The sequence below is a fragment of the Physella acuta genome, unplaced genomic scaffold (genome assembly GCF_028476545.2).
Source record: "Physella acuta isolate Inbredline_101_S28 unplaced genomic scaffold, ASM2847654v3 ptg000083l, whole genome shotgun sequence".
NCBI classification, from domain to species: Eukaryota; Metazoa; Mollusca; class Gastropoda; family Physidae; genus Physella; species Physella acuta.
The window spans coordinates 91,006-163,094 of record NW_026731603.1 but is presented as its reverse complement, the minus strand read 5'-3'; the positions used below and the strand labels follow the sequence as shown (position 1 = coordinate 163,094).

The following is a 72,089-nucleotide window of genomic DNA, read 5'->3' as shown; positions in this document are numbered from 1 at the left end:
AGAAATAAATATTACTATTTAAAATATGTTTCAGTCATCACAACCCGATAATGAAAACTGTAATAATAAAGCGAACATGGCAAAGTAAACTAACGCAGTGAATTATGTGTCTGAGGCAGAACAAAAAATATATGTATTTTACGCACTATGTTCCTTCAACAAAATTAATAATGCAGTATAATGCAGTATGTATTTCATGAGATCAATAAAAAATGTATAAATAAAACGTCTAACATTTTTCAATGAAGATTCCCTTCTTTAAACGTAGAAAACAAGTAAACCAACATTGCACTCATCATTGCAAGCAACATAAACATACCACCTAATTTAAACTTAATAGCTAACCACTACACTCACCAATGCAATTAACGTAAAACTAATTAAACTTGAATGAACAGCTTTAACACCTCTACAAGAAGCCGCCGAAGACATAACAATATCTGCAGGTAACAAATACATCAGTCATTTTTACAATTGTCACGGGTGAAAATGTGCTCGTGTGTTTTGAACATCAGTTAATTATGGATTCATAAAATGGCGGTTATCCACACTTCGGGTCTCACTAATCTGATAATCCAATGGTGTGTCCTGTGTTATCTCACTAATCTGATAATCCTATGTTGTCTTCTATGTCTATCTGGATGTGTCTGTGGCTTTAGATGTAAATGTTTCTGGCTCGGGTCTTCTAGAGAAAGCAACCACGGGCTGTCATCAATGTTTACAACTGGCGGTAACGAACAAGAGAACCGTGGGCGTCACCTTATGATCAATGTTAATAGTAATTGGTCATGAGAGTTGGGTGGGGTCTAGGGTGACTATGGTAACTTCATTAGTTACTGGTAACATTATTTGAGAGAAGGTGAAAACCGTACTCAATGTAAATAGTAAATATTTGGTATTATATTTTTAAAACAAGGTAATCATTGTATTGCTTAGTTATTTAGACACTTGTATTTTTTAAAAGATGTTCAATAGTGTTTTTAGAAGTCGTGTGTTACTGGTATCTAGATGATGGTGACTAGTTGGTGGTATCGATATAATCGTTGCGAGTTGGTGGTATCAAGTTGTTGCTATCAACTTGTATGCATCGAGTTTGTGGTATCGATATAATCGTTGCGAGTTTGTGGTATCGAGTTGTTGGTATCAACTTGTATGCATCTAGCTGTGGTATCGAATTATAGGCACAGTGTATTTATGTAATGTTTTTTAATAGTGGATTAGTTGGGATGTCTTAGATTTGATGGTGATTTGACGGCAACATTCTACCTAGGATTGCTCCAACGAAGGTGTTGTCTAGCTTAAACAAAAAGTAGCTATCAACCACTCGTAGAGTGAGACCACAAAATGCATTCACTTGGTGGATCTTCTAGAGGGCCTAGTGTATTCGAGTGTAAGGGCGTAACCCCACAGTGGTCATTTATCATAGTCGCTGTTGATGCTTGAGGAGTTGAGGTGTTGACATGACAGCTCTCGGCCATAATAGTCAGTCATAATAAGCACCAGTGGCGTAGCGAGGTCGGGTGTCACCCGGTGCGGCACTTAATGGTGTCACCCCCAGAGGCGTTGCGACCCTTCCCGGTGACAAACTTTCAAGTTTTCGATTTGCACCCGCCCTCAAACTTTCGATTTGCATCCCCCCTCAAGTTTTTCTCTATATATTTTGCTATTTTTTGCCTTGGTGTCACCCCCCTAAATGGTGTCACCCCCCGCCCCCCTCCTTCGCTACGCCCCTGATAAGAACTGCCTTAATTTTTTATGTATTAATTTATGTATTAATTTTTTAATGAACTTTTTTTATATGATATTTAGGCAAACCAAATGTTTTAATCAGCAACTATTTCACCAAATTAACTACATCATCCCACATATGTTCAGTGCACATTACAGCAGACCCCAGGCTGGACATTGTTTACAGTTTCAGGTGAGGGATACTAAAACAGTTTTTTTTTAACTTGTGAGTTGACAGTTACCTGAGTCAAATATTTTAATTAACGACAATCAACTTGAGATGTGTGCACTACATATTCACATGTCACTGGCTAGAGCAGGGGTCGGCAACCTTTTGATATGCAAGGGCCAAAAGTTACAATTAAGAGCGGGAGGGGAGGTTTGGCAAAGGAACTTAAAAGGGCCAACAAAGCGCCGATGTACTTTTATCCATCTGTACCGAATGTGGGATGGTCTCAAAAAGTAGTCTTAATATCTAGCGGCCTCTCGCGCAATGGACGTTTTTTTTTAAAGAATTTTGCCGACAACAGCGTGTGTTTGATTGTAGGAAAAAGAATATACAAGAGCGTGGGATGGTGTCAATAGAATAAAGATAATCCAACCGCAGCTATAGTATTCTTTTTTTCAAAATAACCATCAGGTCAAAAATGCAAGAAATTATTTTTTTTTTAACTATTAAAAAAATGATTATGGGCGGCTGTGGGCCCCCTAAACGGCGTGCCCCCCCCCCCCCGCATTGCGGGGTCTGGCGGCACTGTAGATCCGCCCCTGGGCCGTTGTCTAACGGCTATGATTGTATTAAGCCATTCCGGCCGTAGTCTAATGACCGATGATTTTGTAACACCATTTTAACCGCATTGTAATGTTTTATGTTTTTATTAAACCATTTGGGCAGTAGTCTAATGTCCATGATTTTATTCTAACATTTGGACTGTAGTCTGATGGGCAAATCTTATTTTCAAATTTATTTTATTTTTGAAGTTCAACACTAATTGCGAAAATACACCAAAACTTAAAACATGCCAGTCAACATCAAATTTGATCTGAAGATTCTCGTGTCTTCAGATTTGTTAAACAATAATTCTAACACTTTACTAGATACAATAATGTCAGCTTATAATTGAATATATCTTATTTAGAAAACAAATTGCATTAAAGTTATTTTAACTTCTTTCTATGTCAATTTCAAAATCTAAACAGTCCATATTTTCTATTTATTTTTGCCGCTATTCGAGTGTAATTGATTTTTTAAAAGAGAGGAAAAGTTTTCTCCCCTGGCAAATAAAATATTCACTATTTTGCACATGTATTTTATCCTTTTGCTTTAAAGGGGGAAATGTCATCAAGTCTATGGAGATTTTTTCGAAAAATTCGCCAAAAATATAGTATACATACACACATACATTTTATATTATAGTGTTTATAATTAGGGAGCTATACAATAGTATACAAATTAGGATCTTTGTATGATGCACATTTATGTTATATATTATTTGACCCAAAATATTTTTATTTGAAATAGAGTTCTGCAGTTTTTTAACAGTTAAGCTTGTATTGCTTAAATTTAGAAAATAAATACATAACTTAATTATCTATGGCTGTAGCTTAGAGATATTTTTTTCATTGCGACTAATTAAAAAATAAGAAAAGAATATAATATTTTCGGTTCCAGAATCATGCCATACATCACCCAACTCTCCACACCAATTCGTTACTGTCGTTGGAAGTCCTTGGGGAGATCACGTGACTGCTTACTTCAGATACCCAGTTTCTAATCCCGGGTAGGTAAGTGTCCTTACCTAGGGACATCAACAAAGCACCGCTATGATCAAAGGCCCGCTGTGGTCAAACCCCCTATGGTCAAAGCCCCTATGGTCAAAGGCCCGCTGTGGTCAAACCCCCTATGGTCAAAGCCCCTATGGTCAAAGCTCCGCTGTGGTCAAACCCCTATGGTCAAAGCACCTGTGGTCAAAGGTCCGCGCACCGCTTGATATTATATTTTAAATTATCAACTTCAATGTTTTCCATTAGATAATAATTATTTATTTAACCACAGCTGTGTGATAAAGAAAACGATTAGTGTGTTTGAGATGTAGCCTGTTGAATGAATTGTAAAATAAATGATTGTTCACTAAGAAACAGAAAGCTTAATAGTATAAGAAATATGAAGTTTCTCATCTCTACATACACATAGTATAAAACTGCTATCCTTTAGCGGGAAAAATCATTTTTATATTATACATAATATTTTACATTGGATCTAATAATTTGATAATTTGTACATAACATTTTTTTTTAATCTTTTAAATATAATACGCTTGTCTCTTTTTTATCGCCATTTTAGTGGAATCGTTTATTAAAATCAAATAAACGAGTTATTTCCACTGGTAAATGCAACGTATACTAAAAATAGAACACTGATTTTAGTTTGCATTTTTCTAGCGGAGAAGCAGCTTTCGAACCCTAAGAAATGTAAATATATTGTTTGAAACATTCAGAAAATCTCAGTTATATTAATGTTTGCAAAGTAGTCTCCCAACTATTATTACCAAAAATAGTTGTATTTTATCGTGTAGCTTTAAGAAATAATAAACACCGCATGTATGAGAACAACATATTGTAATAAATAAACTAATGTATTTGATAGGTAATATGACAGGGACATGACCAGACAAAAACATAGGCGAACAAAATGGAAATCAACTAAACACCAGAGTAAAACCAAAATGTAAAAGCACCCAATTTTTACTCAAATGCTGCGATTAATTTCAAAAGTTTTAGATGTTCACGCAATAATATCCTATTTTAAAACTAATGAAATGATAGTTTTTATAAAAATAATGTAACGATGTGGGGTACGTTGTCGAAAAGGGAGATATCACAACTAGGTGGGCTTCTAGTAGACGTTTGTTTAATTGACCAGATGAAATGTTGTTCTAATGAATATTCGTTTAATGGGCCAGATGGAATGTTGTTCACACTAGAGAGGCGGCCATGGACGTTAAGAATGGGAAGAAAATTGTCGTTAAGGGTTTTTTTTTTCTTCAGCGACTATTCGGGTTTAAAACAAACAAACATTATCACTACAGTCGTGTAATGCTGCACGCTAGTTAACCCGATAGTCACGAGACTGTAGGTCATGTGACCAAATCTCCCCTCATGTCCAAACCAGGTGGTGCTATGGACATGTCTCTCGACTGGTAACATGGGTGAGAGAAATGCTTGAGCCAGTCTGTCTGGCTAATGAGCAATAACTTGAGCTGGTAATCGCCGTATAGAGAGATAGAGAGATAGTCTTTACACCAAACAATCGATTAACTAGCATCTAATTTTATAGTTTTAGATTATAATGTTGAATTGTTTTAAAATAATATGTCCTTTTTGTATATATAGTGATGTCCGACATTGCCACGTTTAATAAAATGTATTCATAACCTGTGAAATTAGTCGCATCATACAGAGACATTATATAATCTAAACGTCTACAACCTCTGAATAAATCAATATAAAGTAATGTCTGGTCTACTAATTCTACCAACACAATAGACTACCCTATAAACATTGATAAAATAATTACATAATCGCAATGTATTAAATAATGTATTAAACAATGTATTTACTTCTCTAACGGTAAACAAGATGTTTTCAAAAACCAATTGCACTTAAAAAGAGGTAAATTAAAATGGCAAACATAGATTTTTTTAACTCAAACAGAAGGCAAAAAACAATAAAAATATATTTGTTTTCAAAATAAAATAAAGTAAATTATATGGTGACATGGTAATATACAACAAAGTGTTAGCATTTTTATTTAAAAAATCTGAAGACTAGAGAAACTTCAGTTTAATCGTGATATTGGTGTTGCACTTCTAAAATAAATTAAAATAAATTAGAAATAAAATTTAAAAAATACTGGTCAATCAGACAACTGCTTAAATGGTTTAATACAATCATGGCTCTTAAACTCCGATCCAAGTTGTTTAATAAAATAAAGGCTCAAAACATGTTCACATGTCGCAAACTCAACAACTATCTCAACATACCAACTGGAAATAGACAGTTTTGATGTCTATTCAATCTAGCTATTCTAATCTACAGTCATGCAAGTGTCCCTTAAAACTAACGAACAACGAAATCTACGAGGGTATAGGCTATCATCAGCAAACTAACCAGCTAACAAGGGAGGTAACTAAGAGGATGCTGCTTTCACGGGGGGGGGGGGGTAGGGGTTGGGGAATGGAGGGGGGGGGTATCGTCCTTAACGAGCTACTGACAGTGTTTTAAAGCAAATATATTCACTGGCAGCATTGGTACTGTCGCATTTTCACAAATTATGAATTACTGAAATGTAGATAATAAAACAACTAATAGCGGCGTATGATACGCCGCAGGTCAGCTGGTAATTATTATTCGACTAAAAATCCATTTTCTGTTCCCAGAATCATGCCATACGTCACCCAACTCTCCACACCAATTAACGTTTTGTTCATTTGGAAGTCATTGGGGAGATCACGTGATTGCTTAGATACCCAGGTTCTAATCCCGGGTAGGTAAGGTTCATTTCCTGGGGAGAGCAACCCATCTATGAGGAAAACAAATCAATAAATTGCTATCTGGACTATATTTTTGTTTGATACACAAGAAAAAATTGCTATCTTGCTGTTTAAAATAAATGAATGTTGTTTTTCTTTAAAAAATCGGAGGACTGCTATAGATATGAAGAGGAAGGTAATTGTCGTTAATATCACCTTTTGCTTTAATTAGGACTTTAAAGCAAAATGTTTTAGACGTAAAGTATTGGTTGAAAACAATGAAAAGAGAACAGTAGGTTTGAAAGATATCTTAAAGGATGTGTTTAACGTCACATCGTGTCACAAGATGTATTTATTTGTAATACTTTCTTCTGACAAAGATTCAAATCGTGATTAATTCCAGTACTTGTCTTAAAGTTTTGTGACACCATGATGTAAACATGCGAACTATAGAGTAAACAGTGTTACATCCGGATATATTTTAATAACCGACTAGATTAACATCGTTACTGTAAACTATGCACGTTTTAAAGCTATCACCCGAGGGGGCGGGGTGACACCAACTGCTTAATTTACAGAAGAAATAAAAGTTTAGTTGAATATTTTCAATAACAAATAAGGAAGTCAATGACTTGGGTGGAGTAACATCATAGTAGATTTGGTGGAGTGGCAACATAAGGACTTGGGTGGAGTGGCAACATACGGACTTGGGTGGAGTGGCAACATTAGGACTTGGGTGGAGTAGCACCATAATAGCTTTGGTGGAGTGGCAACATAAGGACTTGGGTGGAGTAACAACATATGGACTTGGGTGGAGTGGCAACATAATTTAATATTTTTGTATAATTTTTTTTTCTCGTTTTCAATACAGTTGATAAGTAATTTTTATGCAGTTAAAATGCAATGCTGCTTTACAATACTAATAATTATATTTATGCGGGGTAAAATACATATGATATATCATAAAACTCTAATATACAACACTCTAAACACATTATAATTCAAGAAAGTCTTAACAAAAACTATTATCAATCATCTATTTTTTAAACTTCTGTGCCAAATGTGTAACATACTTCTACAAACACAATGGAGATTACATTTTGGGAATATAATAATTGTGTGCAGCATATACGCCAGAACATATTCTCCAATTATCAAAGTCAGCACTCTTTCCACTCTTAATATTTTAAATGATTGTCTTATTAAGGGTTATATTCAATTATTTATTTGTTAAGGAAATATTTGTTGAAATAAAAATATTTTTGAATTGTATGTAAAACATTATTTCACATTTGCTTAAACTAAACCTAATCCATTTAAAACATTACAAATTCTAAATAGCTATAAGTTCTATAAATTGACTATATATATATATATATATATATATATATATATATATATATATATATATATATATATATATATATATATATATATATATATATATATATATATATATATATATATATTATACAACAAAGTATAATTTATAATCGTGTAAATTATGAATCAATAATTGTTCCTTTAAAAAAAAATTAAACGACTTTAAAAATCTGTGTTGCGGGCTATTGACTATGGTTATGAAAAATTTACAATAGGTGTTGATTGAACTGAAGATCGCAATGTTTTCAGGCAATTAAATCCTTTTTATTTTGAGTGCTTGGTAACTCTGATTATCGATCATAGTCACTTGTACATGTCACAGTAAGGCAAACCATTTGGGCCGAAGTCTAATGATCAAGTCTTTTTTTCCCAATTAATTTTATTTTTATAGTGCAACTTAAATTGCGAATATATTTTCACAATAATAAAATATAGAATGTCACAGAAAGCGCTAATATATTGAAAATTATCATCTCGTCAGATTTGTTTTTTTTAAATTGTTAACATTTTGAGGGATACAATTATGTCAGCTTAAAATTGAATTTATTGTGTTTTGCCAACACGATGTTTTAACAGTATTTTAACTATATTTTGTCAGTTGTAAAATCTAAAAAACGCCATGTTTTTTCATTTATTTTTTTCCGCTTTTTTGAGTTTAATTGATTTTTGAATAGAAAAGAAAAGTTATCTTCCCTGGTAAATAAAATTTGCACTATTTTGCACTTGTATTTTATCTTTTCGCTATAAGAGGGAAGTGTCAGCAAGTCAATGGGGAAATTTCGAAAAATTCACCAAAACAAATATTATACATACACACACATATTATAGCATTTATAATTAAGGAGCAATAAAACAGTATACATATTAGGATCTATGTATGCTACACAATTTTTTTTGTTATAAATAATTTGACCCAAAACATTTTTATTTGAAATAGAGTTCTGCAGTTGTCCAACAGTTAAGCTTTTGATGCTTAAATTTAGCAAAGAGATGCATAACTTAATTATACATGGCTGTAGCTAAGATATTTTCATTGTGACTAATTAAAAAATAAGAATAACAAAAAAATATATTTCTATAATTATTATTCGACTAAAAATTAATTATTTTCTATTCCCAGAATCATGACATACGTCACACAACTCTCAACACGAATTAACATTTGGTTCGTTACCACCCGTGGAACTCATTGGGGAGATCACGTGATTACTTACTTCAGATACCCAGGTTCTAATCCCGGGTAGGTAAGGTTCATTTCCTGGGGAGAGCAACCCATATATGAGGGGAAACATATCAAACAACTCCTATCTAGAATATTTTTTTGTTTGATACACACAAAAAACATTGTTATCTTGTTGTTTAAAATAAATGTGTTTTTAAAAAAAGTATAAGTACTGCTATAGATATGAAAAGGAAGATAATTGTTGTTATTTTCACTTTTTTCTTCAATTACGGCTTTAAAACAAATTGTTTCAGACGTAAAGTATTGGTTGAAAACAACGAAAAGAGAACATTAGGTTTAAAACATCTCTTAAAGGATGTGTTTAACGTCACACCGTGTCACAAGATGTATTTATTTGTAATACTTTCTTCTGACAAAGATTCAAATCGTGATTAATTCCAGTACTTGTCTTGAAGTTTTGTGACACCATGATGTAAACATGCGAACTATAGAGTAAACAGTGTTACATCCGGATATATATTAATAACCGACTAGATTAACATCGTTACTGTAAACTATGCATGTTTTAAGCTATCACCCGAGGGGGCGGGGTGACACCAACTGCTTAATTTACAGAAGAAATAAAAGTTTAGTTGAATATTTTCAATAACAAATAAGGAAGTCAATGACTTGGGTGGAGTAACATCATAGTAGATTTGGTGGAGTGGCAACATAAGGACTTGGGTGGAGTAACAACATAAGGACTTGGGTGGAGTAACAACATAATAGCTTTGGTGGAGTGACAACATAAGGACTTGGGTGGAGTAACAAAATAATGACTTGGGTGGAGTGACAACATAAGGACTTGGGTGGAGTAACAAAATAATGACTTGGGTGGAGTGACAACATAAGGACTTGGGTGGAGTGACAGCATAAGGACTTGGGTGGAGTAACAACATAAGGACTTGGGTGGAGTGGCAACATAAGGACTTGGGTGGAGTGACAGCATAAGGATTTGGTCATCGTAAAATATATAGGGGTCAAACCGTCAACATGATTTTAGGTCAATGCTTGAGATCAGTGTTATTAGTACTCGTCTTGTTATATATGGTCAACTTAAAGGAAACTCCGACATGGTTAAAACGTTATAAGAATGGTACAAACATGTACGCACAACGGTACGTTAAATAGTTACCTTTTATCTAGTAACGTCATACATCTAGAGAACAATTGAGACTGTTCTTATAAAAAAACATACACAATACGTATGTATGTACCAAACAAAAATGAACCGATGACGTTGACATCTTATGTGACAATATACACATTGATTTTTTTTCTAAAATGTAGATACGTAGGATAAAAAGCCCGCTTTGTTTGAGTTTTGTTAAATCAAATACAGACCCATGTAGCCACAGACCCATGTAGCCACAGACCCATGTATCCACAGACCCATGTAGCCACAGACCCATGTAGCCACAGACCCATGTAACACAGACCCATGTAGCCACAGACCCATGTAGCCATAGACCCATGTAGCCACAGACCCATATAGCCATAGACCCATGAATCCACAGACCCATGTAGCCACAGATCCATGTAGCCACAGATCCATGTAGCCACAGACCCATGTAGCCACAGACCCATGTAGCCATAGACCCATGTAGCCACAGACCCATGTAGCCACAGACCCATGTAGCCACAGACCCATGTAGCCACAGACCCATGTAGCCACAGACCCATGTAGCCACAGACCCATGTAGCCACAGACCCATTTAGCCACAGACCCATGTATCCACAGACCCATGTAGCCACAGACCCATGTAGCCACAGACCCATTTAGCCACAGACCCATGTATCCACAGACCCATGTAGCCACAGACCCGTTGGCCAGGTATTTAACTCTCACACACGTTTCACTCCAAAATACAATTCACGATATACAGTCTGTATATAAATACACAATGCCAATAATTCGATACCACAAACTAGATGCATACAAGTTGATACCAACAACTCGATACCACCAACTCGCAACGATTATATCGATACCACCAACTAGTCACCACAATTTAAATACAAGTAACACATGACTTCTCAAAAACACTATTGAACATCTTTTAAACAAACTACAAGTGTCTAAATAATTAAGCAATACAATGTCTACCTTGTTTTAAAAATATAATACCAAATATTTACTATTTACATTGTGTACGGTTTTCACCTTCTCCCAGATAATGTTACCAGTAACTAATGAAGTTACCATAGTCACCCCAGACCCCACCCAACTCTCATGACCAATTACTATTGACATTCATCATGGGGTGACGCCCACGGTTCTCTAGTTCGTTACCGCCAGTTGTAAACATTGATGACAGCCGGTGGTTGCTTTCTCTAGAAGACCCGAACAAGAAACACATCTAAAGCCACAGACACATCCAGATAGACATAGAAGACAACATTGGATTATCAGATTAGTGAGACCCGTAGTGTGGATAACCGCCATTTCATGAATCCATAATTAACTGATGTTCAAAACACACGAGCACATTTTCACCCGTGACAATTGTAAAAATGGCTGTGATGTACTTGTTACCTGCTGATGTAGTTATGTCTTCGGTGGCTTCTTGTGGAGGTGTTAGAACTGTTCATTCGAGTTTAATTATTTAAGGTTAATTGCATTGGTGTGTGTAGTGGTTGGTTATTAAGGTTTAATTCGTGGTGTGTTTAGGTAATGTTGCTTGCAATGGTGAGTGCAATGTTAATATACTTGTTTTCTACGTTTAAAGAAGGTCTTCATTGAAAAACGTTAGATGTTTTATTTATACATTTTAGAACACAATTATATTGATCTCATGAAATGCATGCATGTCTGTGTTGTTATACTGCATTATTTACTTTGTTGAAGGAACATAGTGCGTAAAATACATATATTTTTTTGTTCTGCCTCACACACATAATTCAATGCGTTAGTTTACTTTGCCATGTTCGCTTTAGTATGACAGTTTTCATTATCGGGTTGTGATGACTGATATATATTTACAATAGTAATATTTCTTTCTTACTTGTAGCCTACTTTCATTCATTTAGATGGTTTACTTATACATTGATCTAATACAACACGTCTAATTACAATTATTTTATTTTTTAACCTAAAAATGCAAATGTTTGATTAAATGGTGATTCAATGGATTTTTTTTTTTAATCAGCATTGTAGGTTGAGGGGCTTTGGGCGTATAAGTAGAGATGAAATACATTTAGGTTTAAAGAAAAATATTGGAAATATTATAAGCAGCCGGAATGATATGTTGAGTACAATGAGACACATCAAATCAAACATTCTTCCCTCTAAAACATATATATCTATAGCAGTCCTCAGATTTTTAAAAATTCATTTGGCTTTTTTTTTTTGGATCCAAAAAAAAAAGAATTCTAGACAGCAGTTGTTGGATTTGTTTTCCCATAGATGGGTTGCTGTCCCAAGGTAAGGACACTTACCTCCCCGGGATTAGAACCTGGGTATCTGAAGTAAGCAACCACGTGATCTCCTCAATGACTTCCACTGGCAGTAACGAACAAAAATGTAATTGGCGTGGAGAGTTGGGTGATGTATGGCAGAATAAATATAAAAGTAATATTATTTTTCTTATTTTTTAATTAGTCACAAGGAAAAATAATCTCTTAGCTACAGCGATAGATAATTAAGTTATGTATTTCTTTAATAAATTTAAGCAATACAAGCTTAACTGTTAGAAAACTGCAGAACTCTATTTCAAATAAAAATATTTTGGGTCATAAAATTTATTTTAAAAATGTGCATCATACATAGAGCCTAATGTTAATACTATTGTATAGCTCCTTAAATATAAACACTATAATCTAAAATGTATGTGTGTATGTATTTTTTGGCGAATTGTTCGAAAATTGTCCATAGAATTGATGACACTTCCCCCTTAAAGCGAAATGATAAAATACATATGCAAAACAGTGCACATTTTATTTGCAAGGGGAGAAAACTTTTCTTTTCTTTTCAAAAATCAATTAAACTCAAATATCGGCAAGAAAAAAAATAAAAAACATGGACTGTTTACATTTTTTAAACTAACATAAAAAAAGCGTAAAGTAATTTTGATACCATTTTTTTCAAAATAAAAAAAATCAATTATAAGCTGATATTATTGTATCTAGTAAGGTGTTAGAATTTTTTTTTAACAAATCTGAAGTTAAGATTAAATAGCGCTGCTGTACTAATACTTGTGTTCTTTTAAAGTATTTTTGCAATATGTGTTGCACTTCAAAAAATAAAATAAATTTAAAAAACAAGACTTGGCATCACACAACGGTCCAAATATTAGAATAAAATCATGGCCATTAGACTACTGCCCAAATGGTTTTATAAAAACATAAAACATTACACTACGGTGAAAATGATGTTATAAAATGATCGGCCATTAGACTACTGCCCAAGCGGTTTAATAAAAACATAAAACATTACACTACGGTTAAAAAGGTGTTATAAAATCATCGGCCCAATCGAATTAACACAATTATTGGTTATTCAACTACGGCATAGATGGTTTAATAAAATCATGGACCATTCGACTACGCTCCAAATGTTTTTATACTGTCTCGAGCCCAGGTTACTCGTTAACAAGCGCGCAGTCTACCTCTAGACCACGCCATTCCTAGGTTTAATGACGAACAGGCAGAACTTATAGATTGTCTTAAATCTTTGAATTGATTTTTTAAGTACAAAACTTTAAGAAAAGTACAGGAATCCATAACATTTAGAATATTCGTCAGATAAAAGTTTTGCAATTACAACCATCTAGTACCCCAGTGTGACGTAAAACACCTACGTTTTAGAGATATTTTACACCGTGTTGTTTTCATTGTTTTCCACAAATACTTTACGACTAAAACAATTTTCTTTCAAACCTGAATATTAGCTGAAGATGAAAATTCCATCTGGTCCATTGAACGAACATTCACTAGAACAACATTCCATCTGGTCCATTGAACGAACGTTCACTAGAACAACATTCCATCTGGTCCATTGAACGAACGTTCACTAGAACTACATCACATCTGGTCCATTGAACGAACGTTCACTAGAACAACATTCCATCTGGTCCATTGAACGAACGTTCACTAGAACAACATTCCATCTGGTCCATTGAACGAACGTTCACTAGAACTACATCACATCTGGTCCATTGAACGAACGTTCACTAGAACAACATTCCATCTGGTCCATTGAACGAACGTTCACTAGAACTACATTCCATCTGGTCCATTGAACGACTGGTAGCCACGGACCTGTAGGGACAGACCCTGGTAACCAGCCACACAAAAAATAAGATTAGACTCATGTAGAAACAACCTACTGTAACAATAGAACATAATATACATATGCCCACATGAAAGCACTGAATACCTGACACCTTAATCATCAGAAGTTACCGCCAGAACATCACAGAGGGAGAATCATTAAAACAATGGTAATCGCCGTATATTTGTTTTAAATTATTCCATTAAAATGTTTTTAAATAATACCTCCTCTATTGATACATACGTTTAAAAAATATATTTATAATCTGTGAAATTTGTTCCATCTTACAGAGACATTTTGTAATAAAAACGTCTACAACCTCTGAATAAATCAATGTAACGTAATGTAAGCTCTACTAATTCTACCAACACATCTTCAGTGCCTGCCATGGTATTTATGGCATCAGCCTAGTAAATGTTGGTACAAATTTGTCATCGATGTTCTCTAAGCCGACATAGTCTTGCAGCAGCTGGTCAAGACACTTTAAACTTTTTATAGATTTAAAAAAACAATATTTACACTAACTATTTTATACATATTTTACATATTAGAAGGAATAAAAATGGCTTTAAATATTTAATAAAGCATCGATGTTCAAATAAATTAAAACCAATGTGCAGGTTTTATTTAATGAAATGCTTGTACGGATTATTACTTCAGTATAAATAACCAACGCTTTTCTTATTAGTTAAGTAAATAGATTTCGGTATTATAAATTCAAATGCAATATATAGTTTGTTTTTTTCTTTTTAGCGGATATATACAAACTGGTTATTCAAAACAATCGTTTTAACATTAATAACAATCGACTTATAATATACTTTTTGATTATATAAAAAATGAAAAGGTAGACAACCAATTACAAATAGACTTGGTTTGAAATTAAATTAATTCATTGATAAAAACAGTTTGCTTTTATATTAATACCCTAAATTTTATTCTTCTTAAAAAAATCTTAACTTATTAAATGTATTTTTGTATCGAATGCAACTAAATGTTACTTAAAATTTGAAATTAACATACTTATAAACGCTGGAGTAATATGAACATTTAAATTTGAAATATATTAAATTTTAGTTTGATCTATGCTCTGAGAACTGAATTTAAGTCTCTGCTAAAATAATTGCATTTTACAAATTATTTTACTTTTAATAAATAAACTAAAGTAATGCCTACTCAATAATGAATACATTTCATGAAACCATCATATACTATTGTGACCTACTTTGGTCTTGGTAATAGTGTGAACTCGTGTGTACTCAATAGGCAGTGAGCTCCCTATTTTATTAAATGTTGTAATTTAGACCCATTTGAAAGTGTTCACTTTCGTACACTATCCCATAATCCATCAATAATAGAAATATATTTAAAAAAAAGAATTAGGGGAATCACACATAGGAGAGAGTCAAAAGCAGTAGTAAACTGGTCAGTAGTTACATTGAAGTACATTTGTATTCAGTATCTTATTTTCCTTGTGAAGGCTAAGTTAGTTATACATTTATCCGATCTAGTGTTATAATAAATAATTACGGGTTAGTATAGCAATGTTATTTTTTGTTATTTAAAGAAACGATGTTTTATTTCACACGCAACAGCTTTATGTTGCTTAAACCATGTTATGGTGTAATGACTTCAATACATCAATTAAAAGCTATTTGATAAAATAAATCAGTTTACACAAGTGTTTTCAATGTAATCGTTTTAACTAAGGATTACGAATAATGCTCAAATATTGATATTTAACATTTCCAAATTGAAGAAATACAGCGTATTTAGCAAAATAGCCTTTTAACCAAGCTAATAGGGGGAAAAAATGAATAACCATACAAACAATTTTAACTAGAAAAATTCAAAGAAACTTCAAAACCATGATACAACAGGCATTAATAAAACATCTTAGAGGCTTTCAAAAAAGACACATTTTCCTAAAGTCATAAATGAGCCTGTAAGGTTGGTTGGTAAAATATCACGTAGCTCACTCGCACACATAACGTGCGCGACAACTCATCTCAAGAGGTTTTACACAATTGACACTAAATGACATTTTTAAAAATAGAATAAAAATAAAATAAATTCATATAGTGCATTAGGCTCAATAGACTATTTAGTATTACTAATTACATGTTGAATGTAATTAAAATCATATTTGTGAAAAATGCTTTACTTGAGTTGTGAATAGGGATTTTGTGCTACGATTTTAATACCTGATTGTTAACACTTGCGTTACTCTTTGTCTTCCCAGCATCCACAACCTTAAAAAAAATAAACAAAAACAAACTTTGCAGCGGCAAAATATAAAAGTTGAAATAGGTTAGTCGTACCGTTGTTGCCATATGTGAAGTGTTCATACATCAACGGATTCCGCTTAGCAACACTTATCTGTAGCCCTGAGTCTTGTAGCGACAAATACATGTAGCCATCGTTTATGTAAGCACATACACATTTATCCATTAACCAATATATCCATCGTTTATGTAAGTACAAATACATCTATCCATTAGCCCATGTAGCCATCGTTTATGTAAGCACATACACATTTATCCATTAACCCATATATCCATCATTTATGTAAGCACATACACATTTATCCATTAACCCATATAGCCATCGTTTATGTAATCGCAGACACATGTATCCATTAATCCATATATCCATCGATTATGTAATCACAGACTCATTTATCCATTAACCCATATAGCCATTGGGTAAGGGTTAGGGTTAGGGTTAGGGTTATGTATATAGCCTCATGAAACTGACTCGTGTTCGTTATCGAGAAACTAACCCCTTAGTTATAGAAACGGATTTAAAATCTTTTTTGTCTCTGAACATCATTTAATAACCATCAAAATGTAGGGCCTTCCCCCGTTCATATCCTCACACCTTCTTAAAATATAAACTAGTCGGATTGTTTGAGAAACATACGAGCTAGATACATAGAGTGTGTTAAAAGTGTAACATCTTACACAGTTTTATTGAAGGTGCTAAATATGTCTTGGGTTATTTATCTTAAGCTGGTTTTAAACAGCTTCATTGACAAAAACAAAACAAAAACATACCATACCCCCTCTTATATATATATATATATATATATATATATATATATATATATATATATATTAGCATTATACTAGTAACTAGTTAAATTATATGGTTATGTAATGTTTATGGTGACCATCGATGTATGGTGAAAGACACCAGTTAGTTTATTGTAGGCCTACATTTAGCCACTAGAACAATGTATTTTGTGGAATAAGATATAAAAAAGTATACAAAGATTACAAGATATTAACGAAAATAGCAATATATAATATTAATTTCTCATGTTGACAGAATCATTATATGAAAATACAGATGTTTGACTAGATAATCTATTTCAAATTGTAAATTAAGAATTATTTTGACTCAAAATATATCTAGTTGTATACATGTTTTTATTGTGTTTATATCTTTAAAATCAATAACTATACTGCCATTTATCAAACTAATTTGTAATTAAATTTTAAAAACAGAAGAGTAAGTTAAGTTTTCTCCCCTGACAAATGCAAATTACAATAACCAATAGAAACATGCTTTTAGTTATTAAAAAGCTGTTTTAAATAGGTAGCATTGAACTTTCGTATAGAAACTTAATGGTTTTGTAATCAAACCAAATCATGAAAGTATTTCACACACACACGCAAACACTCACACACGCATATATATATATATATATATATATATATATATATATATATATATATATATATATATATATATATATAAACTGTAACGTTGTATAATGGTTAGATAATGTGGAAAGGGCAACGTGTGACGTTAGCCATACAGTAGAATTTGTTTCTTTATTCCCTGTGCTTGTTTTGGCCAGAAAAGTGGATAATAATCTGCCTTTGGAAAGAAAGGTTCTAGTGTAAATGTTCATTATTAAAACACGTATACTCGATATACAGGAATGATTTCAATATTTAAATCCCTCCTCACCAATACACAGATTGCGGTGACTTAAGCCACAGTATCAATTGTGATTATAGGCAATGGAAAAAAAACACATGAATACATAATTATTGTTTGTAATTCATTAATAACCCTACTAACAGGTGTGCAAGCATAATGCTGGAACATATGTTTAAGATAAATACAGGGACTTATGTTGTACAGTCAAGAACAGAACATCGTTAAAAAAATAATGGTCTAACTTTCAACCTCTTATAACGGTCATTGTTAAATCGTTAAAAATATTACATAAAATTGTTTACACAAATGATTGTTTAATAGTCCACACAAGGTTTTATCAGATAAAGTCAGCTACGTAGAAACAATTGTAACTGACTTAGAGTGTTCTTATCAAAATAAAAACATACCACTTATAGTTTATCTTGTGTACTAAACAACAATGAACCAATGACAATGCCATCTTATGCAACACTTTAAATATTGCTATTGTTTAACAAGTAAGATGCATATGATATAAAGCCGGTTCTGTTTGTGTTGGGTTAAGAAGCCTGAGAATGATTAGTTTTGTGGTATTCGCTGTTGTCTTTTTCGGAGCTTTTGTTTCAAGTAAGTGCATCATTTTAGACGTAGTTTGATTTTCCGAAATGATTTCTTCTAGGGTTGTTTTATAATTGTAAGCTGATATTAGTCATGTTATAAGTTACACAGTCAGGATTGTAATAAAATAAGCTGTTGAAACATACAATTTACGTGGCACTAATTTAGAAATATCAAAGAGTATGTGCACCTATACGAATCAAACCAGATGGTTTCCCTGTAGAAAAAAAATATGTTTCACTTGTAATGACCACTATTCTGTTCTTTCAGCTACCGGCATACATATCGAAGCTACCCCCTCCAGTATAGTTCTAGGAGTAACACGTCATCTCGATGTGAAATGTGTGACAACACGAGAAAGAAACTCTACCATGGAGACCCTCATCTCTTTAATCATCTCCAGATCAACAAACCCACCAAACACGACTTTCAAAGAACTGGCGTCATTGACTATGTCTACTCCAGTAGTTCAGATAACGGATGTATCGGAAATTAATCTAACAGCGACAGGAAATATTGACAACAATGGCGAATCATATATCAGTCTAGTTTGGGAATACCCGGACGCAACAAAATCTGGTGTGTACAAATGTGAAGCACGCGGCATAGACCACCTAGGACATAATGTGTACGCACAATCCACAACTTTGGTGTCCTCCACACATCCTGATGTTGACACTTTATCCGGACAAATCAAGACACTGACATCTTTAATTGAACAGCTGACAGAAGATGGAAAACAACAAAAGAAACGGTTGGACTCATGGAGCCGAAGATTAGAGGTTGCTCGACAAAATATGTTTACAATTTCTCCAATATTCAATGGTAGGCGGTATTTGTTGTCTAGAAAACACAGCTCATTAACGCTTGATGATGCAGCTGCTGAATGTAATTTGTTTGGTGGGTACGTGGCTGAAATAGATTCTGATGCGGAACACAAGTTTATCATAGAACATCTGCTGGCTACCGAGCATTACTTGTGTGTAGCGATAGGAGCGAAATTCGATGTCAATGAAAACATTTGGATCAACACACACAGCAACACAACAGTTACTTATTTTAACTGGCTTCCTGGGAAACCTGATCGTGTACCGTTTGCAGACTGTTTGTGTTTGCTTCCTCCTGCTTGGTTTATGCATGAAATGCAATGTTCTTTTTCTGGCACCGACTATTCGATTGGCTACATCTGCGAAGTGCCAGAAGAGGATTATGCGATTTAAATCCAATTTAAAATCAGGAAGGATAATTAACATAAACATAAAACTGATTTGGTAAATGAGACTTTTCGGTGATTTAAGTCACTTTAGTTTTTTTTTTTTTTTTTTTTTTTTACTGAATACACTATTTAAATATAACCAATAGTCTATTAATAGCTTAAGTAAAATAAAATTAAATAAAGATAATGTGTGTTGTTGTGATTTATACAGGTTAACTTGGGAACTACTTCCGTGACTAGTTAATCATAGCGAGCATGCACAACATAAATTATTTCTTGTTACAATATGTTAGTATATAAAAAATATGCCTTAAATGTATCTGGATCATTTAAAAAACTCAATCTTTATAGCAGCACTATAGAATTAGGGCAGCTTTAAAGGAATGTGAGAGACTCCCCAAAACAATCCACACCGATTATTACTCACATAATTACTTGAGGGGTGCGTTCATTGTAATTATGTATACCTCCGGTAGAAGTCATTGAGGGGAGCGGATGATTGCTTACTCTAGAAAATTTCAAGTTCGAATCCTGGGCAGGTGACTGTCGTTGACAGGGGTAACAAAAAAAAAAACTTTGATCGCTGTTATTGTTAACAGGGGTCAGCAACCCATCCCTAGAAAAATTTAAAATTCAAACCTCTTTACTAAATATAGAATACGAGCCGACCCGCGGCATATCATACGCCGCTATTTAGTTGTTTTATTTTCCACTTTTCAGCTGTCACTGAAAATATTTGCTTTAAAACAGTATCAGTAGCCCGTTAAGGGCGATAACCCCCCCCCCCACCCACCCACCCTCCTTTCGCCCAACCCCTACCCCCCTGAAAGAAGCCTCCTCTTAGTTACCTCCCCTAAGTTTAAAAATCATTTCAAACTAAATTATCTGTCCCAAATAGCCGTCACTAAACCCATCTCTACGATTGTAAACATTTAGCGTGAACCACAGCTCACCAGACCATGTGATATGCCTAGAGAGGAAGAGAATGGACTGCAAGGCGCGCTTACAGCTTGGTGTTTTCTAACGTCGTCAAGAAGAGAATTATATATATATAGATTGAATGTAATTCTTAACAATTGATTAAAGTGTATGAGGAAAACTGTACTTTAAACTTTCAAAATAACGTGAAAGGGTAGCATTCTGTTCAGTCTCATATCAGACCACCAACAACGGGTGCTATGTTGCAGTACCACAATTAGCTTTTCCATCCTTCCATTATTTCTGTTTTATGGTTTTTCATTTTTTCTATGTTGTTCCAAAACCATTTTATTTCATGTCATCCTCGCCTCTACTTAATCGATCATTTAGTTTACACTTTAAAAAATGGTGTGTAAGAGCTGACCCGCGCCGCAAGCATACGCCGCTATTTAGTTGTTTCATTTTCTACTTGTTAGTAATTCATAATTGGTAATTCAATAATTCAATGCTGCGATTGAAAATATTTTCTTTTAAATCAGTAGCTCGTGAAGGACGATAATCCTTACTCTCCCTTCCCCGCCCCCACCCCTCCCCGCGCCCCCGTGAACTACATGAAAGCAGCCGTCCGTGACGACAGTTTACACAGAGTTTCTTCCAGGCATCTCTTCGAAAAAATTCTACCGCCCCCCCCCCCCCCTCCCGAACGAAATGAAATTTATAATTTATATAATTTATATAGAAAATACATACTTTAAACAGTTTCCGCCCCCTCCTCGAAGAAAGTTTACCGCCCCCCCCCCCCCGAAGAAAGTTTACCGCCCCCCCCCCCCCCGAAAATTTCAAGTGCCCCCCCCCCCCCTCCTAGAAAAAAGTCTGGAAGAAACACTGAATTTACAGACGACAATGAATAGATCAAGCAAAGCGTGTTATTACCTCCCCTTAGTTTCAAATCTTTCAAATAGTTTAAAAACTAAATTATCTGCCCCTAATACATTTGGCGCGAAGCACAGCTCACCGCACTGGTGGGGGTGGGGTGGTAGCTATATGCCTAGAGAGCGGGGGAGTAACGGCTTGCGTTTACATGACGTCTCGCATTTGAAGAGAATTATATATAGTATTTTATCAAAGGGAAGCAACTTTTAAAATTGTTTTTTTAAAGTCGTTTTAAACTTAATGCATTCAGTAGTTATAAAATATACGAATAAGTCAATTAAACCCAAAACAAAAAAAATACATAAATTCAGTTAAAAAATATTGTAAACAAATTGAGTAAGATACAAAATTGTATTACTATTTTATATTAATATTAAAACATACATTGATTTTAAATTAAAACTCTGAAGACATCATAAATTTATTTTAAAAAGTTTTTGGTTTGCTAGTTATTCTTATAGCTTATACTTTTTATTTCCTTAACAAAACTAAGAAAGTCACAACCAAAAGAAAAGAAAATAATTTCAAGAAGCACCACATCTAAGAACTAAAAACATGGACTGGGAGCAATCAAACTATAAATAGTTTTTCTTTATAAGAAAACTACACGTTTAAAAATAATTAAACAATAAAATATGGAACAAATCTATAATAAATGTAATAATATTTCATGTATGCTCATGCATTACTATGCAAACATGCTCATACCGTTTTACTCATAGATTGAATGGTCTAAACGAAGTTAATGGAAGAATAAAGGTAACACAAAAAAAATGACAAAAAATAAGACAAGGACTGAGAACACTCACTAAATTTAAACAAAGGAAAAGAGTATTAATCATAACTAAGAGAATATTATTTTCAAGCGTTACAGCTCTAGATCTACCCTGATGTTTGAAGAGTGATTGGGTTTCTTATGTAGTTCAAAAGTAACAATGTGAATGTTAGGAAAAGATACACACACCCTCCCCTACCCTGTTTGATCAGAGCCACTCTACGGACACCCACAAGGGCAATGTTTCTCCCATACTTTTTTCTCCGGGGGGGGGCACTTGCGGGGGGGGGGGAGGCGGGGTGGACACTGGTAAAAGTATGTTTTCTATATAAATTCAATTTCGTTTTGGGGGGGGGAGGGGACGGTAGACTTTCTTCAGGAGGGCTGAGCCTCCCCCCCCCCCCCCCCCGAAGAGATGCCTGGAAGAAACTCTGAACAAGGGTCAAGTTTGGCTCCTGTAAAAGGTAGGATCCGTATTAGATTGACCTTTTGCCACTGTTGTTTTTGTTTTCTGGCCACGCGTGGCAAAAATTGTAACTTTTGGCTTCACATCTGAGGGCAACAGTTAACTAAGAAGTAATAAAACAAATATAACATACCTTTATTGCAGCAAGCTTTTAAATGCTCTGAAAATAAGAAAATAAAACTAGTTTGCTTTTTATTTTAACAGGTGGTATTAAAAACTACACAATGAATGTTTACATGGGACGATTCGTTATATTTTTCTCAATCCTTGACACTTTTATTGGCACCTTGTAAGTTCAGGTAGTTCTTGCTTTTCCTTAAAGTTGTATTTTAATTATTGTTTACTTCGTTATCAGCACGCGAATAGATTATGTAGCATTTCAAAAGTATTAATTATTAATGCAAAATATATGTACAGGTTTGTAAATTAATATCATTTTAGTTTAACAGATAATCATAATTTAAGACATATTTTAATGTAAAAACACAACAAATGAAACAGTTGTTTTTATGGATATGTTGATTTTAATACGGACAGATGAACTTTGCCATCTATGTTTAGGTTCGCCTGCCTTTTCATCAGATTAGATTTATCAGTCATAGTTTTATAAGATCTATCATGACAACTGTATCGATTATTGAAAGTTTCATCATCAATTAGGTAAAAATATGGCTGATATTCTACCGACCTGCTTGCTCCTTAAAATAGAAAGTTAAATAATATTTGGGTCATCTTATGTCAGAAAGTAAGGTACTGTCAGTGCTGTTAGGTCAATGGTATAAAATGACTGCATAGTGTGCATAGTTGGTGTCACATCACAATCGTTGAGAATGTTGAGCTTTGTGTCAAGTGCCTTTCTATTCTTATGCGTTTTTTACACAGGTTGGTGGTTGTTTTTTTGTTTTTTTTGTTTTTTTTGTTTTTTTATTGTTTTTTTGTTTTTTTGGAGAATATGCATTAGAGGTTTCAAATATACTTTTGACAACATTATTTTTTAAAATCAAATTAAAATTCTAAAACGTCAATTCTACGCAGAGGCGTAGCGACCCTTCCCGGCACCCGGGGACAAAATTTCGATTTGCACCCCCCCCCCTCGAACTTTCGATTTACACCCCCCCTTTAACCTGTCCATTTGTTTTTCCAACCCATTTTGGCGCCACCCCTAAGGTCGGCGCCCGGAGATATAATATGTCCCTTCCCCCCGCCCCTTGCTACGCCTCTGATTCTACGCTATTTAAAAATCTTTTGTTTTTCAGTCCATGGCCTGGAGATACAAGTCACGCCTCGAGTGTTGGAGATTGGGGTCACCAGGTACCTGACGGTCAAATGTCTGGCACCAAAAGAGATCCCGTCGACCATCGATAGTCTGATTTCATTGGCCATCTTTAGATCCGATGGTTCGCAGGGTTCCGCTTTCAAAGAACTTTCCTCCATCAACGCTTTTCATGCAGACAGCCAGGTCATCCAAAACGTCAAAGACAACGAAACATCAGAAGGAAAAATTGACAACAACGGCCTGTCATACTTAACTCTAGTTTGGGAATTCCCGGACGCCAGTAAAGCCGGGGTGTACGTGTGTCAAGCTAACGGTGTGGATTTTTCCGGTCACCCCGTTTCTAAAAATAGTCCAGCGATTTCTGTTCAGTCGACTCATCCCGGAGTAGAATCGCTGGTTAATCAAATGAAAAATTTTACAACTCAGATGGAGCAAGTACTCAGTGCGGTCAGCGGTCTTGAAAACTTCAGAGAAGTCTGGATCAATCGCGTACAGCGTATGAAATCTGTCATGTTTAGTTCAAACGTTTCTTACAACGGACATGGTTATTATCTGTCTTTCTTACATAGGTCTATGATCGTACACGATTTTTCAGCCGTCTGCGAAATGTTTGGTGGTTATTTGGTAGAGATCGATTCCACGGATGAATTTACTTTCCTCGGTAATTTTGTAAATAACCATTCAGATATTAATTGGGTCCCTACCGGAATAACCGATGAACTAAACGAAAACGTGTGGATTAACATGAATGCTGGCACCGTTGCTACGAATTACATCCAATTCGCCGCACGGGAGCCAAACGGTGGCCGCGGTGAAAATTGTCTGGCACTGTCTCGAGAAAATGGGTGGAAGATAGTTGATATCGCCTGCTCCTATGCATGGCCCAGTTTTCAAATGGGATTTGTATGTGAAATTCCAGAGTAAAAATTTCCAGTTTCATATTTTAATTTATAATCACAATGTTCCTTGTAATCAATGGGTTTTTTTTTTATCCTGTAAAATGTTCAACAATTAAACGGTTTCTTGAAAACCAGTTGTATTATCAAAACGTGTTTAAAATTATACAGCCAATTCGTACTATGATAACAATTAGCCTTTATATACATGTAGTTTTATTACCTACTTACAGTGGTACTTTTAAAATACTAATGCGAATAATATGGAAAAAACAATATATAGTGTTTGAAAATATTAATTGTCTGATAATTAATATTAACTTTCAAAAATTTACTAGTTCATATTATGAGTGTTTTTTATCCCTCGTTACTGTTGTGAATTTATATTACTAAAATAAAAGACTAAATTTTAAAAAAAAAAGCAAAATGTTTCTTTCTTCTTTCTTGTATGTTTATTGGTAATATGTGCGTAAAATTAAGTTATATAATCGAAATTGGTCTGAGAAATTGACCCTCTCTGGTTTATTTGATTATGTTGTCTGTGCTTTTTATCATTGATTATCGTAGTATCAACACGTAAATAACGTATAATCTCTTGTTTATCGTGTACATAATGATATCACAATCAACCTTCACATGACTATCAGATGGCGCGAACGTAGCCTACACACGTAAAGAACAATCTGACACAAATCACGTAGGCCTATTCATGTATTGAGATAAAACTTTGCTATCATCACTCTCTGAAGCAATGTAAACACTTTACACAGTGACGTAGCCAGGACCGTCTTATGGGGGATGGGTTCAATTTTTTCCAGTATATATATATATATATATATATATATATATATATATATATATATATATATATATATATTTATATTTATATATATATATATATATATATATATATATATATATATATATATATATATATATATATATATATATATGTGTGTGTGTGTGTGTGTGTGTATGTGTGTATGATGGAGTTTGTGTGTGTGTGTGTTGGATTACGTATAGTCGGCTAATAATACAGTTGGATGTAGAATTGCTCTCTCCACAGTTATCAGTTTACGTCATGCTGTCACCCCCACCTTCTTGTAATAATTATCGATTTGTACTTACAACATTTTTTAACTTTAATTAATCATTAATGGAACTGTCAAAAAGTATTTGTCTTCTGAACAATTTGCTGTTGTTTTTTTTTGCCATGGTGTCACCCCCCCCCCCCCGCGCAATTGGTGTCACCTGGTGCGATCCGCACCTCCGCCCCGCCCTTGTTACGCCTCTGGTAGAGACATTACTTCCTGGTTGTACACGTGACCCACATACATCTGAAATAAACCACAAACGATTAGACTGTTATTGGTCGGATACCTAAATAGATAAGTTAATAAATGTGTCAGTAAACAAGGATGTTATTGGTCAGATAATTAATTAGATAAGATAATAAATGCATAAGTAAAGAAGAGTTCTCAGATTATTGACGAGGATGATTCTTGTGATTGGTAGAATGATAAAATTAAAAAGTAAAGTTCCCCTTTCTAACCTGACAGTTTCTGGGGCAAGTTTATGTGACCTCAGCATGTGAAGGTATAGTGTGGTCAGCACTATGCCCACCCGCCTTTACTTTCCCTAACTTGAGTTAGGTAGGCCTACTCATCAGACCTTGGTGGCCTCAGGAACGATCTACTGGCTGGAACCCGAATTTGGGGGGTGGGAGGGGAAGTTACATCAACTCAACTGTTGCAAGATACATGCCTGTGGAAAACGGTTTGGTTGGGAATCGTAATAACCTATATGTAATCCATGTGTGTGGGGGCGGGGGGGGGGGGGTGTAAAAAATTAAATACATCCAGCAGAAAACAAATTTTTGAATACATATACACATACGTATACACATACATACAAATATATATAGAATATATATAAGTATATATATATATATATATATATATATATATATATATCGTTATCGTTTATGGGTGGAGGGGTAACACCATTAGGTGCCGCACCTGGTGACACCCGACCTCGATACGCCACTGGCTTTGTTCACTAGGGTTTTTTTTTTTACTCTGCTACCGTCATATCGGGATTGTAAATATTGTTGAAACTGTTCCAAACTTTTATTATCAGTAAGCAAAATAATTGCTGATGTTCTGTCAACATGCGTGCTTTTTAAATAGAAAGCGTATTACTATTTTAATTAATCATCTTATGTCAGCATGTTAGATTTCGTCAGTACTGATAAAGAGAAAAATAGTATATAACGACTGCCTAGTTGATGTTCTGTCAAATTGTCGACAATGTTGAACTTTGTGTCAAGAGCTGCTTTCTTCTTAGCTGTAATTTCCACAGGTTGGTGTTTTATATTCTAACTAGCGTACCCGACCCCAGCGCGTTGCCGCGGGGATAGAAGAAAGTCTGACAAAATATATTAGTATTTCACCAACGCGTTATCAATTATAATTATATGTTCTTAGACACGTGACCTTCTTTTCTAAAACTGAGTTATTTAAATGTAAACATTGCCTGTTCTTGGATCATAAATGTCAGGACACGGGTTTACCTACACTTCCGCATGAAAACCTGGAGTGTACATAAATCACTCACCGAAATAATATGGTAGAACACACTTCGGTGACCGCCCCTGTGTCAGAGACATAGAGGCCTGCTCTCAGGGCCCCCACCCTCCACCCTATTACACTACCGCATAGGCGCGGCGTACGACCCCTGGCTCATTAAAACTAACAGGCGCCATCGGCTAAATAGCATCCTGTTAATAATGATGCAGATTTCGTCATTCGCTAAAGTGACACAAATGAACAGGATTTTTTTTCTTTAACACGTAAAAAAATTATTTGACGTGTTTAAAATATCAGTGTGACTGATGCAATATGCTAGCGTTACTAATGGTCTATTATTAGATGCTCGATCTCAATTTCTGACTGGATTGTCTAATAACAGATGCTTATTGCATCATTCGCAAAGTGACGAAACTCTACACTAGGCTACTCAAAAAGTTATATTTTCATCTTTCGCAAGGTGACGAAACTGTACAGAACGATTTCCTCGCGTTACAAATTTATTTTTAGAAGCCTGTTGTAGTTTTACCGCTGAATATAGTAGTACCCCTTACTCGCTATGCAGGACGCTCGATTAACGGATGCCAAGTGCCAACTTCGTCGCTCTAAAACTCTGGGCGCCAAACCGTGTATTGACGAAAGTTGTACCCTATATGGCGCCGCCCGTAAGAAACTTTAGTTTTCTTTTTCGCAGAAATATTCTCGGGAGTATTCTCATTAATCTCATCTACTCCCTAAAGTTTCTTTGCACTCGGATGAACCGCATCCGAGTTTTATTTTTTAAATACCGTGTATAGAGAAAAATAAAATCGCTCTCCCCGGGGGGGGGGGGGCACCACCCTTGCAATATTAAACAATATTGTTTTGTAGAACCCTACCATTGAGTAATCCAATCATCTCCCCAAAGTTTCATAGTACACGGATGAACGGTGTGAAACCCAAATTTTAAAAACCGTATATAGAGAAAAATCGCAGCCGCCCGTGGCGCCGCCCTTGCGAAATTAAAAATGATATTTTGCAGAACCTTTCCCTAGAGTTTTATAATGAACTTCCCAAAGTTTCATGCCTATCGGATAAACGGTGTCACTGCAATTCACTTTTATTATTTTTATATACCGTCAATAGAAAAAAAATCGGACCCTCCCGTGGCGCCGCCCTTGCGAAATTAAAAATTATTTTTTTACAGAACCTTTCCCTAGAGTAGTATAATGAACTCCCCAAAGTCTCATGGCTATTGGATGAACGATGCCAAACCAAAATTGACTTTTATTTTTATATACCGTATATAGAAAAAAAAAACAAATCGCGCCGAGTCGGGGCAGTAGCGTAGTGAGGGGTGGGGGGCGTGGGGGGACATATGTCCCCGGGCGCCGACCTTAGGGGGCGCCAAAATGGGTTGGAAAAATAAATTGAAAGGTTGAGGGGAGTGCAAATCGAAATCACGAGGGGGAGTGTAAATCGAAAGTTTGAGGGGGGGGGGGGGTTGCAAATCGAAAACTTGACGGGTGGGGGGTTCAAATCGAAAAGTTTGTCCCCGGGCGCCGGGAAGGGTCACTACGTCTCTGTTGTCGGGGCGCCACCCCTGCGAATTAGAAATTGTTTTTTTTTCGCAGAAACCTCCCCAGGAATATTCTCAACAACTTCCTAAAGTTTCATGGCGATCGTGTGAACGGTGTCACGGCAATTCACTTTTATTATTTTTATATACCGTATATAGAGAAAAATCGCACCCTCCCGTGGCGCCGCCCTTGCGAAATTAAAAATGATTTTTGTACAGAACCCTTCCCTAGAGTGTTCTAATCAACTCCCCAAAGTTTCATGCCTATCGGATGAACAGTGTGAAATCAAAATCGACTTTTATTTTTATATACCGTATATAGAGAAAAAAAAATCGCGCCCTGCCGGGGCACCATCCCCGCGAATTTGAAAATGTTTATTGCGCAAAAACCTCCCCAGGAGTATTCTCAACAACTTCCCAAAGTTTCACGGCGATGTGATTAGAGGTCTGGTAATGCATAAAAGACACACAGACAGACACACATACATTGCTTTTTATATTTATAGATGGGTGAGTAAAGTCTGCAGACATTAGTGATTTAAATTGTACGAGCCGACCTGCGGCGTAGCATGCGTAACAATTAAATTGTTTTATTTTCTACTTTACAATAATTCATAATTAGAAATCAGCCGTCCATGACGACAGTTTACAGACGACAATAAAAAGATCAAGCAGAACTTGTTACCTCCTCTTAGTTTTATTTTATATGTCCCATAATAGTCGTCGCTAATTCCAAAGGCTCTATGATTGTAAACATTCCGCGTGAACCTCAGATCACCAGACTGGTGGCGGTCGGGTCGATAGCGATATGGTCTGTTGCGCATGCCTAGAGAGCGAAGGAGGAGGATTAGATCATTGTGGTGGTGTCCACGTAGAGAATTATATATTTAGACTATTCTTAGTTGCTTCAGCTTAAAGTAAAACTAATATAATAACTATTGTATTCTAAAACTATTTTCAGGCCTTGGCCTGGAGATACAAGCCACGCCCACTACATTTGAGATTGGAATCACCAGGACTTTGACCGTCAAATGCCTGGCACCAAAAGAGACCAACTCTTCCATGGAGAGCCTGATCTCCTTGGTGGTTTCTAGATCCAACGGTTCTCAAAATGCCGTTTTCAAAGAACTCGCTTCTATCAACGGTTTACATGCAGACGGTCAGGTCATCCAAAACGGCAATGATAACGAAACATCGGAAGGAAAAATTGACAACAACGGCCCCTCACACTTAACTCTAGTTTGGCTATTCCCCGACGCTAACAAAGCCGGTGTGTACATGTGTCAAGCTAACGGTGTGGATTTCTCCGGTCATCCAGTGTCTAAAAATAGTCTACCAGTCGCAGTTAAGGCGATTCCTCCTGCAGTCGAAACGTTGATGAATCAAGTTCAAACCCTATCAACTCAAATGGAACGAATGGTTATTTTATTAAATCGTTTGGAGCGCATTAAAACAGTTATGTTCAGTTCACAAACGTCATATAATGGACATCGTTATTATCTGTCTTACCCACATAAGACTATTGTTGTACACGATGTAGCAGCTGTCTGTGAAATGTTTGGTGGTTATTTGGTTGAAATAGATTCATATTCCGAATTTACGCATATAGGTAGTTTTCTGCATGGCCAACGCGATATCAAAATTGCTTTAAGCGGAATTACCGATGAACAGCATGAAGGTTTGTGGCGCAACAGAAATGCTGGAACAGACGTTACCTCTTACATCAACATCACAGCAGGAGTCGCAAGTAGCGGCTTCTCAAAAAAATGTGCCTTATTTTCTCGATTTGTCGGATATGAGATGGTGGATATCCCTTGTTCTTTCGAATGGTCCAATTTCGATGCTGGATTTATATGCGAGATTCCATATTGATGTAATATTTACTAAATTTTTCATTTTGTAATAAAATAAAATAAAATATCTTTAAAATTAATCCATTGACATAAACAGCTGTAGCTGCAAAATGTGAAGACGTCTTGAAAAAGTGATAGTTTTTTAAAAACTGTTTATTAAGCTATTCGTCAATGTATCTAAATTACAACATGAAAACCATATATGCCCACAGTGGTATATTTAAAAACATTGATGTACGGAATTTTGAAATTAAAAATGTGAACTGTATTTGAAAGTAGTTAATGAGTTTTAAATAAAATTACTGTTGAAAACAAAAATTAGTCCATTTTAATTTATAACAAGTTAAGAACTAAATACTTATGTGCGTATACCTACGTTTTTAATTTGGATCTATTTATTGTTGTGAAATTGTACTTTAATATTGAATTGGGAATCTTTAATAAATAGTCAAAGTATCGTTGGTTGTACGTTGTTTTCGTAAAGCTAAAGTTAGTTCGAACATTCCCAGGCATGAATCAAAGGCGCAGTTTTGCAACAGCACACCGTGTACACTTAAATCACGAGAAGTAAAACAATTGATTTAACCAACTGCATTTAAATACCCCGAGAATTGATCTAGACAGAAAAACCGCCTATACACAAAGACATTTTTAAATCAACTCAAGGAAATGAAGATGCGACAAAAAACAAATGAAATTCTTTAAGTGTATATAACTCAATTGTTGTTACTGTCTAGAAAACAGATAATCAAAAATGTTATTTTTAAGGCAATCTAAAAATAATTAATAAAAAAATTAATGTTAAACTTCTTTTTGGGTAGATGCTTTGTCTATTTAGAAAAAGGCTTTGTTTTGGAGGTTTTTTTTAATAGTTTTGGGGCCGTACGGCGTGAGAGCCTACGTCTAGACAGTCAGACGTTAGAATATAAAGGTTACTAGACTGATTTATTGTGTTTCTTCCAGACTTTTTTCTCCGGGGGGAGGGGTTATAATTTTCCGGGGTGGGAATGGGTGGGGAGCGAACTCAAATTTCCGGGGACGGACACTGTTAAAATTTGTTTCTATATGAATTCTATTTCGTTCGGGGTGGGGGGCGGTAGACTATCTTGAGATTACTGGAAGAAACTCTGGATCGATCGTGAGATAAAGTCTGCCTAATCGGTTATGTGTGCTATTATTCGTGTTATAAATGAAAGTGTGCTTATCTGCTTCGTTATGAACAAATTATATTTGTAATTTCTATTTATTTTAGTGTGTATGCACATAATATTGTTACCTGCATAGTTATCACCTCGTAGATTGTGTGTAATTGCTTGTTTATTGCTATCGTGTGTTGTTTAATTATAGAGCTTCTTTCACATTTTAACCTTGTATACAGGAGACTTTCGGGAAACGAACTTGTTCTCGTGTGTGGAGCAATCTGACCCGCATCACGTCTAGACCCGTGCGACCCGCATCACGTCTAGACCCGTGCGACAAACATCACGTCTAGACCCGTGCGACCCACATCACGTCCAGACCCGTGCGACCCACATCACGTGTAGACCCGTGCGACCCACATCACGTGTAGACCCGTGCGACCCAAAATTATGTGTAGACCCATCTAATCCTTAGATTTAGACCTCTGCGACCCAACTAGATATAAACCCGAGCCCCACATCACATGTAGACCCAGATGACCCATATCACATCTAAACCTGTGCGACCCAAATCACGTAAAGACCCGTGGTAACCAATTAGATGTAATCCCGAGTCCCACATCACGTGTAGGTCCGTGGGACCCACATCACACGTAGACCCGTGCGACCCGCATCACGACTAAACCCAAACTCTCTATTTAACTTTTTTAGGAACAACAACTTATCTACTCCGAATGCCGACAAGCAAGTTTGTCAAATGGTTCTTCTTCTTCTTCTTCGTTCTTAATTATTAGTGTTGAAGGGGATCGAGATTTATCTGCCAGTGGGTTCGAACTCGAGACTTTTGTTCGAATTTATCAACCATGAGCTTTTTGCCGACTCGACCACGCCTCCAACACAATTAAGCGTTACGTGTCAACTGGTTATGCGCCATTGAGGCCATTGACTCCGATTTCAGCCTGCTTTTCTTTTTAACACGTTTTTATTAACTCAGCTTCGCGTGTGTTTGTTTGTTGTTAAAATTGACATCGAAAATTAGCCCACTTCTGATTGCTCTATAGATCTGAAATTTGGCATGCAGGCTACTTTCGCCTAACAATTTCAGATGCAATCATAAAAACTAGCAATTAGATACCGTAATTAGCTTAATTTAATTACGCCCTAAGGACCATAAAATTGAGGACATGATTTCTAAAGATACCGACAAGACTGAAGGCCTATTGACACAGTTACTTCGGCCCCAACCGATGTGAGCGCGCTGGCCGTGATCGTATAGTGGTTAGTACTTCGCGTTGTGGCCGCGACAACCCAGGTTCGAATCCTAGTCGCTCAAGATTTTTAGTCCGTGTATTTATAAACACTTAGTCAAGTCATACTTAATCAAGTCATTGGATAAAGTAGAAAATAAACTATATAAAAAACGTTTTTTTAAAAACCAAGTTTTTCATGTGTAGCAACGGACTAAAAAGGAGAAAATAAAATACTTAAAAAAAACTTTTAAAAAAACCACGTTTTTCTTGTGGACTAAAAAGTAGAAAATAACAATTTACATACATTTGATGACAAAAAACGTGGGTCGGGCAGATGGGTCGGGAAATTTGATGGTGAACGTACCCACGTTTTTTGTCATCAAATGTATGTAAATAGTTATTTTCTACTTTTTAGTCCACAAGAAAAACGTGGTTTTTTAAAAAGTTTTTTTTAAGTATTTTATTGGATTTTGCTTCCATAGCCTTTGTCCAACCAAGAACAATCTACAAGGCAGCAGTTGTTTAATTTTGGAGTTTTCTCTCCTAGAAGAGTGGCTGTCCCCAGCTAACGAACCTCATCTGCCCGAGGGTTCGAACTAGAGACTTTTCGGTTTAGCAACCATGAGCTTTACCGACTCGACCACACGTTAAGCACACGTTCAAAGTTTAATGTTGTTGTTTTAACCTTGTGTTATCACAGAGCATAAAATAATGTTTCAATGTACACAACTTTTGCTGATCAAGGATTGGCCACCAATTGTGCTGCAATCGTATGTCAGTGCAAATACATTTTGAGAACCTGATATCAGTAGATAACGTTGTTATGTATAGTATATAAGATCGGAGAAGTTCATATACGATTTGAAAGGCAAGTTAATGTAAGATTTAAGTGTTGACAATGTTGACATGTGTGCTATCTGCTGTTGCATTCTTAGGAGCTGTTGTTACAGGTGGGTATTTTTGTACAAGCTTTTATACTTAGTTAACATCGTCTGTTTGAGGGTTTAAGGCAAATCTTGGAACTGGGCTCTCGTGGGCACAGATTAGAGGAGCAGCCCGAAACCGAGTCCGTTGGAGATGTCTGGTTGCAGCCCTTTGCTCCCCGTGGGCCACAAAAGAGAGATGATGATGATATATATATATATATATATATATATATATATATATATATATATATATATATATATATATATATATATATATATATATATATATATATGTATGTATGTGTGTGTGTGTGCGTATGTGTGTGTGTTTTGTGTGTGTGTGTTGGATTACGTAGGCCTATGATTTAAAATATACCGCATACGCTCACATGTATGTGGATAACCTTTAATCAATGCAGGCTTATAGTAACGATTTTCATCTATAGTCGGCTAATAATACAGTTGGATGTAGAACGGCTCTCTCCACAGTTATCAAGTTTACGTCATGCTTTCACCCCCACCTTCTTGTAATAATTATCGATTTGTACTTAAAACACTTTTTAACTTTAATTAATCATTAATGGAATTATCAAAAAGTATTTGTCTTCTGAACAATTTGCTGTTGTTTTTTTTTTGCCATGGTGTCACCCCCCCCCCTCCATTGGTGTCACCTGGTGCGATCCGCACCCCCACCCCACCATCGCTACGCCTCTGGTATAGATTACTTCCTGGTTGTACACATGACCCACATCAATCAGGAATAAACCAGAAACTATTAGACTGTTATTGGTCAGATAAATAATTAGATAAGATAATGCATGCGTCAGTAAACAGGGATGTTATTGGTCAGATAATTAATTAGATAAGACAATGCATGCGTCAGTAAACAAGGATGTTATTGGTCAGATAATTAATTAGATAAGAAAATAAATGCATCAGTAAACAAGAGTGCTCAGATTATTGACGAGGATGATTCTTGTGATTGGTAGAATGATAAAATTAAAAAGTAAAGTTCCCCTTTCTAACCTGACGGTGTATGGGGCAAGTTTATGTGACCTCAGCATGTGAAGGTATAGTGTGGTCAGCACTATACCCAGCCGCCTTTACGTTCCCTAACGTGAGTTAGGTAGGCCTACTCATGAGACCTTGGTGGTCTCAGGAACGATCTACTGGCTGGAACCCGGATTTGAACTCGAGACTTACGGGTTAGCAGTCTACCGCTAGGCCACTCCGTCACATAGACGAAATAAGTAGGGCACTATATATTTATATTATATCTATGTTATATCTTTATTTGCAATCCATTAATTTAGGTAGGCCCAATAGCAGACCGTATACTCTAGCTGTGAAATAACTAGATTTTAGTAGTTCAAATTAATTTTTGGACTTTGACTGGTCAATGGGAGGCGATATTGGCCAATGCGCGCATTGACCATTTGAAAAATATTTATTAGCGACGCGAAAATTTACTATTCAAACGGATTTAACTCAAAATAGTTGTACAAAAGTTGATTCAATTGTAAGACATAATAGAATATTTAAACGATATGAAAGCTCAAAGTAATTTTCCGTTTTTCGAGGAGTTACGGACAGACTTAACCACGTATATTTTTAGCTTTGTTCCAAGGCGTAGCGAGAAGAAGGGGCGGGGAGGGGGTGCGGACATCACAGGGTAACACTATTTAAGGGAGTGACACCAAGGCAAAAAATAGCATAATTTATACAGAAAAATGATAATTTTACTTAATTAAAGGATTAATTAGAGTGAAGTAAATAGTCTTTTAAGAGCAAAGTGGACGAATCCCGACACTGGTGGAGGGGGGGGGTAACAACATGACGTAAACCTGATAATGATAAAGATAAAATGCAACATCCAGCTTAATTTGTTACCGAATATAAATACAAATCGTTAGTGTTATCTGAACACAGTTTAAAGCAATCAACGTGGAGGTGAAGTTGAGCGGGGGGGGGGGGGGGGAGGGGAAGTTACATCAACTAAACTGTTGCAAGATGTATCTCTGTGGAAAACGGTTTGTTTGGGAATAGTAATAACCTATATGTAATCCATGTGTGTGTGGGGGGGGGGGGGGTAAAAAATTAAATACATCCAGCAGAAAATCAAATATTTGAATACATATACACATACATATACACATACTTACAAATGTATATAGAATATATATAAGTATATATACATGTATATATATATATATATATATATATATATATATATATATATCGTTATCGTTTATGGGTGGAGGGGTGACACCATTAGGTGCCGCACCTGGTGACACCCGACCTCGATACGCCACTGACTTGGTTCACTAGGGTTTTTTTTTTTGGTTTGATTACTCTGCTACCGTCTTATCGGGATTGTAAATATTGTTGAAACTGTTCCAAACTGTTATTATCAGTAAGCAAAATAATTGCTGATGTTCTGTCAACATGCGTGCTTTTTAAATAGAAAGCGTATTACTATTTTAATTAATCATCTTATGTCAGCATGTTAGATTTCGTCAGTACTGATAATGAGATAAATGGTATATAACGACTGCCTATTTGATGTTCTGTCAAATTGTCGACAATGTTGAACTTTGTGTCAAGTGCTGCTTTCTTCTTAGCAGTAATTTCCACAGGTTGGTGTTTTATATTCAAAGGAGTGAGTTAAGTCTGCAGACGTTAGTGATTAAAATTGTACGAGCCGACCCGCGCCGTAGCATGCGTAGCTATTTATTTGTTTTATTTTCTACTTTTCAATAATTCATAATTAGAAAGCAGCCGTCCGTGACGACAGTTTACAGACGACAATAAAAAGATGAAGCAGAACGTGTTACCTCCTCTTAGTTTTAGTTTATATGTCCCATAATAGTCCAAAATAATAATAATAATTCAAAGCCTCTATGATTGTAAACATTCGGCGTGAACCACAGATCACCAGACTGGCGGGGGTGGGGTCGATAGCGATATGGTCTGTTGCGCATGCCTGCAGAGCGAAGGAGGAAGATTAGATCATCGTGGTGGTGTCCACGTAGCGAATTATCTATATAGATTAATCTTAGTTGCTTCAACTTAAAGTAAAACTAATACAATAACTACTGTATTCTAAAACTATTTTCAGCCCTCGGCCTGGAGATACAAGCCACGCCCACTACATTTGAGATTGGAATCACCAGGACATTGACCGTCAAATGCCTGGCACCAAAAGAGACCAACTCTTCCATGGAGAGCCTGATCTCCTTGGTGATTTCTAGATCCGACGGTTCTCAAAATGCCGTTTTCAAAGAACTCGCTTCTATCAACGGTTTACACGCAGACGGCCAGGTCATCCAAAACGGCAATGATAACGAAACATCGGAAGGAAAAATTGACAACAACGGCCCCTCACACTTAACTCTAGTTTGGCTATTTCCCGACGCTAACAAAGCCGGTGTGTACATGTGTCAAGCTAACGGTGTGGATTTCTCCGGTCATCCAGTGTCTAAAAATAGTCTACCAGTCGCAGTTAAGGCGATTCCTCCTGCAGTCGAAACGTTGATGAATCAAGTTCAAACCCTATCAACTCAAATGGAACGAATGGTTATTTTATTAAATCGTTTGGAGCGCATGAAATCAGTTATGTTCAGTTCACAAACGTCATATAATGGACATCGTTATTATCTGTCTTACCCACATAAGACTATTGTCGTACACGATGTAGCAGCTGTCTGCGAAATGTTTGGTGGTTATTTGGTTGAAATAGATTCATATTCCGAATTTACGCATATAGGTAGTTTTCTGCATGGCCAACGCGATATCAAAATTGCTTTAAGCGGAATTACCGATGAACAGCATGAAGGTTTGTGGCGCAACAGAAATGCTGGAACAGACGTTGCCCCTTACGTCAACGTCACAGCAGGAGACGGAAGTAGCCCCACCTCAAAAAACTGTGCTTTATTTACTCTATTTGGCGGATATGCTATGGTGGATATCCCTTGTTCTAATGAATGGGACACATTTTTTGCTGGATTTATATGCGAGATTCCATATTGATGTAATATTTACTAGATTTTTCAATTTGTAAAAAAATAAAATATGTTTAAAATTAATTCATTGATTTAAACAGCTGTAGCTGCAAAACGTGAAGACTTCTTGAAAAAATGATGATTTTTTTAAAACTGTTTATTAAGCTATTTGTCAATGTATCTATATTACAACATGAAAACCATATATGCCCACAGTGGTATATTTAAAAACATTGATGTACGGAATTTTGAAATTAAATAAACCGGGAGTGATCTCCCCTAGACTTTCTCGAATATTCTTATATAAAACAGGGGATGTGACCTCGGGCTATAGACATGATTTATAATCCATTTTAAATACTTAAAGTTTTAAAAATAGAACAAAATCTCGTAGACAAAAGAATTGCACACCAAGTGAACGTAAAATAAAAAAGTGCATAATAGTGCGCAATATTATTAGTACTTTAAAAATTTACATTAGTTTTTTGAGAAATCGGAAGTAGCTTAAATTACTACTTCCGGTCAACAGAAATCATTCAAAATTTAACAGAAAGGTAGAAAATTAGATCTTTTACTCACACGTGAAATTTCATTTATTTATCTGAAATAGTACTCAAGTTATAGGCTTTTGAAAAATTCAAAGTAGAACAAGTACCACTTCCGGTTATCGGAAATAGCTAAAAGGTTGATACGGATCTACGATTTTGATAAAAAACTTATATATGAAATTTCATCAACCTAGCTGTAACGGTACTCAAGTAATCGTGTTTACACACAGACACACAAACAGACAGACAGACAGACACACAGACATACGGACAGAATTGCAAAGCCCAGTTTTTCAGACTGGATTACGCATAAAACCTCTTAATTTTGATAAATCTGGAATGATAATTTTTGCACGATTAAAATAAGTCCTATATACTTCGGATATGATGAAGGATTGAGGTGTAATACGGTGAAAACTGTTAAAATTTCAAGTGATTTTTGTGCACGATTACAATACTTTCTCTATACTTCGTATATACGAGAAAGTAAAAATGTGAATTGTATTTGAAAATATATAATGACTTTTAAATAAAATTACTGTTGAAAACAAAAAATAGTCCAGTTTAATTTATAGCACGTTAAGAACTAAATACTTATGCGTGTACACCTCCGTTTTTAATTTGGATCTATTTATTGTTGTGGAATTGTACTTTAATATTGAATTGGAAATATTTAATAAATAGCCAAAGTATCGTTGGTTGTACATTGTTTTCGTAAAACTGAAGTTACTTCAAATATTCCCAGACATGATTCAAAGGCGCAGTTTTGCAACAGCACACTGTGTACACTCAAATCACGAGAAGTAAAATAATTTAACCAATTGCATTTAAATACCCCGAGAATTGATCTAGACGGATAAGTCGTCTATAAACAAAGACATTTTTAAATCAACTCGAAGGAAATGAAGATGCGACAAAAAAACAAATGAAATTCTGTAAGAGTATATAACTCAATTGTTGTTACTGTCTAGAAAACACATAAACAAAAATGTTATTTTCTAAGGACATCTAAAAATAATTAATAAAAAAGAAATGTTAAACTTCTTTTCGGGTAGATGATTTGTCTATTTAGAACAAAAGGCTTTGTTGTTTTTTTTTTGGGGGGGGGGGGGGGGGTTAAATAGTTTTGGGGGCGTACGGCGTAAGAGCTTAAGTCTAGACAGTCAGACGTTAGAACATAAAAGGTTTCTAGAATGATTTATTTTTTTTCTGACATTTTTTTCTCCGGGGGGAAGGGTTAAAATTTTCCGAGGTGGGGGGGGGGGGGGCGGACTAAAATTTTCAGGGGACGGACACTGTTAAAAATGTTTCTATATAAATTCTATTTCGTTTGGGGTGGAGGGGGGGATGGGTCAGTAGACTTTCTTGAGATGTCTGGAAGAAACTCTGGATAGATCGTGTTTTAAAGTCTGACTAATCGGCTATGTGAGCTACAAATGTGTTATACCCGAAAGGGTGCTCATCTGCTCCGTTATGAAAAACAAATCGTATTTTTAATTTCTATTTATTTGAGTGTGTATGCACATGATATTGTTACTTGCATAGTTATCAACAAGTAGATTGTGTGTAGTTGCTTGTTTATTGCTATCGTGTGTTGTTTATTTATATAGCTTCTATCACATTTTAACCTTGTATACAGGAGACTTTCGGGAAACGAACTTGTTCTCGTGTGCGAAGCAGTCTGACCCGTATCAAGTCTAGACCCGTGCAATCCAAAAATCACGTCCAGACCCGAGCGACCTGCATCACTTCTAGACCCGAGCGACCTGCATCACGTCTAGACCCGAGCGACCTGCATCACGTCTAGACCCGAGCGACCCGCATCACGTCTAGACCCGAGCGACCCGCATCACGTCTAGACCCGTGCGACCCAAAATCACGGGTAGACCCATCTAATCCTTAGATTTAGACTTCTGCGACACAACTAGATATAAACCCGAGCCCCACATCACTTGTAGACCCAGATGACCCACATCACGGCTAAACCTGTGCAACCCACATCACGTAAAGACCCGTGGGACCCAATTAGATGTCCCACATCACACGTAGACCCAGTGGACCCAAATCACGACTAAACCCAAAATCACCAGTAAACTTTTTTAGGAACAACAACTTATGTACTCCGAATGTCGACAACCACGTTAGCCATATGGTTATATCAGCCATATCAGCACACGTTCAAAGTTTAATGTTGTTGTTTCAACTTTGTTTTATCAGAGAGCATAAATGTACACAACTTTTGCTGATCAAGGATTGGCCACCAATTGTGCTGCAATCGTATGTCAGTGCAAATACATTTTGAGAACCTGATATCAGTAGATAACGTTGTTATGTATAGTATATAAGATCGGAGAAGTTCATATACGATTTGAAAGTCCAGTTAATGTAAGATTTAAGTGTTGACAATGTTGACATGTGTGCTATCTGCTGTTGCATTCTTAGGAGCTGTTGTTACAGGTGGGTATTTTTGTACAAGCTTCTATACTTAGTTCACGCCGTCTGTTTGTGGGTTTAAGGCAAATCTTGGAGCTAATTTTTGACCATTTGTAATCAGCGATTTTGTTCGAAATTTTCAGCTACGTTCTTCTTCGAGTGCAAAGAATATCAGTTTTTAAAAATTTATTACGAGAGACCATTTAATTTAAAAACTACTATATTGAAATTAAATTGGAGACAACAAGGTAAAATACTAGATGGCGATCGCATGTTCAGAGGGCCATCACTTCACGGTTGGCGGATTTTAAGATAACGAAGTTTTGGAGATCACAAGCTTCTGATCCGGTATAAGGCAAATACTTGTAGTCTTAGCTGCAGTGTCATCCAAGCCGAATATTTACTCTCTTAGAGCCGAATGAAGTTAGAAACGGCTATTAGAAGTTTGTTGGGGGGGGGAGGGTTATTTTGTCTTAGATTAATTAATTGTTTACATGATATCTTTTGTACGTGACATATTTTTGTGTGAGATATCTTGTCTGAGATAATTTGACTTGGACCATATATATATATATATATATATATATATATATATATATATATATATATATATATATATATATATATATATATATATATAAAGGATATACGAAAATTTTCGAAACATGCTTGCCCAAATGCCGTTTGCCCGAAGGCCGATTTCCCGAAAGGACACTTGCCGGAATGCGACAACTGCCCGAATGGACACTTGCCCGAATACGACAAATGCCCGAAATTTTTTGTGCAAACGGCCTTCGGGCAAATGGCATTTGGGCGTTTGTCGCATTCGGGCAAGTATCCATTCGGGCATTTGTCGCGTTCGGGCAAGTGTCCATTCGGGCATTTGTCGCATTCCGGCAAGTGTCCATTCGGGCAATTCGGGAAAACGTCCGGCTCCCATATATAAATTTTTAAATAAATAAATAAATATATATATATATATATATATATATATATATATATATATATATATATATATATATATATATATATATATATATATTCCTATACATGTGTATACAATGAGAGAAAAATTGATAGATATATTTTTTGCACTCTCAGGAATTCATTTTCAAGCTTCCCCAAACATCGTTGTTGTCGGGGTAACAAGGTATCTTGAACTAAAATGTGGGACAACTAGGGGAGAAGACTCCAGCATTGAAAGTCTGATCTCAATAATTATTTCACGAACAGCTAACCCACAAGACACAACTTTCAAAGAGCTGGCGTCACTGACCATGTTCACTCCAGAAGTTCAGATAACGGATGTATCGGAAGTTAATTTAATATCTTCAGGCAACATTGACAACAACGGTGAGTCATACATCAGACTTGTTTGGGAATTCCCAGGAGCCGATAAAGCAGGGAATTACAAATGTGATGTCAACGGAGTGGACCACATTGGACACCCTATTTATTTTAATTCGGCGGTTATGATATCATCCAGGCACCCTGATGTTGAAACGGTTGCTGCACAAATAAAAAATCTGACACTACTCGTGGAAAACGTCAACAGTTATATGAATCTCCTAAAGGATGAAGAAATTCTCTTGAAAGTCAGAAAATGGGACGAACGAATTGAAGCGGCGAAACATTCATTTTTTACAATATCTGAAGCTTATGACGGCCGTAGGTATTACCTGTCAAAACTAAATCGCCTTCAGGTAGCTGAAGACGCCGAGGCAATGTGTAAGCTGTTTGGGGGTTACCTGACTGAAGTAGATTCATTTCAAGAACACGAGTTCATTATTCAGTTTTTGACAAAGTTTGCTAGTGTTGGTTACTATACTATCCTAACTGGAGGTACAGACGAGGCCCATGAAAATGTATGGATAAATAGACGCAACAACACACCAGTTGCGTACATAAAATGGGGGATTCACCAACCGGATGGAGCAACCACATCAAACTGTTTAGTTCTCTATTCTCCAAATTGGTATATGGCAGATTATCCGTGCTCTCTTTTTGAGAATTCTTTTTCTACGGGTTATCTTTGTGAGATTCCTGATAAGTAAATAAATTTATGTTAGAATGTTAACAGACTATTATTACCAAAAAGGTTTACGTGAAATAAAACATTGAATGTAAAATAGCACGTTTTAGCGTTATACTTTAATGTTCCGTACATAATTATGTTCCAATTTTAAAAGAAAAATGTTATATTAAACAATTTTTTTCTTTACATTTATTTTGCACGAGGCACTATAACATTTTCATATATAAGTATTATATCGAGTTCCACTTGATACAGAGCTACACATTTGATCTAATACTTATTTATGAAATGTAATCAACCTAGTTGTAACGTGATCTAATACTTATTTATGAAATGTAATCAACCTAGTTGTAACGGTACTCAAGTTATAGTGTTCACAGACACACATACACACATACATACACACGCATACACACATACACACCCACAGACATACGGACAAAATTGCAAAACTATGTTTTTCCGACTCAGGGATGGATAAAACGTCGAGAAATGTTAAAATCTCGATTTTTTTGCAAGATTTCAATACTTCCTCTATACTTTGTAAAAATGGATTTAAAACCATGTCTATATCCCGAATTGCCATCGCCCGTACTGTTATATAAGAATAGCCATGAAAGTTTAGTGGAGATCACTCCTTGTTTATTCAGTTAGGACAGGGGTCGGCAACCTGCGGCTCGCGAGCCGAATGCGGTTCTTTTGATATCAAGATGCGGCTCGCCAGCTCCTTGAACAAATACTAATAATCTTAATAAAAAAAATATTTGAAAAAAAAATGTTAGTGGCTCTTTAAAACCAGGGAAATTTTGAAAATTGTAACTTTTGGCTCTTCCGCTTCAAAAGGTTGCCGACCCCTGAGTTAGGACATTTCCCTTTTGTTTTTAAAGAGTTTTGTGTCGGGGGAGGGGGGGGGGGCGTCAATAAATGACGTCACACTCGTAGGGGGGAGGGAGTCAGTAATTTTGTAACGGTATGTGATGAGGGGGAATGGGGAATTCAGATTGTGTGACGTCACACTTTTTATTATAAAACAACAAAGTTTCAAAACTAACTTTAGCCGTTTTTTCTTGCTTTAGAAAACTGTTTTAATAAATTGCAATAGGAGTTGATTAAAAAAAATCTATGTTGACAGAGTACAGACAAGATTTGGGAAAAATATCGCTGTTTTATGAAAAATTCAACTTCAATTTTGAGTGAGGAGGGGGGTGAGATGGGGGGCTTAGGTGTGTAGTCATTTTAGGGGGTTCTGGCTTTTACGATGTGTAACGGAGGGGAGGGGGTAAGGTAACAATCGTCAAAAAAGGATGTCGTAATTTATGGATGACACCTTGGAAAAGAAAAATGTATTTTTTAATTACAAATGTATAATATATACAAAAGAAACAATAATGTGAATGTATTAAAATTGGTTTATTAAATCAATTTACTGCACTTACTTGTTACACGCTTAGTGCTCCATTTCTAAACTTAATGGAACTTAAACTAAAAATGCAGTCATATATTTTTTAATGTAACTTCTTAAATTATTTATTTGTTATTTCTATTTCGTTTTACGTTGCGACAATGTTCGATTGGACTCGTTTTACATAGTTCGATAATATGAAGCAATTCATGTTTGTATTCATTATATTTTGTACTAATTAAAGGCATCGAGTAATAAGCTTGGACGTTATAAAAGAATGTAACAAAAAATGGGGCGGTAGTTTCGGGTTTAGGAAAATGATTCATTTGGGGCTAAAAGGCTTCTTAAGTATGGGCAGAGTTTCTTCCAGGCATCTCTTCGGGGGGGCTTTGTCCCCCCCGAAAAATTTTTACCGCCCCCCCCCCCCCCCCCGAACGAAATGAAATTTATATAATTTATATAGAAAATATATACTTTTAACAGTGTCCGCCCCCCCCCCCCCCCCCCCCCCGAAGAAAGTTTACCGCCCCCCCCCCCCCCCCGAAGATTTCAAGTGCCCTCCCGGAGAAAAAAGTCTGGAAGAAACACTGAGTATGGGGTTGATGTAATGATATGTTGGATGGTAATGTGCAAAACCGCCAACGGGGTTATGCTGTGTTATTTCCCAACTAAGGGCTTCAACGACAAATCAGAATACCTCAAGACAGCTTAGACTATTTTGGAGTTGTTAATCAACTTATGCATTTTTTAAATCTTTATAGTCATTCTTTGTGAAATGAAAAATCTTTAAAAGATCTAGCTTAAAATATTAAGTATTACTTTTGTTTAACCAGATTTTTATGTTTGCAATAAGGCGAGCTAATCCAGAAGATAAAAAACTGATAACAACCACTTAAAAGGAATATAATTACTTTAAGATAGTTAGGTAAAAAAAACACTTCATATGCTGTTTAACATTTGTGTGAAATGTACCTATACCAAAGATCTGCCCATTTGAAAACTGAAATGTTGAACACCTGCCTGATACTGCTGACAGTGGCTGCCACCACAGGTATCTGATTTTATTTTAAAGGGAAAATAATTTTTAAAAAAACATTATAATAACAAGCTTTTATTTAATAACTAGGCATGCTGCCCAGCTTCGCTTAGGCTTTCGAAAACATTGAGAATTTGAATGCTTAATTAATTCGCCCGAGGGTCGGTCTACGACCTCAGGAGTTATGAAGAGGTTCCTCATATAAGGCGCCGGTCATTCGAGGTCAGTTTTGACCCCATCATCGTAGACTTTTCGGCCAACCGGCCCCCGTGTTCTGTCGCCCCAAGGCAAGATCCTGCCAAATTTGAAGCGCCTGCGGCGCCGGGAAGTGCCCTATCGGACACCTGACAACTTTGCTTTATATATTATAGAGATTAGCAAATTGCAAAGATAAACAAAGATTTCAATAAAGTAATTAAGGCCTGAAATACTTTAGTATAGAAATGTATTGTTCGAATAGATTCTAGATCTAGGTAGGGTCTACATCTGTGTAAGTCTAGTTTTTCCGTAGATCTAGATCATGTAGATCTAGATCTAGAATCCTAATAGAATTTTTTTTTTAAGTTTAGCCCGAGCAAAATAAAAAAAAAAAAAGATTAACCAAGTTGACTTGGGGCGTCTCGAACCCGCACCACCTGCGTGGGTTTAAGTACACTATCATCTCCGGAGAATAAAAGACGTTTTTAAAATCTTAACTTACGCGAATATGCCTATTCTTTCAAATTAATTTTTTTTATCCCAAATTAGCCAGTTCCAAACAAAGATTTTGTATAAAATAATTATGTCTTGAAATATTTAGTCCTAATATAGAAATTTATTTTTGGAATAGATTATAGAGAAGTTAGAGTCTAAATCTAGATTTTAGCGTTTACGTCTCGATCTAGTTATTGCGTAGATTTGTAGATTTAGATCTAGTCTAGATCTAGAATCTCTAGATCTAGAATCCAAATAAATAAAATAAATTTTATGAGTTTAGGCCGGAAAAAATTGTATTGTGTACATTTCATAGTGTAGGCCAGGGGTCTCCAAACTTTTCAGTCCGAGGGCCGCATTAACTATAAAATTTCAGTTCGGGGGCCAGGTTCTTTCAGGCATGTATTTGATTTTTCTGGGCAAAGTTCCTCAGCCATCACCAACAAACGTTTTTCTCTGTGGACAAAAAGATCTCCGCGGGCCGGATGAGAGGACATCGCGGGCCGCATCCGGCCCGCGGGCCGTAGTTTGGAGACCCCTGGTGTAGGCCTACGTAGATCTGAATCAAATTTGAATGAAATAGTTCATTTCTTTTTATTCTAAAAACGGCAGATGACGTCATTAGTTAATGTATAAACATTAGTGACGTCACAGTTTTATGCGTTCTTTTTCACATCTATACATGCTTTTCCGGTTGCATAAATAATACTGTTTCTCTTCATTCGAATACGCCTTTATTTTTTATTTTTCTTCTTTAAATAAAATTGTGGTTATACATTTAAAACATCTAGCATATTATTTTCAACAAAAGTCCGTATAAAGGTATCCATATATCGCTGCCGATTCTGACGTGATGTCCGGCGAAAATATTTTGCGGACAGACAGAGATAGAGAGAGAGAGAGAGAGAGAGGTGCGAACGTGGGGTTTTATATATTAGGATGCACTCAAAAGGAGAAAAAAATATACACTATTATTTAAAAAACTATAAAGAATAGCGTGGGTCACTTTAGTATCTACTAGATACTTTTACTAATATTTAGGAAGAGACTCACGCTTTTCTTTATAGTTGTTTAAATAGTCTCCCTTTTAGTGCATTATTACATAAAAGCTTATTATCAAAACGTTTTTTTATTGATTTTTATAGTACTTTACATGCTTTTTTTTACAATAAAGTTATATGACTAAAAACCATTGCGCACCCTTTGAACGTGATGACGCGTGTGGAGTATTTGGATAGGCCTGCCTATTAATTTGGTCAATTATTTAATTAATTCATAAAAAATTAATCATGCGACAAATTAAGTAAAATTGAATGTCATGATGCATTGTCTTCATGTGTTGACCCACGTACCAACTACGAACCGAATCTATCAGGAAGATGTTCCTGCAATTTCGCTCGGGCGTTTCGATATAGACATACTGACGACAGACTGACGACAGACTGACGACAGACTGACGACAGACTGACGACAGACTTACAACAGACTGACGACAGACTGACGACAGACTGACGACAGACAAACGACAGATTGACGACAGACTGACGACAGACTGACGACAGACTGACGAGGAAGTGAGTTAAATAAAAGCTTGTAAAAATAGTCAAGCCATTAGATGTTACATATTCAATACGAACATACATAAACACACACACATGCAAGTATGGTCGAATAAACACGTAGATCTATATACTATTTTAAACTATCATAACTTCTCATATTTTATCTACACAAACAAATGTCCTGTATTATACTTTTTTTTAAAATCCATTATAAATTTTGACTTTTTTATTTTTTAAAGTATTGATTTCAATTTGTTTTCCTTCTATGATTAACAATCGTTTGGATAAAAATGTAAAGTACTATAAACTATTTTCAGTACTTGGGCTGGATATACAAGCCGCGCCCACTAAAGTGGATATTGGTGTCACCAGGTACCTGACCATCAAATGTCTGGCACCAAAAGAGAGCTCATCGTCCATGGAGAGCCTGATCTCTTTGGTCATCTCTAGATCCGACGGTCCCCAAAATGCCATTTTCAAAGAACTCGCTTCCATTAATGTTTTTCATGTAGACGGTCAGGTTATCCAAAACACAAATGAAATCGAAACGTCAGAAGGAAAAATTGACAATGACGGTCTTTCATACTTAACTCTTGTTTGGGAATTCCCGGACACAAACAAAGCCGGTGTGTACATGTGTTTAGCTAACGGTGTGGATTTTTCCGGTCATCCTTTTGTTATAAACACAACCGTCACCGTACAGTCGGCTTATCCTGGAGTTGACACAATAGTAAACCAAGTCAGAAACTTGACCCTGCAAGTAGAGCAAATGAACATTTTATTAAATGGTGTTGAAAACTTTCGAGAAATGTGGGTTGGCCGTTTACAGCGAATGAAAAGTGTTATATTTAGCTACAATACTTTCCACAACGGCCATCGCTATTATCTATCTCACGCACACGGTGTAGTTATCGTACACGAAGCAGCAGCTGTTTGTGAAATGTTTGGTGGTTATTTGGTAGAGATTGACTCCGCAGAAGAATATGCGTTTCTTAAAAGTTTTCTGAACAACCATACAAATTTTAGATGGGTGTTTACTGGCGTTAACGATGAACAGACTGACAACCAGTGGATCAACACACACGCTGGCAGTGTTGCTTCAAGCTACTTCCAATTTTATACTGGAGAACCAAACGGCGGTCGTACAGAAAATTGCCTAGGGTTTTTTCAGGGTTATCCAGTACAGATGACAGATCTCCCGTGTACCTATAAGCGGGATATTTTTGATTTAGGCTTTATGTGCGAAATTGTTGAGTAAATATATTGAAACCATATGCAATCTTCACGCAGTAGTATTACTATATTGTGTTTTGTATTATTCGTTCGATATTGTGTTGCATTCTTTTTCCGTGATTTATTTTTTTGCATGTAATGGTGTCATGTGTTTTGTATTATTCGTTATATATTGTACGAGCTGACCCGCGCCGTAAGCATACGTTGTTTTATGTTCTACTTTTCAGTGAATCATAATTTGTGAATTCGACACTACCCTCTCCCCCCCCCACCATCCCCCGTGAAGGCAGCCGTCTGTGACGACAGTTTACAGACGACAATGAAAAGATTAAGCAGAACTTCTTACCTCCAGAGGCGTAGCGACCTTTCCCGGCGCCCGGGGACAAACTTTTCGATTTGCACCCCCCTCAAAATTTTCATTTGCACCCCCCCCCTCAAACTTTCAATTTGGCGCCCCCTCTAAGGTCGGTGCCCGCTGACATATGTCCCCCCCCCCCCGCCCCCCCCCCCCCTCGCTACGCCTCTGTTTACCTCTCCTTAGTTTCAAATTGTTTAAAATCTAAATTATCTGCCCCTAATAGCTGTCATATTGTAAACATTCGGGGTGAACCACAGCTGCCTAGACCAGGGGTCGGCAACCTTTTGAAGCCGAAGAGCCAAAAGTTATAATTTTCGAAATTTCCCTGGTTTTAAAGAGCCACTAACATTTTTTTTGTTTCAAATATTTTATTTTTTTATTAAGATTATTAGTATTTGTTCAAGGAGCTGGAGAGCCGCATCTTGATATCAAAAGAGCCGCATGCGGCTCGCGAGCCGCAGGTTGCCGACCCCTGGCCTAGACTGTTGGGGTGGGGGTGGTAGCGATCTGCCTAGAGAGCAGGGTAGGAACGGCTAAGCCTTAACCCTATATGGCATAGCGTTGCAGTTTTGCAACAATACTTTAGGAGTAATCAATTACTGTACTATTTAATATTTTGTTTTGTTTTCAACTTATTTTACTCCGGATAGCACTTTTTAATACATTTTATACCGGAACTCTTTTGAAAAGAAGATTTTCTTTTTAAAATCGGCCATTTTTAGAAGCGATCTACACTTTTCTGCTTTTTGCTAAAAGGTAAGTATAAAATTACGTTAAAACCTGGTTAAAATTATAATAAACTAGCTGAAAAAAATATATTTACAATAATAACTATGCATTAGTACTAATTTAGTTGATTCACAATAAAATTCTTATTATTTTATTAGTAAGAGCTAGGTTTTGTATTGTTGCAGTAATGCAACTACATGCAACGGAATAAATAAAAATGGCTGCTCTGAGCTAGACTTTAGTTTGCTTGGTAATTATTTCTACACACAAAATAGTTTATTTTATGATGTGAAATACATTTAGTGTTGTGGTATATTATTTATAACTACTAGATCTAGTTTTTGCCTATAATAATCATAATAAATTATAACCTAACAATAGTTTTATTAGTTTTATAGTTTTATTTATTATATAATTATATAATATTTATCGCTAAGAGCTAGGCTAATGAATAGGGCCTAACCTTTTGTTTTTATTTTATTAGGCTTTCACATATTCGTAACCATGGATCCAAGAGTCTAAGTTGAAAGTCTTCTACCATTTTATTCTGAGCTACTCCTTTTGGCTCAAAAGATAGTGAGTTGTCCAATGATGAAATAGAGAAAGTAAACAGTACCCGGGACCTATCGGATGTTGGTGATGAAGATTTGTCTGACGCAGTTGAAGGTAACATATTATTATTGCATACTTTAAAGGTTTGCTTGTAGATTAGTAAAGCATTTATTGTTTTGTATACAATTATTGCATAATTTATAACCAAATAATGTTCTCAAAATGTATTTCTACAGAGTATGCCCATTTGCGAAAAATGATGAAACTCCTCAGGACCTTCTCAATTGTCTACACCAAGGTCTTCATTAGCAACAACAGAATGATCAGTCCCAGTAAACAGCAAATGTTCCACCATTTCCTGATCCTAGGAGAGAAGCCAAACATCAGAGGCGGCCATTGGATTATTTCAACGACATCTTTATAGATAATCTGTGTTCGGACAGTTGTGTATCAATCCAACCTGTACTGTCCTCTAACATGACATCAACAGTCCTTTAGCACTGGATAAAGATTATTCCTGGAAATTAGATTTTACATAAACATTGTAAAAAATTCCTAAATGCCGAGTGTATTGGAGCCTTGCCACTAAGTGTGTTACGGTCACATACGTCATGACCATCAACAGATTCAAGCGGATAAAGAATAATCTGCACCTGTCGTACAATGTCCTCAACAGGACAAACAATCCATTAACACTGAATAAGAATGAGCTAAAACATTTCCTAGAAATTGTGTGTATTACATAAAGATTCTAAAAACTCTTAGATGCAGAGTGTATTGGAGCCTTGCCACCAAGTGTGTTACAGTCACATACGTCATGACCATCAACAGATTCAAGCGGAATAAGAATAATCTGAACCTGTCAAACAATGTCCTCAGCAGGACATAAACAATCCACTAGTACTGGATAAAGATGAACAAAAACATCTCCTGGAAATTGTGTTTTACATAAACATTGTAAAAAAAATTCTAGATACCAAAGATCTTGGTGCCTTGCCACCTAATGTGTTACTGTCACAGACATAACCATCAATAGATTTGAGTGGATTAAGATTAAGCTACACCTGTCAAACAATGTTCAAAGGGCAGAAGTTGACCAATATCGGAATTCTGTGCTTATCAAACCCCATGCCATCTGAGATTCTAAGTATTCATGAGCAAATCGACCCATTCACATATCGTAGGCAAAAGCAGTCCAACCTACAACCATAGAAAGCCATATAGATGGGCTACAAAGTTTTTGTTGTGTCCAACAACTTGTATAATCCAAGATTTTGAAGTGCATTCGGGTAAAGCTACAAAAGGACAAGATGACAAAGTGCTGTTGCTAATATTGAGCGGACATTATTACAGAGTGTTCCCCAATATGTTGGGCTCAAGATTTACATAGACAATATCATTTAGTTCATCATTTAGTTGCAGGTTGTCCTGCAACAACAATGCACAGAAGTTTTTATTTGCTGTAGCAAAAAAAAAAAAATGCTAATAAACTTTTTACTAAATAAACCTGCATGTAATTTTTCAGTTGTTTTTTTCTCTTTCAGTGTACATGATTTTACTGTTCTTTTCATCATAAATAAACTTACATGTTACTATTGTTACTCTCAAATGATTTGTACAAGTTATTTACATTTATATCAACAATTCTATATAAATATTTTTTTTTCTTATTATGGAAAAAAAGTTTGACCCTTGCGCATAGTTGCAGAATTGCAACGACCAAAATTGTTGTGATATTAATCATCTATTCAAAAAAAAATTCGCTACATCTCAAGTTAGTCCATTTGCTGTAGAAATATGAAGTCAAAAAATTTTTACCAAGTAAACCAATAATTCATGCAATAAAGGGTTAATGGCGATGGTGTCTCACACGGTCCCCACGTAGATAATTATGTAAAATATAGATTGTACTTTCTGTGTTTTGTTTCGTGCTAACGTGTTTTTTTTTAATTTTATACGGGGAGTAGGAATTGTATGCAGCTATAAAAAAATTTAAAAAAGTAAACAAATATGTACATTGCTGATCTAATTGTTATGAAACATTGTGGTGCTTTTCTGTATTTTATAAAATTTGGTTTTGTATTAAATTGTGTGTAAGAAAATAATAAATAATGTGGACTGTGTTACGTGTTGTTAATGTTGTATTGATTGCGCTAGCAGTCTACCTTTTCCAAGACATAGTAGTGGGAGATTCGGTTTTGTCGTCTTTTTTTCTGTAAAATAAGTTGTCCATATATGTTGTATGTGTTAGATGAGATAATATCAACAAAACCCTGTTGCAAATATAACGAGAGTGATCTCCCCAAAACTTTCACGACTATTCGTAGACAACATTAATTGGGATGGCAAATCAGGTTCAGTCAGAATATAGACATTTTAAAAAATCGTTTTTAAATACTTATTTTTTAAAGGGGTTAAGCTCCGGGAAAAAATGGAAAAAAATACACTTTAATTAATAAGCAGGGGCGGAACTACCATACCGCCAGACCCCGCAATGCGGGGGGGCCCAGGACGTTTAGGGGCCCAGTTCCGACCAAAAAACAATGAATTTTATTTTCAAAAATTATGTTTTTCATGCATCTTGAAAGTGGTTTTGTAAAAAAAAAACAAAAAAAAACAGGTCTACTATAGCAGAGATTGTTGCGTAAAAAATATTTTAAAATCTACAAGAGCTATAGTTTGAAAGGTAGGCAAACCTTCACACTACTTCCATGACTTACTGCCCTTCTTTAAAATAGGGATGCCCACGATGCAGGTCGTTTAGGGGCCCAAAGCCGACCGTAAAAAAATTTTTTTATAATTAAAAAAAAAATTTTCTTGAAAAAAACAAACAGATCTACTACAGTAGTGATGTTCTACAGTAGCCAACACAAGCTGTTTCGTAAAGGAAAAAAATATAAATGCTACATGAGTTCAAACCACTTCCATGACTTATTTCCCTTTTTTAAATTGCCAAATATGTGTGTTCTTAAGAAACTTTTAATAGATTTGCACTAAACAAATTAAAAAGCAATTACTTTACTTAATTATTATTATTTTTTAAAATACATAATAAAGAATGGTATAGCATCAACAGGAAATGTATTTAAAACTAATAATATAAATACAAAAAAAAACAACATAAAAATAATCATAAGGCGAGAAACCATTACAAATACAAAGCTTTAACACTTCATATTCTTTTGACCGACTCATAGTTTAAGAATCATTATGCCAGCCATTAAAACAGAGAATTTCAAAATTAGACTAATAGCACTCACACAAATGATGTGTTGTTGTAACATGTTTTATTTAAAAAAAAAATTCAAATTTCAAACAAGCCCGAATTGAGTATTCTATGTAGGCCTACGTATTTTCATATATAAATAAATAAATAAATAAATAAATATATATATATATATATATATATATATATATATATATATATATATATATATATATATATATATATATATATATATATATATGGGGCCCAAAAATATTTTTTTGCGGGGTGGCCCTCTTTTTCTAGCTCCGCCACTGTTAATAAGCCATTTTTTAAAATTTGTTTGTGTATGTGTAAGTTAGAGTACTTAAGGGAAAATATTTCTGAAAATATGATTGCCATTGCTATGGCGGCCATCTTGGTAAAAGTGCCATCTGTGGAGTTCTAAGATTTCATAAAGTAATATAGAAACCGCCCATATAATCATTGATACTTCTTGTACTAACACTAATAGAGTCAACTGGCTAGATTTTGTAACAGAAAAAAACCTATAATTTGTTTTTTCCAACTTTTGTTGACTTATTACATTTTGAAAGATATTTATGACAATGACAAAAATCCTTGAAAACGATATAAATTTATTTTAGCCGTATATCACATAACCTTACTTTTAGTAGATTAGAAAAATGACCCATTAAACATATAACAAATTACGGATACCATATCAGTAAAAAAAGAAAAGTAATATTGTTGAATTAAAGCTAAACTACTTAAGCACATTCAAATGTACAACTATTATTTTATGGTGTCAGCCACCCTCCTCCACACACACATACACTTCCATACAAACACACAAACTTATTGGTTGCTGAATAATAATTTTCTTGATCAAAGATATACAGATTTAAAATTTTCCTATGTGGTTTTAACGCAATTCACTTCGGTGGACGTTATATTTGATATCACTCCCTAACGTAAATTTCATGCAAACTAATCGACCGAGAAAAAAAGCATTTAGTGGCCTAACTTAAACACAGTAATTCAAGTGTAAAAATAATTGTTTTTGTAGTTAATTATTAAATTTGGTGTCAACCCCAAACCCCAGAATGGATTGACGAATCAGTTATTACTATTCTCAACAAAAACTTTCTCCTCTGGCAAATTTTGCAACGCATTGTGGTGGCCCCAAACGCCGTTCAGTGATAGCTTTAAACTATGCACAAATAATACTAACGATGGTTAACTATAGTCGTTCATTAATACAGCTGGATGTAGGATTGTTTTCTCTGCCGTTAGCAAGTTTACGTCATGGTGTTACCCCTATCCACCCCCCCCCCCAAACACACACCCCTTGTCGCGATTTCTGAACTTTGACCTTCAAAGTCTACTTTACTCAGATTAATCATTTATTTAGCGGGAATGATAATTATTTGTCTATATATATGTTGCAGTTTTTGCCTTGGTGTTACCCCCCTAAATGTATTTCACCCGCACCTACGGTCCGCAAAATAAAAATGTGTTTGTTTTTATTTATTTGAAATATATAAGGCATCCTAACTGTACATACGTTTAAAAGCAAATTGTTCAATATTTTCTAAATTAAAATGTTCTGTGTAAACCAAATAATCACCGTAAAATGCTTAAAGTTCTTTACAAATTGTCTTTGTACTATCTCAAACAACTAAAGATATCACTGTTATGTTTGTCCTAATGAAAAATATCAAACGCCTAAACCGGATTTTATTTTTGCAACTAGGCGAGCGAGTCATGAAGATACAAAACTGATAACAACCACTTTGGAAAAGTATAATTACTTCAGATAGCATATCCTGTTTGAAACGTTTGTAACTTGTCTCTTTAGCAAAGATCTGGCCATTTGAAAACTGAAATGTTGAACACCTGTCTGATACTGCTGACAGTGGCTACCACCACAGGTATCTGATTTTAGTTTAAATAAAAAATAGTCATGCATTTATAAGTCACATTAGGAACATGTATACACATAAACACAAACAAACTCATGAGAACGATTAGATCTATACAAGCCTACAGTTGTCTTGTTTCTTCTTCTTCGTTCTTAATTATTAGTGTTGAAGGGGATCGAGATTTATCTGCCAGTGGGTTTGAACTCGAGACTTTGTTCGAATTTATCAACCATGAGCTTTTTGCCGACTCGACCACGCCTCCAACACAATTAAGCGTTACGTGTCAACTGGTTATGCGCCATTGAGGCCATTGACTCCGATTTCAGCCTGCTTTTCTTTTTGGATTTGCTTCCATAGCCTTTGTCCAACCAAGAACAAACTACAAGGCAGCAGTTGTTTAATTTTGGAGTTGTCTCTCCTAGAAGAGTGGCTGTCCCCAGCTAACGAGCCTCATCTGCCCGAGGGTTCGAACTCGAGACTTTTCGGTTTAGCAACCTACAGTTGTAAACTACTATAATTTATAATGTTGATATGTAAACAATAAAATTTCCTGTATTATATTTTGAAACTCTTTAGATATTTTCATTTTTCATTTTGATTTTTAAATAATATTTATTACTTGTTTTACTTTTATGAATAACACTCCTTTTAAAAAATTAAATTATTATGAATGATTTTCAGTTGTGGGCCTAAATATAGAAGCCACGCCTAGAACAGTGGAACCTGGGGTCACCAGGTACCTGACCATCAAATGTCTGGCACCAAAAGAGAGCACATCGTCCATGGAGAGCCTGATCTCGTTGGTCATCTCTAGATCAGACGGTCCCCAAAATGCCATTTTCAAAGAACTCGCGTCAATTAACGTTTTTCATGTAGACGGTCAGGTCATCCACAACGTCAAAGACAACGAAACATCGGAAGGGAAAATTGACAACAACGGTCTTTCATACTTGACTCTAGTGTGGGAATTCCCGGACACAAACAAAGCCGGAATGTATATGTGTCAAGCTAATGGTGTGGATTTTTCCGGTCATCCTGTTGTTATAAATACTACAGTCACCATTCAGTCGGCTTATCCTGGAGTGGACACAATAGTAAAACAAGTCAGAAACTTGACCATTCAAGTTGAGCAAATGAACATTTTACTAAACGGTGTTGAAAACTTCAGAGAAATGTGGATTGATCGTTTAAAGAGAATGAAAAGTGTTATATTTAGCTCGAATTCGTTCTTCAATGGTCATCGCTATTATTTATCTCACGCACACGATACAATAATCGTACACGAAGTATCAGCTGTCTGCGAAATGTTTGGTGGTTATTTGGTTGAAATAGACTCCACAGATGAATTTACATTTCTGGGTACATTTCTGAATAACCATACAGAATTCAAATGGGTGTTTACTGGCGTTAATGATGAACAAATTGAAAACCAATGGGTCAACAAGAATGCAGGCACTGTAGCTTCAAGTTACTTTCAGTTTTATCCTGGTGAACCCAACGGCGGTCGTGGAGAGAACTGTTTGAGTGTAGACCACAGTAGTGGATGGTCGATGATTGATCTTCCATGTATCTTTAAATGGATTGCATTTGGGTTAGGTTTTATTTGCGAAATTCCAGAGTAAATATTTCGAAAGAAAGTAACCTTTCATGTTGTGTAGAAATAGTTGGTTTGTATTTTGTTTGTTACTGTTTTATTTTATTAGATATATTACGTCTTGTACTTTTTTGTGGTTTGTGTTTTAGCCGAATTAAATAAACCGAGAGTGATCTTCTCTAAACTTTCTCGAATATTCTTTTGGTTGAGCTTTGGTGTCATCTATAAATGACGTCACACTCGTAGAGGGGAGGGAGGGTCCGTAATTTTGTGACGATGTGTGATGAGGGGGAGGGGTGGAGGTTCAGATATTGCGACGTCACATTTTTGCATTATAAAAAAGCAATGTTAGAAAACGAATTTTAGACGTTATTTCGCGTTTTAGATAAATGTTTTAATAAATTGTAATAGTTAAGACAAGGTTTTGAAAAAATATCGATGTTAAAAAAAAATTCAACTGCAATTTTGAGAGGGGTTGTAGGTTGAGGTGTGACTTCATTTTAGGGGGGTCTGGCTTTTTGTGACGACGTGTGACGGAGGGGAGGGGGGAGGTAAAAATCGTCAAAAAAGCGTGACGTCATTTATGGATGACCTCTTTTTTCCGTTGCGCATCTTTCTGGTCACCTATTCTTATATATCCCTTTGGGAGATGGCTACGCCGGACATAGACATGATTTTTAATCCATTTTTAATTACTTAAACTTTTAAAAATAGAATAGAATCTCATAGAATAAAAGAATTGCACACCAAGTGAATGGCAAACAATACGTGTATAATAGTGTGGAATGTTATTAGTACTTTATAAATTCATTTTCGTTTGTTTTTTAGAAATAAGAAATAATGGGGAAATAATCAACGGAAATTGATATATATATATATATATATATATATATATATATATATATATATATATATATATATATATATATATATATATATATATATATATATATATATATATAAAGGATAATGTGCAAGCCAATATTTTAACGAAAGGTAAAAGATTTTTTTAATTACGAATGCAAACAACCATGATGAATATCAACTTAACTAATTATATTTGAAACATAAATGAAATGCTTACAGTAATAGAATAGTTATTTGACTCTATGTGCTTAATCTCATCTTGTGAGCAATTAATCTATTGTTTTAAGTAATGCTTTCAGTATTTATCTAAATATTGTGGAAATAAATAAATGAAAGATAAACACAATATTTTTCTTGCTTGATTTAACATTGTGATTAAAGAGATATTTATATTACCAAATAATGTACTCGTTCATTAAAACAATTTTACATTAGATACGACTTAAATAGTTTCAAATGTTGTATTACAGAAAATATAAAAACCCCTTTTTTTATAAAGGAAAAGATAAAAATTCAGAACTTTCTTATACAATTTAATAAAGTAATAAAGCAGGGGAATGTGAATTTTTATTGTTTTACAATGCAATTAATCATGGTAACACCTAAATAATGGTTTTATAATCTTAAAGACTTCTCTATACATACATGTTATACGTCGAATTTAACATACAATTTAAATTGACTTCAAAATAGGAAATATTACAATAAACTCTAGCTAATGGTAATTATCCTCAGCGTTTCTTAGATGGTTTTGATAGTAAAAATATATCTGAAAATTATCCTCTAATTAAAAAGATATCATGATTTATAATTTAATCTACGTTTGAAGCAAGACAATTTCTATGCTATAAAACGAATATTTGATAGCATTGATAAAAAACTTTACGTTTGTGATATTGCCATTGCAAAGACGCTCTATTGGTTAATTTTGTAAAACTGTTATTTCCACTGACTTGTGAAAGCAAATTAAGAAAAAAAAAATACATTATACGGAAACTAGCAATGACTTATGTATCCATTACATTTAAACAGCACTAACTTGAGTGCTTACATTATTTTTTTCGAAGTTTTGAATAAATAAATGGAATACATTAAAAACAAGTTATGGTAGTAAAAACATTTTAGGTAATTAGTAGTTTAGATGTAAATACATAGGAAAAACAACGTTTCTTTTTTATAACAAAGATCTAATAAACGCTTTCAAAAGATAAATCATACATGTTTCTACAAGTTTCCTGCTGGAACTTCACACATATATCCTATATTATGTATTTTATGTAACTTGTAGCACATGTCATCCGCCATTTGCCAATTGTAATCACCCCATAAGTAAAGACAATATGCTAAAATGCCATTATTTGGTTCTCCACTAGCCCATTCTAAATACCCCACAGCACTGCCACTGTACCTATTTACCCATTGCCCTTCTACAGCTTCATCGGTACCTCCTGTTAGTATAATATAATAACTGGCATTAACTGTCATAAATTGTTGAACAAACTGAAATTCAGAAGAGGTATCTATTTCCACAAGATAACCACCGAACAACGAACAAATAGCTGCTGCAGTTTCTGGCGTAGTTGTCCATAACTTACTAGATAAAAGATAGTAGTGATCTTCAAATATAGAGGATTCGTTAAACAGTAAATATTTCATTGTTTCTAATCGTTTTCTGTGCAAAGATTTCGTACTTTTCAGATTACGTAGATTAATATTTATTTCATTTATTTGTGCTGTTAAGTTAAAGTTGTTTAATTCAAGCCTGGCATAGACGTTCTCAATGTAACTGGTCAAATACTGTACTTGTCTGACCAATGAATTTATATCTGGTTCAACAAATGACAGTAACTGTAGTTTATTCAAATTCACTGGGTGTCCTGCACGGTCCACTCCGTTAGCCTCACATCTGTAAATTCCAGAGATATTAGAATCTGGGAATTCCCAATTCAGTTTAATGTATGACAGACCGTTGTTGTCAATTTTACCAGAAGCTGTAACATCACTGACATCCAACATGACTTGATTGTCAGATGTGAAAACATTTATAGAAGCCAGTTCTGTGAATGACGATTGGTTGGTGCTTGACCTTGAGATGATCAATGAAATGAGACTGACCATCGTTGAGCCCGTGTTTACTGTTGTGGAACAGTTGACCTCTAACTTTTGTGTGATGCCAATCTCTAAAACTGCTGGAGTTACCGTAAGGGACAACCCGTATGCTGAAAAGGGAGAAACAATATATACTAATATGTAAAAAAATGTAAATAAAGTGAACATATACATATATATATATATATATATATATATATATATATATATATATATATATATATATATATATATATATATATATATATATATGTAGATTATTATATACTTACTCGAACTAAAAATCAGGCCCAATGTACATAATGATAGGTACAACATTTTGCTATAATGAATGTATTCTCGTTCAATTTGTTAACAACTGATTTGCCTTTATGTTTCGCTTAGATAAATTACTTGTTGCTGATCTTATCAAGATATAACTGCGCCAGTGATCCTCAACCTTTTACAAGTGGTTACATTTTAAATACTTTATTGTCATACTTTATTCTATACATCAATGAGACCATTTATCCGTTGTAGCAGTTAAAAAATAAAAATATGTTGTATGTTAACACGTTAAACAAATTGTTGAAATACCAAGAAATGTAAAACACGGAACAAAATTAAATAGGAAAACTCCAATTGATGTTTCTACCTATACAAATGAAAACATTAAAGATAGTTGATTTATATATTTTTTTAATGTAGGGATTTTTTTATCAGTAATGTATCAACTATATGTATATTTTGTTATACTATAGCAAAAACAGATATTTAGAGAAAAATTATATATAAATTTTATAGAAATGCATTAATTGACTTGTGTAAAAATAAATTACCGTTTTCAAGATTTAAATTTAAATTGTATATCTATGCAACTGTTTGTACGTTACCGAAGTGACGAGAATCTTTCCATCATTATTGTTTTGGTTTTTTACTTTCTCGTATATACGAAGTAAGCCTATAAAGAAGTCTTGTAATCGTGCAAAAAAAAATCGAGATTTTTACAAATTTCGACGTTTTACATCTCACTGATACGGAAAAACATAATTTTGCAATCTTGTCCGTATGGCTGTGTGTCTGTGTGTGTGTGTGTGTGAGTGTCTGTCTGTCTGTGTTTAAACACGATAATATGAGTACCGTTACAGCTAAGTTGATGAAATTTCATATATAAGTATTTTATCAAAATCGTAGATCCGTGTCAACTTTTGAGCGATTTCCGATAACTGGAAGTGGTACTTTTTCTATTTGAATTTTTCAAAAGCCTATAACTTGAGTACTATTTCAGATAGATAAATGAACTTTCACATGTAAGTAAAAAATCTAATTCTCTACCATCTTTCGAATTGTGAGTAATTTCAGTTGACCGGAAGTACTAATTTACGCTATTTCCGATTTCTCAAAAAACGCATGTAAATTTATAAAGTACTAATAATATTGCGCACTATTATGCACATTTTGTTTTGGCGTTCGCTTGGTGCGCAATTCTTTTTTCTATGAGATTTTATTCTATTTTTAAAAGTTTAAGTAATTAAAAATCATGTCTATATTCCAAGTTATATAAGAATATTCGAGACAGTTCAGGGGAGATCACTCCCGGTTTATTTTAGATTTAGCCATCGAAGCAGCCGCAAAAAAAATAGAAATGAAAAACTACAACCTGAAAACTACACGGACAGACAGACACAAACACAGACAGACAGACAGACACACAGACATACGGACAAGATTGCAAAATTATGTTTTTACGTATCAGTGAGGTGTAAAACGTCGAGATTTTTAAAAATCTCGATTTTTTTTTTCTTTTGCACGATTACAATACTTTCTCTATACTTCGAGAAAAATGAAAACAAACAAAATCGTTTTTGACCTTTTTAAAATTTTTATTTAGTTGCCTAAAATACTATACATATAAAGTGCATCCAATATTGAAATGTTGAAAAAATATCCTAGAAAATTAAACAATTAGATTGGTTTAAACATATTTATTTTAATACCATCATTTACGATTTTTTAAATATTTAACGGGCCTTTCGAATAATTTCGAGTCTGTTCTGAGTGTCCATTAGAGGTCATATGTTTCTATTACCTCAGTATATAAAGGGATTGTTTAGAACTTACAGTACATGCATCCAATAAAATTAATTTTAAAATACTTCGACCACCCCCAAGTTTCAGGGTTGTTTATAAAACAGATTGAGCTCCCTTTGATAAACAACCTGGTAAGCTTTAGTAGTGCAAAGTCCGAATCCCAATCAGCAGCTTTTTGTATCGATTACATGGATAGTAAATACTGCCTATGGTCACAATCATTTCAAATTATAAGGTCAAGGGTTAAATATAGGGACCGATAAGTTCAACACAAAGATAATGAAATATAACGCGGACAAACTAGATACTATCGATATTTTACGTTGTGATATTATCGTGGATATGTGTTTTATAAGAGGCTATTAATGACAAACATGAAGTTTTTATTGCTTACTTTACTCCTCGTAAGCTCGGGTAAGTGTAGAAAAAAACTCGATCATATAAACTTAAAATGTTATATTCTTTCTCATTCATATGTGTATCGTCGTTTCCATGAACAGTACCCTTAGTATCAAAAAAAAGAGCCAAATTTATTTAGGGTCGAAACGGTATATCGTTAACATTAAACAAATAGTACTTCAATCACATTTTCAAATTGAATAATGTATAATCTAATCAGTTTCTTATGTTTTTATTTAAGTGACTATCCGAAAATAGAAGATGTTTCTATTCAGTTAATATTTATATTGCTACTGACATATATACATCCATCTATATATATATATATATATATATATATATATATATATATATATATATATATATATATATATATATATATATATATATATATATATATATATATATATATATATGTTTACTTTTTTTTACATATTTTTTAACATGTTAGTAAATATTGTTTCTCCCTTTTCAGCATACGGGTTGTCCCTTACGGTAACTCCAGCAGTTTTAGAGATTGGCATTACACGAAGGTTAGAGGTCAACTGTTCCACTACAATAACCACGGATTCAGCGATGGTCAGTTTAATTTCTTTAATCATCTCAAGGTCAAGCACCAACCAATCGTCATTCACAGAACTGACCTCTATAAATGTTTTCACATCTGACAGTCAAGTCATGTTGGATGTCAGTGATGTCACAGGTTCTGGTAAAATTGACAACAACGGTCTGTCATACATCAGACTGAATTGGGAATTCCCAGATTCTAATGTTTCTGGCATATACAGGTGTGAGGCTAATGGAGTTGACCGTGCAGGACATCCGGTGAATTTGAATACATCACAGATACTGTACTTTGTTCAACCAGATATTAACTCATTGGTCAAACAAATACAATATTTGACCAACTCTTTTGAAAATATATACACAATCGTCGAACAACAAAACATAAACTTGACCAATCGCCTTGCAGAAGTCAGTGCAACTGAACAAGAATTACTAGCTGAAGAAAATGTGTGGAACACACGCCTGGACAAAATGAAACATTTACTTTTTAATATATCGACTATATATGCAGGCCATTACTATATGTTATCTAGCAAACATGCAGCAATAGAACCTGAAACCGCCGAGGCAACATGTGCTTTGTTTGGTGGGTACCTTGTGGAGATTGACTCCTATGACGAGATGCAGTTTGTCAGAAATTTTATTTCAAGTAACCCAAACTTCAACCTGACGTTAACTGGGGGTAATGACGAAGCTGTTGAGGGACATTGGGTAAACAGACACAGCCGTACGGATGTGGGGTATCTAGATTGGGCCAGCGGAGAGCCAAATCATGACGGAAACTGTATATATCTGTCAATGTCTCATATGAGTGACCGCCCCTGTTACTTAGCACATGAAATTTTCGACATTACATTTTTATGTGAGGTCCCCCAATAGGTTTCTTTTTAAACTTGATTATTTTAAGGTTGAATTTTTTAAAAGACGGCTCAAAGTTATAAAGTATCATTGGTTTGGAAAACTGTAGTATTGAGCTGGGAATAAAACATTTAGCTCTATAAAATGTTCTTTATATTTGTTGTTGAAGATTAAATTATAATCTAAGATTTGAAATAGTTTTTTTTTTAACTTTATGTTTTAAAGTTAAAATGAAAGTTATGTTTCTCTTTGCAGATAAAAATTGTCTTCTTTTATCTCATTCTTTTAGTTAGATTTTTTCGTTCTGATACTAAAATACGTGTATTGTATGACATATACGTGTTTTATATAAGCACCTTGTTTCTTGTTTTCAGTAAACCTTTTCATATTACAGACTACACATTAATTATGCATTGTACTTTTTCAAAGCAAATAAATGTCAGTTGAAACTTCTGCATGTTCTTTTAATGCTAACAATATATCATTAATAAAATATTTTAAACCAAAATAGTAGTTTATAATTAGAGAATTCCACTGATGTATTATTGTTATTTTGAGCTTTCAAAATATGTTTCATCCTGCATGTTTTGTTGATGGAACATTTGAAGCAGATTGTATAATATTGCTTTGTCTTATGCATGTAAAAAAGCTACCAATGCCGAAATATGTAGAAAAACTGGGCGACAGTTTAAGCAAACAAATACAAAATCGCAAATGGAAATGAATTGGACACACATTGCGTAAATCAACTAGCAACATCGCTAGACATGCACTAGATTTGGAATCCCCAAATAAAGAAAGAAAGAGGAAAATTAATTACCCCCAAAGTAACTTGGAAATTGTATTATTTATTTATCGAAGTTACGTCCTTGATTAGAGATAGTATCATTTTTTTTACTTGGTCGTCTAGAGATTAAATTTGCAAAGCGATGAGTTCTCTTCTGTTCTAATCTTTTTGTTATCGTTATTTTTTTTTAAGTGGGCATTAAAACTAAAAAACATTAAAATAAACAAAGATTTATTTGGCTACCTTGGATGTTTTTCTTTTTATTGAGCAATACGCATAAAAGAAGTACAAGAGACAACGACTGAGACCGATTTTTTCAATATTAATTTTTTTTTTCAATAAAGGGCCTTTTATTAGAAACAAATAGGCATAATAATAAAGAGACAGCAAACTGTTTAATTTTTGATGTTGATTATATACTGGAGGTGTTCATTCTGTCAAACTAATCAAGCCATCCTCAATAACAAGATAACAAAAAGATAACTAGTGGCAATTGGCAATTTATAAAAACGCAATACTGAGCCAACAAAAGCACTAAAACAATACCAAGCACATATCGCATATAATCAACATCATACACATAATGATGACTTGTTTAAAATTAAATTTTCAATTGCGTGTAATCTCGTGTTCCACAAAAAATATTTTGCTACCAATTCGTTTTCTAGAAGACGTATTTGTTCTAGTCGTCTGGTGATATTCAAGTTTCGTTCATCTAACAGAGCATGTATGTTTTCAACAGATTTCGTCAATGTTTGTATCTGAGCTACCAATATCGGAATATCTGGCTTCACAAACGTTGTTGTTCTAGAAGTGTGAATGTTCACCGGATGTCCTGTACGGTCAACTCCATTAACGTCACACCTGTAAATTCCAGAAGTATTAGAATCTGGGAATTCCCAATTTAGTTTGATGTATGACAGACCGTTGTTGTCAATTTTACCAGAAGTTGTGACATCACTGACATCCAACATGACTTGACTGTCAGATGTGAAAACATTTATAGAGGCTAGTTCTGTAAATGACGATTGGTTGGTGCTTGACCTTGAAATGATTAAAGAAATTAAACTGGCCAGGCTTGATGCAATGGCGATCGAAGTAGAACAATAGACTTCTAAGTGTCGTGTTAGACCTGCCACCACATTGGATGGAGTCACCTCTAGGGACAACCCGTTACCTGGAGTACACAACATACTATATATAAATATATATATATATATATATATATATATATATATATATATATATATATATATATATATATATATATATATACGAATAAATATATTTATATGCATACTTATATATATATATATATATATATATATATGTATATATATATATATATATATATATATATATATATATATATATATATATATATATATATATATACGAATAAATATATTTATATGCATACTTATATATATATATATATATATATATATATGTATATATATATATATATATATATATATATATATATATATATATATATATATATATATATATATATATATATATATATATATATATATATATATATATATATTTATTTATTTATTTATATATATATAATATATAATATATATATATATATATATATATATATATATATTTATTTATTTATTTATTTATTTATTTATTTATTTATATAAGGTACAATTATTATTTATTTAAAAGCATAGCATGCTTAGCACTGGAAGTTATATCATTGTTTTAAAACATTTTAATTTGTAAATGCTAACATACTAGTTAGTTCACATTGGGCTCCATAGTAACCAGCGTTACACGCTAAGCAGGTCCCATTGGATCTATCACATTCTGAGTTCTGGCACTCAGAAGAGCACGTGTAGCTACAGTCAGGTCCATACTGGTGTTTGTCACAAGCTGCGTTATAAAATATTCAATGATTGTAGACTCTTGCATGGAACATTAAATGTTTTTGGTATACTTGGCTTAATAAATAATACGACAATTTTAATATCGAAGACTTTCATAAAATTATTTCACTGAATAGTTAAAAAGATCTTTGTAAAGTAATACTTTTATAATACAAAATTAACTTTAGAACAAAAAATAAAATGATAGTCAACCTAACATAAATAGATATATTTTGATAACTAACAAGGCATTATTTCAACGTTTTACTGTTAGCCCGAAGGTCTTGAGTTCGGATCTCGGCTTGTGCTAGTTAATGCAGGACGCGCATGGGTCAACTGAGTTCTGAAGGGTACATGATCACATTGGGAAACAAAGGCGGATGAGCACTTATAGGCCTAGGTCATTGCAAAAGATCAACTCTACTTCATCTGCCTCCACCCCCCCCCCCCCCCCCCCCATAATGTGAGATACATTTTACACAGTTGTAAAATGGTTTTTTTTTTAAAATTAGCTTGGTTCTGATACTTGAGTAAATGTGAAAATTTACGTGTTTGGCAGAGTCCACCGACATACCCCGCCTCACAGCCGGAGCTACATGCGCCTGTGTTGACATTGCACTGACAATGACAGCTGTTGTTGCACTCGAAACCATATCTATTACCCACACAATAGTCTTCTGTAAAATACAAACAATAAAAGTAAATTACTGCAAAAAGATAGATTTTTTTTTTAAGTGGTCGGCTCTGGACGGATCGGTAATAGCTCATGGTTTCTGAAGTCTCGAGTTTGAACCCCTGGGCAGATGAGGCTAAACAGCTAGGAACAAAAATTATATAAAACAAGACTCCAAAATCAAAACAACTGATGCTTGTATTTTGTTCTTGGATGGACAAATGCTATGGAAGTAAATCCAATAACGTAGTCAAATGGTGGTATTGCGTATTACAGGTTGGCCGTACGATTTAATTGTGTTGGAGGAAATGCTGCTTAACATAACAATTAAAACAAAGAACAAGAAATGTTTTTTGAAATATCACGCACAATTGGATATATAATAATATATAATTTCTTTTAACAAAAGCAACATTATTATAAACTTTTTTACGTTTGCATTTCATGTGTTTCTAAAATATAAACCACATAAATATAAAATCCTGTTAAGAAAAGTATTACCTCCGTAGATTTCTACTTCACATAAGGTAAGAATGTCTTTAGCATACACCTCTACTCTAGACACTGGGTTAGTCCCCATGTCATTGTCCACATAGTAGATCAGCACTTGATCACTTGGGTTTTGGTCGATGAAATGATATTTCTCAGATCCATCAGGGCCGAATGTAGTTAGACGAAATCCTTTTAGTCGCTCTGTGACCCAAGCTGTAGACAATAAAGTAGGTAATTTCAAATAGTACATGAGACGGCGTGGTCTAACGGATAGTGCGATAGGCTGCTAACCCTAACGTCTCGAGTTCGTTTCCGGGTTAAAATCAATTAAACTTCTATGAGTTCGCCCAGCTAGTATGAGTACGTAATTCACGGCAAAGAAAGTAAAGTTCTGACAACACTATCCCCTCAACTTCCATCAATCAACTTCACGTGCCCTATAGCTAAGGCACGAACGGGAATAGATGATATAATATGTTAACGGCAGTGTGTAAAAGCCTAGAATTGTATCATCTACCGATATTATATACTAGCTCTAAATCCTCCATAATCAATATCCTATATCTTGATCTACTGCTAGACTGGTGATGCTTATCGTGATCCATTACCATGAGTATAAATCACAAGCTATATATATATATATATATATATATATATATTTTAAATATTCAACAGAAAACGAAAACACAACTATTGTATTTTACAAGTACCGAGCAACAACAACAAAATAAACACGCAACAATTTGCAATGTTTAAATAACGTGATGTAAACAAACACTACTTTAATACCTCTGTTATGAATTATAAATTTGAAAACAGTTTTTGGTTCCTCAAAATCTAGTCTCCACCATCCAGGTGTATTCACAGACGTATGCGAGCAGGAAAGTCCCCCAGCAAATGCGGTGTTTGTATTACCGTCCACAGCTAAAGATGAATTGAATGAAAAATTGTTCACAACATAAGTTCCAGATTGCTCCGTTCTTTGCCTCAAGGCTACATTCCTACCTGCAAGCACAAAAGCACAAAAAAAAAATTAGGATTATTGAATGATAAGCTAGAATTGTTTTGTCTGCCTTGAAAATATAAGGTTTCTATTCCACGTTTTTTTTTTATTTTTCAAATTAAGTCACTCTGAAGCTCACAGTTGTTACATTTTTCTAATTAATTTGATTAAAAACTATTACAACTATGCCGAATTAAGATTGTTAGGATTAAGATAGTTTTGTTTCCATTGTAAAAGTGATACATTTGCTAAAGAATTGAATAGTTCTTGGATTAAAGCAGCTATAATTTTGTAGTGTGTTAGTGTTTGGTTTTGTACTGTTCCCAAGTTGGTACATTAAAAAAAAAGATTCATCGTGGCGGAGCACGGGTATGCAGCTAGTTGATTATAATGTACTTAATTAGCATGATTAGCCAACTCTAAAACCAATATATGTTAAACATCATAACAAAGTGTATTAGCTTTGCTAAATATCTATAGTTTATTAAAAAAAAAGAATATTGCAATGTAAAAAATCAACATACAAATTGTAATAATAAAAAAAGTAAAAAAAAACCTGTACTAACCCCCGCTCACGTGTATAGAGCACACATTAGTCAACTCATGAAAGTCAATCTGTATGTAACGGAGTAAGGTTAGACCAGAGCATGTCACATCAGTCACCGTGTCACTTATCTTGTAGACAAACTTTGATTCACAAGTAACGCTGCATTCACTGCTTGTATTGTCTTTAAACCTTATATCGAACAGTGATGTAGACTCTAGAGTATGAGAAATTATTTAAACTATCAATGCTCTGTCTTAAGTATCACATCGTTAAAAACAAATCGATAAGTTCAAGCTTATAAATTAAAATTCTTTATATATATATATATATATATATATATATATATATATATATATATATATATATATATATATATATATATATATATATATATATATATATATATATATATATATATATTCTGAATAATTTACTAAATAAATAACTAGGTACATATTTCACATTTTCTAACTCTATATTTATATTGTGTTGTCTTGTATACAAGTATTACAAAATGTTTTTTCAACAAAGTGTTTAACTATACCTGCAGTGACAACTCGTATCCAGGTAATGACGTGATCGGTGTTTAACTTTATAGTCACCGTTTTAGTATTGTGACAAGTGGAGTCTTGGCCGTCTACCAGCTCTTGTAAATTCGGTGTGATGTTTTCCGCCTTGGTTGCCAGATCAACTTCAGAAGAGATTACAGTTACAAACATTTTCTTACATGTGATGTTTATTTGCATGTAATGGTAGGCTTTATGTTTATAGTATTAAATTGTATAGATGTAATGGTAGGCTTCATGTTTATAGTATTACTTTGTGCAGATGTAATGATTGGTTTTATAACATTAGGTTGTACAGATGTAATGGTAGGTTGGTTTTTTTTTAATAATATTACGATGTACAGATGTAAATGTATGTAGTCAGTTGTATAGATGTAATGGTACATAGACGTGTTTTACTTACGGAACTGGCAAGCAGGACCAAACCACCCTCTCACACATGTACCATTGCAGTTTCCCAACTCGTCACACTTGTCATCTACACAATGACATTTATATTGGTTGTGGGATCCGAACCAGCCATCGTCTGAAAAAATCAATTTTTACCAGCGTATCATTGTATGATACAATGTACTGGGCTATATAAATATCTAACAGCATATTATGCTAGGTCGAACGGTAGCACAGCCAGAAGCTTATAGAATAAGATGGTGGTTTGAAAATTATCTCCTATATATATATATATATATATATATATATATATATATATATATATATATATATATATATATATATATATATATATATATATATATATATATATATACATAAACACCTGGCATTATGTCTTATCTACTGGTCAACACATTTGAAAATAGTTGTACATACAGACCTGCAGTCGCTTTATCTGAGTAGAAGCTGCATAGAAGTACAGCGAAATATAATGACTTCATTTACCTTTTAGGCTGTAAAATAAATGTGAAAAAAATTGGCATAAACATTATATGACATGGCATAAATTACTATGTAAATATACAAAACCTTAAGCCGAAAGTGTTTTGTGCAAATAAACAAAAAATATTAAAACAAAATTATTTAAATCGTACGAATGTGTATTATTAATAAAAAAAAACGGTTTCTCACCTGAGCAGGCTTATGTAGCCTACCTGTGTCGACACACACTAAACACGATAATAGTTTAAAATCAACTTCCGCTTACCTTATCGTGATAGTTACTCTGTTTATAGAATATGCTTGTATCGTGCTTACACGTAATTACAATTATTACATTATAGGGGAGAAATTACAACTCTTATCGTATTTCTTTCACGGTGAAATATAGCATTTTTTTTTAAACAAAAGCTATAGATCTGTACAGGTCAGAACTTGTAAGTAGATATTATATTTGCATTTATCTACACAGGTCTAATCAAATACCACTTAAGATACAGACAAAAAAAGACGGCACTTAATGATTAGATAGTTTGTAGAAACGTGAACAGACAGGGACTTGATTGGATTGTAAGATAATGGACTACGTTAT

At 34.6% G+C, this 72,089-nt stretch overlaps 8 protein-coding genes and 1 long non-coding RNA gene across 10 annotated transcripts; 7 read left to right on the top strand and 2 right to left on the bottom strand.

Moving 5' to 3' along the window:
* Window positions 1-18,589: 18,589 nt before the first annotated feature.
* Window positions 18,590-19,953, top strand: LOC131958138 (uncharacterized). The gene is made up of 2 exons (XM_059323025.1): window positions 18,590-18,694; window positions 18,956-19,953. The coding sequence occupies exons 1-2, from the start codon at window positions 18,643-18,645 to the stop codon at window positions 19,903-19,905; spliced, it is 1,002 nt and encodes a 333-aa protein (XP_059179008.1). The 5' UTR covers window positions 18,590-18,642; the 3' UTR covers window positions 19,906-19,953.
* A 2,989-nt stretch (window positions 19,954-22,942) lies between these two features.
* Window positions 22,943-25,426, top strand: LOC131958050 (tetranectin-like). Its single transcript, XM_059322945.1, has 2 exons — window positions 22,943-22,991; window positions 24,250-25,426. Exons 1-2 carry the CDS (start codon window positions 22,943-22,945, stop codon window positions 25,191-25,193), a joined length of 993 nt encoding a protein of 330 aa, XP_059178928.1. The 3' UTR covers window positions 25,194-25,426.
* Window positions 25,427-41,331: 15,905 nt separating this feature from the next.
* On the top strand, window positions 41,332-43,515 carry LOC131958037 (uncharacterized). The gene is made up of 2 exons (XM_059322937.1): window positions 41,332-41,485; window positions 42,563-43,515. Exons 1-2 carry the CDS (start codon window positions 41,434-41,436, stop codon window positions 43,513-43,515), a joined length of 1,005 nt encoding a protein of 334 aa, XP_059178920.1. The 5' UTR covers window positions 41,332-41,433.
* A 4,939-nt stretch (window positions 43,516-48,454) lies between these two features.
* Window positions 48,455-49,447, top strand: LOC131958031 (uncharacterized). Its single transcript, XM_059322932.1, has one exon. It carries the CDS (start codon window positions 48,455-48,457, stop codon window positions 49,445-49,447), a length of 993 nt encoding a protein of 330 aa, XP_059178915.1.
* Window positions 49,448-50,370: 923 nt separating this feature from the next.
* Window positions 50,371-52,731, top strand: LOC131958145 (uncharacterized). Its single transcript, XR_009389205.1, has 3 exons — window positions 50,371-50,536; window positions 50,994-51,175; window positions 51,298-52,731. It is a non-coding gene; the product is annotated as an uncharacterized LOC131958145 (long non-coding RNA).
* Window positions 52,732-56,108: 3,377 nt separating this feature from the next.
* Window positions 56,109-57,813, top strand: LOC131958028 (uncharacterized). Its single transcript, XM_059322917.1, has 2 exons — window positions 56,109-56,200; window positions 56,873-57,813. The coding sequence occupies exons 1-2, from the start codon at window positions 56,155-56,157 to the stop codon at window positions 57,811-57,813; spliced, it is 987 nt and encodes a 328-aa protein (XP_059178900.1). The 5' UTR covers window positions 56,109-56,154.
* Window positions 57,814-59,876: 2,063 nt separating this feature from the next.
* On the bottom strand, window positions 59,877-61,120 carry LOC131958018 (uncharacterized). The gene is made up of 2 exons (XM_059322905.1): window positions 61,034-61,120; window positions 59,877-60,871 (listed from the first exon to the last, which is right to left on the bottom strand). The coding sequence occupies exons 1-2, from the start codon at window positions 61,077-61,079 to the stop codon at window positions 59,877-59,879; spliced, it is 1,041 nt and encodes a 346-aa protein (XP_059178888.1). The 5' UTR covers window positions 61,080-61,120.
* Window positions 61,121-63,707: 2,587 nt separating this feature from the next.
* On the top strand, window positions 63,708-65,152 carry LOC131958129 (uncharacterized). The gene has a single exon (XM_059323011.1). It carries the CDS (start codon window positions 63,807-63,809, stop codon window positions 64,674-64,676), a length of 870 nt encoding a protein of 289 aa, XP_059178994.1. The 5' UTR covers window positions 63,708-63,806; the 3' UTR covers window positions 64,677-65,152.
* Window positions 65,153-65,910: 758 nt separating this feature from the next.
* On the bottom strand, window positions 65,911-71,869 carry LOC131958114 (uncharacterized). 2 transcript variants are annotated; one of them, XM_059322992.1, is made up of 9 exons: window positions 71,690-71,869; window positions 71,439-71,511; window positions 70,585-71,132; window positions 70,060-70,254; window positions 69,280-69,495; window positions 68,500-68,703; window positions 67,874-68,002; window positions 67,195-67,332; window positions 65,911-66,619 (listed from the first exon to the last, which is right to left on the bottom strand). In XM_059322992.1, the coding sequence occupies exons 3-9, from the start codon at window positions 70,784-70,786 to the stop codon at window positions 66,015-66,017; spliced, it is 1,689 nt and encodes a 562-aa protein (XP_059178975.1). In that variant the 5' UTR covers window positions 70,787-71,132; window positions 71,439-71,511; window positions 71,690-71,869; the 3' UTR covers window positions 65,911-66,014. The 2 variants fall into 2 exon arrangements, with proteins under 2 accessions (XP_059178975.1, XP_059178982.1); XM_059322999.1 differs by having other exon boundaries at window positions 71,766-71,869.
* Between the last annotated feature and the right edge of the window lie 220 nt (window positions 71,870-72,089).

Excerpts from the sequence above, each read along its gene's own strand:
- LOC131958018 (XM_059322905.1), bottom strand. The coding sequence starts at position 61,079 with ATGTTGTACCTATCATTATGTACATTGGGCCTGATTTTTAGTTCGA. Across the intron at positions 60,872-61,033 it reads GGGCCTGATTTTTAGTTCGA|CATACGGGTTGTCCCTTACG; the intron begins GTAAGTATATAA and ends CTCCCTTTTCAG.
- LOC131958114 (XM_059322992.1), bottom strand. The coding sequence starts at position 70,786 with ATGCAAATAAACATCACATGTAAGAAAATGTTTGTAACTGTAATCTCT. Across the intron at positions 69,496-70,059 it reads CTCTATACACGTGAGCGGGG|GTAGGAATGTAGCCTTGAGG; the intron begins GTTAGTACAGGT and ends TTGTGCTTGCAG. Across the intron at positions 67,333-67,873 it reads CGGTGGACTCTGCCAAACAC|CTTGTGACAAACACCAGTAT; the intron begins GTAAATTTTCAC and ends TTTATAACGCAG.
- LOC131958050 (XM_059322945.1), top strand. The coding sequence starts at position 22,943 with ATGCCTGGAAGAAACTCTGAACAAGGGTCAAGTTTGGCTCCTGTAAAA. Across the intron at positions 22,992-24,249 it reads AAGTTTGGCTCCTGTAAAAG|TCCATGGCCTGGAGATACAA; the intron begins GTAGGATCCGTA and ends TTTGTTTTTCAG.
- LOC131958138 (XM_059323025.1), top strand. The coding sequence starts at position 18,643 with ATGATTAGTTTTGTGGTATTCGCTGTTGTCTTTTTCGGAGCTTTTGTT. Across the intron at positions 18,695-18,955 it reads TTTCGGAGCTTTTGTTTCAA|CTACCGGCATACATATCGAA; the intron begins GTAAGTGCATCA and ends CTGTTCTTTCAG.
- LOC131958129 (XM_059323011.1), top strand. The coding sequence starts at position 63,807 with ATGGTCAGTTTAATTTCTTTAATCATCTCAAGGTCAAGCACCAACCAA.
- LOC131958037 (XM_059322937.1), top strand. The coding sequence starts at position 41,434 with ATGTTGACATGTGTGCTATCTGCTGTTGCATTCTTAGGAGCTGTTGTT. Across the intron at positions 41,486-42,562 it reads CTTAGGAGCTGTTGTTACAG|GAATTCATTTTCAAGCTTCC; the intron begins GTGGGTATTTTT and ends TTGCACTCTCAG.
- LOC131958028 (XM_059322917.1), top strand. The coding sequence starts at position 56,155 with ATGTTGAACACCTGTCTGATACTGCTGACAGTGGCTACCACCACAG. Across the intron at positions 56,201-56,872 it reads GACAGTGGCTACCACCACAG|TTGTGGGCCTAAATATAGAA; the intron begins GTATCTGATTTT and ends AATGATTTTCAG.
- LOC131958031 (XM_059322932.1), top strand. The coding sequence starts at position 48,455 with ATGATTAACAATCGTTTGGATAAAAATGTAAAGTACTATAAACTATTT.